The 72,089-nt window shown below is 33.4% G+C and overlaps 1 non-coding gene across 1 annotated transcript; it reads left to right on the forward strand.

Annotated features, from left to right (window-relative positions):
• The first annotated feature begins 43,754 nt into the window (after positions 1-43,754).
• LOC124886216 lies at positions 43,755-43,861 on the forward strand. Its single transcript, XR_007043302.1, has one exon. It is a non-coding gene; the product is annotated as a small nucleolar RNA R71 (small nucleolar RNA).
• Positions 43,862-72,089: the final 28,228 nt, after the last annotated feature.

A 72,089-nucleotide genomic window follows, 5' to 3' on the forward strand; every position in this document is an offset into this window, starting at 1 on the left:
CTTGGGTAGCAGATTTATGAACGTAGGACTGAGTGTTTCGATAAACTGAGTTTCTCAAACTGAGAATGCATACCTAATTCTTAACTGATAAGTTGAATCCATGTATATCTGATTCATGATTATATGACTGATATGATACGTAAATGCATGACTGAAAGTACTGATAAGCTGACCACGTATATCTGATGCATGAAAATATGACTGAACTGACTCACGAACATGCGACTGAACATGCAATGGTAAAGGCACTAAGATTGAACTGAAACATAAGAACATTACTGATTCTGCTATGTGACATATGGACTGAACATCATGAACTTAACTGAACCACTGAATACTTGACTTATAGCTAAGGTCTAACTGAAAAGTCAACTTATGAGTACCCTCTATTCTAGACTGAATTCGTTATGCAAGGAGAAATTGAAAGATATAAGGCATGAGAGCGTTAAGATAAAGTGAGGTATCTCCCCCTTGGGATGCTATGTCCCTCTAAGAACGCTTACCTTACAGAGATACTGGGTGATGCACAGGGCATCTATGAACTAGATTATAACTAAACTTCAGGATTGTAAAACTAATGCATGATGCATGAGAGGAACTGAACTTGCAACTACTAGGAGGTTCTACCTTGAAATAGTTACTTTTTCTGAGATTTTATATAGCAGAAATAGATGCAAGGATGAGAAAACAAGCCATAAAAATTTGACTGCTCGATTCCTAAACTGACTTGCTGGCTTTACTAGCTAACTCATATTAAAACATATGCTCGAATGAGAGAAAAAGATCTAACAATGCATACTATGAACATGAAAGACTGGTAACATACCCGAATCTAAGTCAGGGAAACTTTTTGGATTAGGACGGGTCTGGAGTGCATAAAGTTTATTCTGACGCTGACCACTATTGGTACCTTGCTGACGTAATGCCTTACCTCTCTATGCTATAACTCTACACTCTCGCATCCTGTGGCCTATCTTTCCACACCTAAAGCATACATCACTTCCTTCCATATATGCACCTAGATGATTCTTACCACACTCTTCACAAAGCATATAAGTAAGACCTCCATTTTCACTACCCTAGGCCTCGGAGCTTGGAGCTCCATCATAACGGTCATTTTTGGACTTAGGTGCTGGTACACTAGTTAAGTATAGAGCTGGGATTAAAAATTTTTGACTATACTGAGAACGGTTACCACCCTGTGACTTAGGCTGAGCAAAGCTGAAACTAACTGTCCTTGCTCTCTTACTCTCTCTCTCTCTCATCCTAATATTCTGCTCCTCTATCGGTTGAGCATGTGTCATAAGTCTAGCTAAAGTCATCTCACTATTCAACATGGCAGATCTACACTTGCTTACCATACTATCATTCACCCCTGACACGAACTTGTTCATCTTAGCTCTACCGTCTGCAACAACATGAGGGGAATATCTGGCTAATTGAGTAAACTTAAGAGAATACTCCTTTACCGTCATACTGCCCTGCCTAAGGTTGATGAACTCTAATACCTTAGCTTCTCTAAGCTCTAGCGGAAAAAATCTATCAAGGAAAGTAGAGTCAAACTCCTCCCACTCTATAGGGCCTGCATTATCTAACCTTTTTGACTTTCACTACTTGTACCATGTATAAGTGATATCCAGTAATTAATATATGGTTAACTCATCACTCTGAACAATAGTAACCCCCATAACATTTTTCACCTTCTAAACCTAATCTAGGAATTCCTGTGGGTCCTCATCTAACTTAGACCCTGTGAAGGAAGGAGGATTCATTCGGGTGAAGTCCTGAATTGTAGCTATAGCTGAATTAGCCACTAGGTTAGCCAGAACGATAGTTGTTCATTCATTTTGGGCAGCAACTGACTGAGAAAGAGTGGTGAATGCGGCCCTAAACTCTGCATGAGAAACCTAATCTCCCAAAGGTTCTTCGGGCTGAGGGGCAGACTGATTCCTGTTTCTTCTTTTAGGAGGCATGTCTGTAGAAGAAAGGAAGAAGTGGATTAGACTGAGATTATGCTCACTGGTATGACATAAATACTGAAAGATGGGAAACTGTTCCTAAAACATCTCATAGCCTCCTGTACATAAATGTGATGCACAACACACGCATGTACAAGACTCTACTAGATGTGGATTTCAGACTTCCTAGCACTCTATTGAACCTTAGGCTCTGATACCAAGTTTATAACTCCCTGATTTTTTGAACCGTAATACTACACGATGCTCATGACCCTGAAGGACCACAAGCTAACCCATGACTAATATCTATACCTGTACACTACATAATATAACATGAAAATGCAGAAACATGTACTGAATGGCCATGAGGTTCAAATCTGAATAAACATCTGATAAGACAATGTCTGAAAATGGTATAATAATACCAAAATCAATCTAAAATTATTGTCTAATATGCTATAGTCTAGAAAGCCTCTAAACTTTCTAAATAAGGAGTTAATAGGACATGTACCCAACTAACTCCATCTAGCAACTAAACTAAAACAGAAAATAAAGCAATAATCATATCGTCCTCGAATGAAAAGGACTCACTACTAACTCTGAACACTAGAATGCTATTGCTAATTTGGAGCTCGTGCCTCTGAACCTATGGTGTAACGTAAGAGAAAAAACCATAGCACAAATGCGTCAGAACGTCTGAATATACTGAGTATACGAGTAAGGTAGGTTAAATACAAAGGGTTATATGCATGAACAATGCTGACTAATATGAACGTGAGAATACATACATGCATACATAACTGTAACTGAACTCGTAGAGATACTGACTACTAAGTCTGAATACTGACAACATGAGTGTACTGATACTGAGATACTAAATAGATGAACGATTATTTCTGACAGTTTGTATTATGAAGAACTGGTCTGGTTGACTATGTCTGACAGTTCTAAAGCTGAATACTGATATCATGAATTTTGATAACTTATGTGACTGCTACATGAGTTCAAAAAACTGATATAATTGATATAACTGTGATAATCAGCCTAACTGATGTAACTGATACTGAGCGACTGTATCTGACAGTCTAAGTTCTGATTGAACTATCTGAGTTATGTTCTATTTAAAGTAATTAAATCTGAGATCAGTCCTATCTGGCGGGTGATCATGAGTATACCGATTATAAGGATCATTTGACTTAGTCTGAGATCAATCCTATCTAGCAAGTGATCTTTTAATCTAATGATTTTGATACTGATTAATCATAGTTGAGATCAATCCTAGCTAATGGGTGATCTTGAAGTCTATTTACAATGATAAGCATTGATTGTATCTTATAGTACTGGATATGTACTACTAAGCTGAGTTGACTGTGTTTGACAGTCCTGAATCTGTAACTGAAACTGTGGTATGTGTTCATCTAACCGACATACCCTAAGCTAAGCTAACCGGGGTCCAATCTCTGCCCTGATTGGAAGGGTGTCAGTACCGCGCCACCAGTAAAGACATCTACTGTGGACTCAGTCCTAATCTAACGGGTGACTCTTGGGATCAGTCCTATACATATAACTGTTCTAACAGGTGACCCCTATGTATGTCAGTCCTATCTAATGGGTGACCTCTCGTACCTACGCTAGCTATATAGTTCTGGAACTTAGGGATTTCTTCTAACGATCTCAGTCCTAATCTATTAGGTGTGATGTTGAATCCTACTCCCATCTGAAAAACACTTAACTAAATAACTAGGATGAACTGAATAACTGAACTGATATTGATTAACTAGACTGATGCTAGTGGTATTGTTTAGAAGAGCTAAACTAAGTTTACTGGATTCCGATGACTGACGGAATGTACTAAGTTCTGAGGGCTGGTTGAGAGTACTGAAATTACTGAGATTGACTTTGAAAACTGAGGTTACAGATATTATTGAGTACTAAGATCACTGAGATTATTGAACTACTGAGATTACTGTGGTTACTGGATTTTTCCTGAGTCACATGACTGACTGAATTCTATAGATCATGGCTTGACTGAGAGTATCGTGATAACATGACATGGCTCTAGGCACACAGCTATATTTTTGGGTACGAATAACCCCAGAACTCGATGGAAGGAGACTGAAACAACATGAATGACTTGATCATAAGATTGGAGTCCACAATTCACATTGTCATAAGTAGGGGATATAATACTTTATGTAGTTCTTCAAGATCTTAAGCATGGTAAGTAAGGAGTGCATGGATATATTTTATGTACATATACTATATCTCCATTATCATACATGCTTTATACCACAGCAATAGAAACACATCAATAGCATGGAATTTATATTAAAGTATATAGCTAACATGGACTTGTCATTTAGATATCATGGAACCATGTAAACATGAATTTCTAGCATCCTAAGCATTTTATCAAACACCTTGCATGCATAATATTGAGCATAGGTGTACTTAACAAATTTAGAAATCTTGAACCACCCAAATTCATGGGTTTCCAACTAACCTATTCACATGATTCATGAAAAATACATCAAGACACAACCTTAAATCCAAACAACAATCAATAACATGAATATAGTCATAAAACAACAAGGAAATCACATTTTATAATTTAAAACATGATTCTTGAGCTCCATGGATAAAAGGAACCCATGGATAAACACTACGCATACCTTAAAGCTTGATCTTGAAAGAGATCTAATGTTTCTGAAGGTTCCTGAAGAAATCCTTAGGCTTGCCCTTGATTTTTCTTGACAAGGGTTTAACCCCTTTGGGAAAGAATGTTCTTGTCCCAGAGAAAATGATCTTAAGAGGAGACCCTAATCTTGTGATTAAAAACATAAGCGAGGGTTTTTGAGATGCTTACCTGAAGAAAAATAGGAAAACCTATGCCTCTTTAGGGTTATAAGTTGTGGAAAGTGAAGGGAAAAGACCAAAATACCCTTATAAAATAAATTCCCAGTTGCTGAAAATAATAGCTGATGATATTTGTGACAAGGCATCAAAAATATGACAAGCCATCAGAAATGTCATCATACAGGAGCTGGAATTGATGGTTTCTGCCTAAGTCTGAGGACCTTCGTGGTAGGGCATCATAAATGTGGTAAGCTACCATGAATGTCTTTACTTAGGAGCTGGTTTCTGCCTAAGGCTGACGACCTTTATGGTAGGGCATCACAAATATGTAAGCTACCACGAATGTCGTCAAACAAGAGCTGGATTCTGCCTAAGGATGACGACCTTCGTGGTAGGGCATCACAAATGTGGTAAGCTACCACGAATGTCGTCACACAGGAGCTGGATTCTGCCTAAGGCTGACGACCTTCGCGGTAGGGCGTCACAAATATGATAAGCTACCACGAATGTCGTCACACAGGAGTTGGATTTTGCCTAAGGCTGACAACCTTCATGGTAAGGGATCACAACTGTGGTAAGCTACCACGAATGTCGTCACACAATTTTCATCCTGACATGCTGGAGTAAAATAGGAATAACTCTTCGCTTCGATATCAGATTTAGGCAAAATTTGAATCGTTGGAAATCTAATTCAATTATATATCTTTGGATAGATCATTATCTAAAAAATTTAAAGTATAATGAGAGATATACTCGTTTGAAGTTGACTATACCAATATCCTTCTCATGAATTCAATCGGTAAGGAATGTTTTTATTCACTTGATAGCTGGGAGTTATTTGAAGACTTAATATACATCTAACTTAATCATAAAACTATAAAAGAACCATGATGTACTATGCATGAGCTTGGTACATGGCTCTAATATTGGTTTGGATTTTTTGGGGTATTACAATATCTCCCCCTTAGAAACATTCGTCCTCGAATGATACTGGCTGAGATGAGAGAAAAGACAACTTACATGAATATATAGCATGAATGACTAATCATTATTTCATGGATTACATGACTAAAAACTGAGCATATCATACTATACATGCATATCTGATGCATGGGTAGTAGATTTATGAACGTAGGACTGAGTGTTTCGATAAACTGAGTTTCTCAAACTGATAATGCATATCTGATGCTTAACTGATAAATTGAATCCATGCATATCTGATTCATGATTATATGACTGACATGATACGTGAATACATGATTGAAAGTACTGATAAGCTGACCACGTATATCTGATGCATGAAAATATGACTGAATTGGCTCACGAACATGCCACTGAACATGCAATGGTAAAGGCACTAAGATTGAACTGAAACATGAGAACATTACTGATTCTGCTATGTGACATATGGACTGAACATCATGAACTGAACTGAACCACTGAATACTTGACTTATAGCTGAGGTCTAACTTGAAAGTCAACTTATGAGTACCCTCTATTCTAGACTGAATTCTTTATGCAAGGAGAAATTGAAAGATCTAAGGCATGAGAGCGTTAAGATAAAGTGAGGTATCTCCCCCTTGGGACGCTATATCCCTCAAAGAACGCTTACCTTACGGAGATACTGGGTAATGCACAGGGCATCTACGAACTAGATTATAACTAAACTTCGGGATGGTAAAACTAATGCATGATGCATAAGATGAACTGAACTTGCAACTACTAGGAGGTTCTACCTTGAAATAGTTACTTTCTCTGAGATTTTATATAGCAGAAATAGATGCAAGGATGAGAAAACAAGCCATAAAAATTTGACTACTCGATTGCTAAACTGACTTGCTGGCTTTACTAGCTAACTCATATTGAAACATATGCTCGAATGAGAGAAAAAGATCTAACAATGCATACTATGAACATGAAAGACTGGAAACATACCCGAATCTAAGTCAGGGAAACTTTTTGGATTAGGACGGGTCTAGAGTGCATAAAGTCTATTCTGACGCTGACCACTATTGGCACCTTGCTGACGTAACTCCTTACCTCTCTATGCTATAACTTTGTACTCTCGCATCCTGTGGCCTATCTTTCCACACCCAAAGCATACATCACTTCCTTCCATATATGCACCTAGATGATTCTTACCACACTCTCCGCAAAGCAGATAAGTAAGACCTCCATTTTCACTACCCTAGGCCTCGGAGCCTGGAGCTCCATCATAACGGTCATTTCTGGACTTAGGTGCTGGTACACTAGTTGAGTATAGAGCTGGGATTAAAAAATTTTTACTATGCTGAGAACGGTTACCACCCTGTGACTTAGGCTAAGCAAAGCTGAAACTACCTGTCCTTGCTCTCTTACTCTGTCTCTCTCGTCCTAATCTTCTACTCCTCTATCTGTTAAGCATGTGTCATAAGTCTAGTTAAAGTCATCTCACTATTCAACATGGCAGATCTACACTTGCTTACGATACTATCATTCACCCCTGACACAAACTTACTCATCTTAGCTCTACCGTCTATAATAACATGAGGGGAATATCTGGCTAATTGAGTAAACTTAAGAGAATACTCCTTTACCATCATACTGCCCTGCCTAAGGTTGATGAACTCTAGTACCTTAGCTTCTCTAAGCTCTAGCGGAAAGAATCTATCAATAAAAGTAGAGGCAAACTCCTCCCACTCTATAGGGCCTGCATTATCTAACCTTTATGACTTCCATTACTTGTACCATGTATGAGTGATATCCTATAATTAGTATGTGGTTAAATCATCACTCTGAATAGTAGTAACCCCCATAACATTTGTCACTTTCTAAACCTGATCTACGAATTCCTATGGGTCCTCATCTAACTTAGACCCTGTGAAGGAAGGAGGATTCATTCTGGTGAAGTCCTAAATTGTAGCTGCAGCTGAATTGGCCACTAGGTTAGCCAGAATGATAGTTGTTCATTCATTCTGGGCAGCAACAGACTGAGAAAGAGTGGTGAATGCGGCCTTAAACTCTGCATGAGAAACCTAATCTCCCAAAGGTTCTTTGGGCTGAGGGGCAGACTGATTCTCGTTTCTTCTTTTAGGAGGCATGTCTGTAGAAGAAAGGAAGAAGTGGATTAGACTGAGATTATGCTCATTGGCATGACATAAATACTGAAAGAAGGGAAACTGCTCCTAAAACATCTCATAGCCTCCTGCACATAAGTGTGATGCACAACAAACGCATGTACAAGACTCTACTAGATGTGGATTTCAGACTTCCTAGCACTCTATTGAACCTTAGGCTCTGATACCAAGTTTGTAACTCCCCGATTTTTTGAACCGTAATACTACATGGTGCTCATGACCCTGAAGGACCACAAGCTAACCCATGACTAATATCTATACCTTACACTACATAATATAACATGAAAATGCAGAAACATGTACTGAATGGCCATAAGGTTCAAATTTGAATAAACATATGATAAGACAATGTCTGAAAATGGTATAATAATACCAAAATAAATCTGAAATTACTGTCTGACATGCTATAGTCTAGAAAGCCTCAAACCTTTTTGAATAAGGAGTTGATGGGACATGTCCCTAACTAACTCCATCTAGCAACTGATCTAAAACAGAAAATAAAGCAATAATCATATCGTCCTCGAATGAAAAGAACTCACTACTAACTCTGAACACTAGAATGCTACTGCTAATTTGGAGCTCGTGCCTCTGAACCAATGGTGTAACGTAAGAGAAAAAACTATAGCAAAAATGCGTCCGAACGTCTGAATATACTGAGTATATGAGTGAGGTAGGTTAAATAAAAAGGGTTATATGCATAAACAATGCTGACTAATATGAACGTGAGAATACATATATGTATACATAACTGTAACTGAACTCGTAGAGATACTGACTACTAAGTCTGAATACTGACAACATGAGTGTACTGATACTAAGATACTAAATAGATGGATGATTATTTCTGATAGTTTGTATTATGAAGAACTAGTCTGGTTGACTGTGTCTGACAGTCCTAAAGCTGAATACTGATATTATGAATTCTGATAACTTATGTGACTGATACATGAGTTCAAAAAACTGATATAATTGATATAACTGTGATAATCAGCCTAACTGATGTAACTGATACTGAGAGACTGTATCTGACAGTCTAAGCTCTGATTGAACTATCTAAGTTATGTTCTACTTAGAGTAACTAAATCTGAGATCAGTCCTATCTGGCGGGTGATCATGAGTATACTGATAATAAGGATGATTTGACTTAGTCTGAGATCAGTCCTATCTAGCAGGTGATCTTTTAATCTAATGATTTTGATACTGATTAATCATAGTTGAGATCAATCCTAGCTAATGGGTGATCTTGAAGTCTATTTACAATGATAAGCATTGATTGTATCTTATAGTACTGGATATGTACTACTAAGCTGAGTTGACTGTGTCTGACAGTCCTAAATCTGTAACTAAAACTGTGGTACGTGTTCAAATAACTGACATACCCTAAGCTAAGCTAACCGGGGTCCAATCTCTGCCCTGATTGGAAGGGTGTCAGTACCGCGCCACCAGTAAAGACATCTACTGTGTAGTCAGTCCTAATCTAGCAGGTGACTCTTGGGATCAGTCCTATACATATACTATTCTAACGGGTGACCCCTATGTATGTCAGTCCTATCTAATGGGTGACCTCTCGTACCTACGCAAGCTACATAGTTCTGGAACTTAGGGATTTCTTCTAACGATCTCAGTCCTAATCTATTAGGTGTGTCGCCATGCCTAGGCTCACTCGATGTTAAATCCTACTCCATCTGAAAAACACTTAACTAAATAACTAGGATGAACTGAATAACTAAACTGATACTGATTAACTAGACTGATACTAGTGGTATTGTTTAGAAGAGCTAAACTAAGTTTACTGGATTTCGATGACTGATGGAATGTACTAAGTTCTGAGGGCTGGTTGAGAGTACTGAAATTACTGAGATTGACTTTGAATACTGAGGTTACAGATATTACTGAGTACTAAGATCACTGAGATTACTGAACTACTGAGATTACTGTGGTTACTAGATTTTTTCCTGAGTCACATAACTGACTGAATTCTATAGATCATGGTCTGACTGAGAGTATCGTGATAACATGACATGGCTCTAGGCACACAGCTATATTTTTGGGTACGAATACCCCTCGGACTCGATGGAAGGAGACTAAAACAACATGACTGACTTGATCATAAGATTGGAGTCCACAATTCACATTGTCATAAGTAGGGGATATTATACTTTATGTAGTTCTTCAATATCTTAAGCATGGTAAGTAAGGAGTGCATGGATATATTTTATATACGTAAAGTATATCTCCATTATCATACATGTTTCATACCAAAATAATAGCAACACATCAATAGCATGGAATTTATATTGAAGTATATAGCTAACATGGACTTGTCATTTAGATATCATGGAACCATGTAAACATGAATTTCTAGCATCTTAAGCATTTTATCAAACACCTTGTATGCATAATATTGAGCATAGGTGTAAACAAATTTAGAAATCTTTAACCACCCAAATTCATGGATTTCCAACTAACCTATTCACATGATTCATGAAAAACACATCAAGACACAACCTTAAATCCAAACAACAATCAATAACATGAATATAGTCATAAAACAACAAGGAAATCACATTTTATAATTTAAAACATGATTCTTGAGCTCCATGGATGAAAGGAACCCATGGATGAACACTACACATACCTTAAAGCTTGATCTTGAAAGAGATCTAATGTTTCTGACGGTTTCTGAAGAAATCCTTAGGCTTGCCCTTGATTTTTCTTGACAAGGATTTAACCCCTTTGGGAAAGAATGTTCTTGTTCCAGAAAAGATGATCTTAAGAGGAGACCCTAATCTTGTGATTGAAAATATAAGAGAGGGTTTTTGAGATGCTTAACTGAAGAAAAATAGGAAAAACTATGCCTCTTTAGGGTTATAAGTTGTGGGAAGTGAAGGGAAAAAAACAAAATACCTTTATAAAATAAATTCCCAGTTGTTGAAAATAATAGCGAACGATATTTGTGACAAGGCATCAAAAATATGAAAAGCCATCAAAAATGTCATCACACAGGAGCTGGAATTGATGATTTCTGCGTAAGTTTGACGACCTTCGTGGTAGGGCATCATAAATGTGGTAAGCTACCATGAATGTCTTTACTTAGGAGATGGTTTCTGCCTAAGGCTGACGGCCTTTATGGTAGGGTGTCACAAATATGGTAAGCTACCATGAATGTCATCAAACAGGAGCTGGATTCGAGATGACGACCTTCGTGGTAGGGCATCACAAATGTGGTAAGCTACCACGAATGTCGTCACACAGGAGCTGGATTCTGCCTAAGGCTGACGACCTTCGTGGTAGAGCATCACAAATATGATAAGATACCACGAATGTCATCACACATGAGCTGGACTTTGCCTAAGGCTGACAACCTTCATGGTAAGGTGTCACAACTGTGGTAAGCTACCATGAATGTCGTCACACAATTTTTATCCTGATATGCTGGAGTAAAATAGGAATAACTCTTTGCTCCGATATCAGATTTAGGTAAAATTTGAATCGTTGGAAATCTAATTCAATTATCTATATTTGGATAGATCATAATCTCAAAAATTTAAAGAATAATGAGAGATATACACATTTGAAGTTGACTATACCAATATCCTTCTCAAGAATTCAATCGGTAAGGAATGTTTTGATTCGCTTGATAGCTGGGAGTTATTTGATGACTTAATATACATCTAACTTAATCATAAAACTATAAAAGAACCATGATGTAATATGCATAAGCTTGGTACATGGCTCTAATATTGGTTTGGATTTTTTGGGGTATTACAATATCTCCCCCTTAGAAACATTCGTCCTCGAATGATACTGGCTGAGATGAGAGAATAGACAACTTACATGAATATATAGCATGAATGACTAATCATTATTTCATGGATTACATGACTAAAAACTGAGCACATCATACTATACATGCATATCTGATGCATGGGTAGCAGATTTATGAACGTAGGACTGAGTGTTTCGATAAACTGAGTTTCTCAAACTGATAATGCATATCTGATGCTTAACTGATAAGTTGAATCCATGCATATCTGATTCATGATTATATGACTTACATGATGCGTGAATGCATGACTGAAAGTACTGATAAGGTGACTACACATATCTGATGTATAAAAACATGACTGAACTGACTCACGAACATGCGACTGAACATGCAATGGTAAAGGCACTAAGATTGAACTGAAACATGAGAACATTACTGATTCTACTACGTGATATATGGACTGAACATCATGAACTGAACTGAACCACTGAATACTTGACTTATAGCTGAGGTCTAACTTGAAGGTTAAATTATGAGTACCCTCTATTCTAGACTAAATTCATTATGCAAGGAGAAATTAAAGGATCTAAGGCATGAGAGCGTTAAGATAAAGTGGGGTATCTCCCCCTTGTATGGATATATTTCATGTACATATAGTATATCTCCATTATCATACATGCTTCATACCACAACAATAGCAACACATCAATAGTATAAAATTTATATTGAAGTATATAGCTAACATGGACTTGTCATTTAGATATCATGGAACCATGTAAACATGAATTTCTAGCATCCTAAGCATTTTATCAAACACCTTGCATGCATAATATTGAGAATAGATGTACCTAACAAATTTAGAAATCTTGAACCATCCAAATTCACCAGCTAACCTATTCACATGATTCATGAAAAACACATCAAGACACAACCTTAAATCCAAACAACAATCAATAACATAAAAATAGTCATAAAACAACAAGGAAATCATATTTTATAATTTAAAACATAATTCTTAAGCTCCATGGATGAAAAGGACCCATGGATGAACACTACGCATACCTTAATGCTTCATCTTGAAAGAGATCTAATGTTTCTGAAGGTTCCTAAAGAAATCCTTAGGCTTGCCCTTGATTTTTCATGACTAGGGTTTAACCTCTTTGGGAAAGAATGTTCTTGTTCCAGAGGAGATGATCTTAAGAGGAGACCCTAATCTTGTGATTGAAAACATAAGAGAGGGTTTTTGAGATGCTTAACTGAAGAAAAATGGGAAAAATTACGCCTCTTTAGGGTTATAAGTCATGGGAAGTGTAGAAAAAGACCAAAATACCCTTGTAAAATAAATTCCTAGTTGCTGAAAATAATAGTTGACGACATTTGTGACAAGGCATCAAAAATGTGACAAGCCGTCAAAAATGTCGTCACATAGGAGCTGGAATTGATGGTTTCTGTCTAAGTTTTATGACCTTCCTTGTAGGGCGTCACAAATATGGTAAGCTACCACGAATGTCGTCACTTAGGAGCTGGTTTCTGCCTAAGGCTGACGGCCTTCCTGGTAGGGCATCACAAATATGGTTAGCTACCACGAATGTCGTCACACTGGAGCTGGATTCTGCCTAAGGCTAACGACCTTCGTGGTAGGGTGTCACAAATGTGGTAAGCTACCATGAATGTCCTCACACAGGAGCTGGATTCTACCTAAGGCTGACGACCTTCGTGGTAGGGTGTCACAAATGTGGTAAGCTACCACGAATGTCGTCACACAGTTTCCAGCCTGACATGCTGGAGTAAAATAGGAATAACTCTTTGCTCCGATATTGGATTTAGGTGAAATTGGTATCGTTGGAAATATAATTCAATTATCTATCTTTTTATAGGTCATGAGATCAAAAACTCCAAGTATACTGAGATATATGCTCGTTTGAAGTTGACCATACCAATATCCTTCTCAAGAATTCAATCGATAAGGATTGTTTTGATTCGTCTAATAGCTGGGAGTTATTTGAGGCCTTAATATACATCTAACTTAATCATAAAACTATAAAACAACCATGATGTACTTTGCATGAGTTTGGTAGATGGATCTAATATTGGTTTGGATTTTTTGGGGTATTACAAAAAAGAATTTTTTTTAATAGGTTAGTAATTATAAAAAAGAAAAACACTGGATAGATTCTATTGCAGAGGGTTCTCTGAATCAGTTCATAGATTACTCATCTAATGCAACTTATGCAACAGATATGTATTATGTTGCAATAGAATACCCAGCTGTTGCAATAAATTACACATCTGTTGCGCAGCTTCTTCTTCATGGATTAGATTCGAAGGCTAGGTTAGAAAAAGAAAAATTACATTGTCCACGTACCACTCATGCATATTTGTCATACTCATGAAGTCTTAGGCGACAAATAAATGCATGGTGTATTCTTGTGGAGGTTTCATCTCATTAGTCATGATTTTTTCCAATTGCTTCTTCTCTTCGTCACTAAGTGTCGTGTATATTTCCACCTTCTTCAGTGTCCCTTGAACTTCAACAACTCTTGAAATGAAAGGAGTTGTAATTTTTTCTATTTTCAGAATGGAGAGTATTTGGCTATTGTTTCTTCTCTTTCTCCTAACCGCCACTGTAAGAGTGTATGGCTTCCTCACCTTCTTGGATGGTATGACACCCCTCTTGGATTTCAACTCCTTGGCAGCTTCAGCAATAGTCTCTAAATTTTTAAGAATTTTATCCTCTCTGTCTTTGTACACTTTGCATTTGCAATAAGAAGATGCGGGTGAATAGGGGTGAGAGGGACCTAAGCAAGGGGTATTTTCAAATGTATTTATTTTTTCCTGAGAACCAATATGCTTATAATCATGACTGGCAGTAGTAACAGCATTAGGATTGTTGCCACCATCATCAACAACTCCACCAGCAACACCCCCATAAGAAGCACTCAGATCTATTGCAGTAGGTTAGTCATAAAAGGCTTCAACATTAGGCTGACCTTGCCTAACTGCACTTCTTCTGGTTGTTGCTCCAGTGAATTCTTTTTTTATTAACTCCACCATTGGATTTGCTGTTGTATCAACAAGACCTAGAGTAATAAAAAAAGTCATCCCCAACCCCTGCTCAGTAGGCATGATCCCAGGATGCACAACCTATTAAAAAGAGACACATGACATTTAAATTATATAATAATAATAATAATTTGCATTCAGTTGGGTTACATATTAACACAGCCAACTTATGCAACAAATGATCTAATCTGCCACAATAGTTGATCTGTATATAGCAAAAAATTAAAAATATGTTGCATATGATTACCCATTTTTGCATAATTTATAGTAGATGGGTCATCTGTTGAGTTGGGTTTAGGGAAACAGAGCAACAGATAGTTAATTTAATGTGAAATATGGGTTGCCTGTCGCAACAGACTACCTATCTATTGCACCAGTTGCAGTTGACGGGCAATCTATTGCAACAAAAAACCTATCTGTCATAACAGATGGCACATCTACTTCAATATATTTCTTTGAGGAAAATTATTTTAGTTGAAAGAAGATGTGCTACATCATCCAAAGCGTTAAAGAGATCAGCCTCCTTAATTTTTTTGTTGCTCTTTGCAGCCAACCACCTAAGGATCCTTGGATGAGAAACCTCATCCGGGTAATCCATGAACTATTTTTGGAGGGGAGGAATGGCTTCAAATGCTTCAGCCTAAAAATGTAAAAAGAAAGAAATCAAAAAAAAATCATAATAACTTATCTAATATAAATTAATGAATGAGCAAAAATAGTGATTAAATTTACCATAAAAGTCATAAAATGTGATCGTCCCTGGGAATAACTTTGTCAGTAAATATTTGACAGTCAAGTAGTAGCTGTCATATCCCAGGGATAATCTTTGAATTTCTCAAAATCATCAACAAGGGCCAACAAATCATCTTCTATGACTTTCCTAACATCTCTTTCCAATATAACGGAATGGACAGACCAAACTTAGCACAATTTCTCCCTGTACTTCTTTGGTATGTTTTTATCCTTGAGATCTGTTATCAATCCCCCGCTTTGTAGCTACTTCCAATAATATCCAACAACCCATATTTTTTTCCTTGTGTTTGTTGGACCTTTTGTGGGGTGTTTACTTAATGAGAGCTTCTTCTAGACGATCGCATCTCAAGCCTGTCACTATGGCAAACTCTTTCAATCCAGAACAGACCGGCATGCCACAGTAGTTGATCCAAATTTCATTCATTTTTTTCGTCCTCCTTTGAATCTTTACCATCCCCCACGTAGTTGTACTACGCTTGAGAAGACCAGATACCACGCTCATTTGGAAATGGAGAGTGTGGTCCTCAGGTAGCTTAAGAAAGTATGCAAAGCAGCTCCTCTTAAAAAGTTCGTCTATATTTTCATTCTTCATAATACTCCTAAATTCATAAAAACCTTTTCCCAACTGACATTTAAGTACAAGATCACCAAATACTTTTGCAGGGTAATCTATCGACATCACAACTCGAAACCTATCAATACTAATGGTTTTGACAGGATCATATTAGGATTTTGATATTAATTCATGACCCATTAGTGAGAAAGAGTTCTCACTTTCATCGGCTTCATTTTGCCCTGACTGAGATTGTTCAGAAAGTTCCTCCGAATCTATCTTTACTCTAGTCTTTTTTGTTGGGTGGTCAGAAGTTGATCCAGTTTTAGTTTCTTTTCTTTTGGGAGACATCTAATAAATAAAAACAATAGAAAATAAAAAATACATTACATTTGATGTCTGCATAATTTTTTTAAAAAAAGGTAAGACAAATTTCAATGAATTATTGTACACCACATTACAAAAAAATACTCCAACGAATAACGCATCAGTTGGAACAGATAGAGAATCTATTTAAAGACCTATTTAATATATCCAATAAATCTTACACCTGTTACAACAGATAGAACACCAAGACCACTACCAATGCCACCAAGACCACCACCAATGCCACCAATATCGAAAACAATACCAAGACCGCCAACACTACCACCAAAGCCACCAATACCAACACTAAGACCACCGACACCACTACTAAAACTACAAATACCGACACCAACAACAACATCTACCAACAACACCAAAAACACCATACAATAATACCACGACGGTCAACAAAACACTGAGACAAAAACTAGGATTTTCTCGAGTGTTTCCAATATTTTTAGAATCAAAACTCAAAATTGTTAACCCATTCTCAAAAATAATACAACTACAAGTCTTCTTTTTTATCATTAAATAAAAAGCCCTAATTTTTAGAATAAAGAATAAATGTAGAACTCTTCTCAAACTCTGTTACCTGTGAAGATAGAGAAAATGATGGATGTAAGCAAGAATAAAGTCAAATATAACAATTATGTGATTGAAAATAGGAAGAAAATCGATCTGTTTTAAAGGGTTGAGCAATATATTGAGTAGTTGTTGCCTGTATTATTGAGAGAGAGAGAGAGAGAGAGAAGACCGAGAACTTGAGATTTAAAATAAGAAAAAGTTTTTCCCATAAATGGATGATTTGTATGGGTTAATTTATAATTTTGGAAAAGAATGACAAGTTTTGAAATTATTAATTGTGTCCGAATTGATCTTAATTAATTTTTAAAATTTTAAAATATATATTTTTTAAAATATTAAGTTAATGAGAATCTTTTCAACTCAGAGTGATCGATCGATGACTCGGGTCAAGATGAACGCAATACCAACACCATGCAATTGCAAAGACTCAATTGATGTTGTAGTTGACCCTATGAACTCATCTCTAGTTATACCTAAATCAATTTAGGTAATAGCTTAATATTAAGTTAATGAGAATCTTTTCAACTCAGAGTGATCGATCAACAACTCGGGTCGGGATAAACGTACCATGTAATTGCAAAGACTTAATTGAAGTTGTATTTGACCCTATGAACTCATCCCTAGTTCTACCTAAATTAATTTAGGTACTAGCTTAATATTAAGTTAATGAGAATCTTTTCAACTCAGACTGATCGATCGACGACTTGGGTCGGGATGAACACAATACAAACACCATGCAATTGAAAAGACTTAATTGGTGTTGTAGTTGACCCTATGAAATCATCCATCCCTAGTTCTACCTAAATTAATTGTAATAAAATTTGTTGCAACAAACGACTGAGTTGTTGGAAATTTTCAGACAGATATTTATATCTATTGTAACAGCTGACATATCTGATTTAATTATCAAATAGACATTTACATATGTTGTGACAGATGACTGAGCTGTTGGAAATTTTCAAACACATATTGATATCTATTGTAATAGATGACATATCTGATGACCCTACCAAATTGACATTTGCTCTGTTGTTACAGATGACTGAACTGTTGGATTTTTTCAAACAGATATTGATATCTGTTGCAACATATAACATATCTGTTTGAAAATAAAAAATTTCTTTTAATTTTAAAGCAAACTTCTGTCCGAAAGAAGAAATATAGATAAAATAGTACTACTAAAGGTAGTAAAAAATATTTCTTGGATAACTCAAAAATCTCATTGAGTAGTCTTATCTTGTCTCTTCAATGTCACCCATATTCCTCGTGACCCTCGAGTTATTAATGAATATTTAAACCCTAAATTATCTCATCTCTCCTTTAGCCCTAAATTTATTTTATTTATCTCTCATCTTTTTCTTTCTCTCCTCTTTAGGGTTATCAGAGCCTTTTTTCTCTCTTTTCTCTCCTTTTTTTCATAAAAATCCTTTTGGATTTAAACTAATCCATATCTTTCCTTGACTGAAATTGTTGTTTTGATCCCCTTTTGACATTACAGGTAAGGTATGACTCACTATTGCTCTTTTATTCTTGTCTTCTTCTTTGCAAGTTATTTACATCTATTTTTATTTAATTACCATTTACCCATATCATATTTACTTAAAAAAATTGAAGAATCTTTTAAGTGTTGAATAAACGAATCGAGAATTTTTATTACAATATGCACAAAAAGTCATCTGTTTGGAGAAGTTTAAAAGCCTTGTTAGCAGTATCATTTTTTTGTATGTATTTTGTTTGTTTCTTTGTTGTTGATGTTGTTATTGATGTTGTTGGTATGGTTGGTTTTGTTGGAACTTGTTGTGTGTTGTTATTGATGGTGTTGGAACAAAAGATGTTGCTTCTTAGTTATTGATGATATTGTTGATGGTATTGGAACAAATGATGTTGTTTCTTTGTTGTTGATGTTTTTTATTTGTTGTTTCTTTGTAGTTTATGCTATTGTCGATGTTTCAACTGACGGAGCAACTGTTGGAACAAATCAAACCACTAGCAAGGCCGGTTTGATATATTCGAACAGACTCCACATCTGTTGCAACAGACTTCACATCTATTGCAACAGATGGATAATATTATTTTTATTCTTCTCTTGTTTGACATCAATTTTTTCCTCTTTTTTATACATATAAGGAACTGAACGTTGATCGACTTTTGTCTGACTAACACAAGAGGCTATAGTAAAGATGGGTTCGAAGAAATAAGCTGCTTGCATAGGGAATCACTTCATATATGAGAGGTATGTATTACTGATAATGTTATCATAAAAACACACATAGAGTACACTGATTTTGTGAATGCTCTTTTTACAATTTAGTCATTGATCTTTCAAACAAGATACCTACAACTTTACAGTTAAGTTTGATAGGTCTGAACTGATAAGGTTGAGGGACCATGAATATGGTTCTGATACCCTGTTAAGATTTAATCCCTTACCAATATGTGACATATTTCCAGGATAGTTGACCTATCAAAACCTTTAAAGGTTTGTTGAGCAAGCTACATTAAACAACGCTCAATAAAAGTGAGTTGTTTAGCTGTTGGGGCCACTTCTTGAGTGTGCGTCAATACATTTTGACCTAAAACAAACATAACGAACCCTACATGTATTATTTAAGCCTACTGAAGAAAGTGTTCTGGAAGCCTTCTGAAGGCCTTTTACAATGCCACAACTTCAAACAAAGTGTTCCTCCTTGACAAGCTCATAAAAGACCTAGAACTCTACACTGACCTCAATGATAGCAACGACAAGATTGAATACAAAATCAGCAAGTTGAGGCAAGTTTGAAAATTATTGGGATTCACATACTACAGCAAACCACTGATCTTCTCCAAGATATGTTGAAAGTATGCTAAGGCTCGAATGTACAATCAAATATATACATATTGCTAAGGGATTAATGATACTTAGTCTATCTTTCAATGGGATTAATGATACTTAGTCTATCTTTCAATCTTGTTTGTGGTTCCGATCAGGTCAAATCAATAGTAGTGGACCTAATTGAAACCACAAACAAGAGGGCATGGTATGCAATTTAAAATTTAGAAATTGACGTCTTTGCTTAGATTCCTTATTTTAACTGCAGCTATTATTGGCGCAAGTTTTTTTGACTTACTATACATTATTTCAACCTTCGATGCTTATAAGGTTGCTTTCTTGGTGTTCTGCTATTTTCTATGTAGGTGATCATACTGACCATTCTTCCTAGTCATAGCTCCCTAGCAAAGTGTCCATCCGCATTATTTTTCTTGTAGACAAACAACAGACGGATTTACATTACTGATACACTTTTATATTTTCACTTGATTCAGAACTCATGTTCTAATTCAGTTTCATCAGCCAAATTCAGTAGAAATTCCTTTCTACCCTATTTCTCCTCTTCAATTAGCTCTTAGATAATATAATCTTTCATCAACTCCCCTTTTCTTGCAGGCATTCTCCTTCGGCTCCTTCTAGTATATAATCATCTTCTCAAACAACCCTTCAATATAAATTTAGGCCTGGGGAATTTCTATTGATTTTTCGCTCTTGTTAGATGCAGTGTGAGGCTTCGAAGTCCTTCTCAGAGTCCAATGCATATTTAAAGTTAAGTCCAATCACTATTGGATCTCTGCAATGACACCAAATATTGATCCCTTCTCAAAACTTAGCACGCATAAACATGAGCAACAACCATCAGTAATTCATAACAGGGTATTGGCACCATCATCATGGGGCTTCGGCCTTATCAATTCGAACTTATCAAACTTAATTGTACAATACAGGATCTTGTTTGAATGATCAGTGCCTAATCAGTTAAAAACTGCATTCACAAAAATATTATACTTTGTGTGTGTTATTCCGATGACCTTATCAGTAATACTTAACTCCCACACATGAAAATAGATCCATCCATCTACATGTACCTTATTTTTTTCTAGCCCATCTATGGATTAAATTGAATAAAAAGATGACTAATAAGTTACAAAAAATGGCACATCTGTTTAAATTGTCAAATAATTATAGACATATGTTGCCACAGATGATCAATCTGTTGTAACATATGACATATCTATTGGAAAAGTTAAACAGATATATCCATCAATTGCAACAGATTGTCAATATATTGTAAATTATCTAACTGATGGAATATATTTTACAACAGATTACCCAGTTGTTAGATTTATTTTAAAGCAATTTTCTTTTCTTTCTAAAATACAATAAAGATAATTCAATCTCTTATAAATAGGTCTCTCCTTACTCGTTCATTCTACTCCACTTCTAAATATGGCTGATCCAGATTTGCACAAGGTGATTCATCTTGAATCCTTGTGGGAACTTAAAAGTCAGATTCATGAACTCCGGAGGGACTTGGGCAACTTCAGAGCAAGGCTGTGGAGGGCCTTGTTGCTGCTGATTGACAATAATAGTTATACTAATACTAATACTAATAATAATAATGATAATAATAATAATAATAATAATAATAATAGTAATAATAATTAGGTTATGTTTTTTCTTTTAGCGTATGTATTTTTTTTAATATCGGATCAACAAAAGGGTATTTTTTTCATTGTATATAATTGTATATAATGGATTCAAAAATCTACGTTTGGTCGACCTTGAATTTTTAATTATTATTTAATATTTAATTATCATTCTGTTTATTCCTTATTCTCAACATGTCGACGGTTGGAGGTAAGGATTGAGCATTTATGGCAATAAAGATTAATCTGATGCGATAGATGGATCATATATTGCAATGGGCAATTATTAATAAAAAGGGTTATTGTTGTTACTGAGGGTGAAAAGTCATGACTTTCTGATTATTTAATATGAAAAATGGTTCATAAATAAATAATAAGGAAATAAATGATAAACACAATTTATAACCATAAAAGAATAGTTATTTAATTTTAATAACTAATCGTGACTTTTCACCATTTTTGTTTTTAAATTTGTTTTTTAAAATTATTTATTTATTATGTAATAAAAAAAGTCACAATATTGGATTAATTAAGTCAAATTCCCCATCTGTTGCAACTGATGAATCAGTTGTTAGAAGAAATAAAAAATGCTCTTAAAATAGATGGTTGATTTGTTGCAACAGATGGTATATCTGTTGCAACAGATGGATTATCTGATGCAACAGATATATAATCTGTTGCCACAACTCAATAAAAATTGTTATTATTTTATTAGAGAAACGGTCCATTGAAAAAAGGTGTCTTCAATTTTTAAATTGATAAAAAGGTTATTTAAATTTAAGAACTAATTAATAATAATAAGCTGAAAAGTTATGACTTGTCACAATAATAAAAAAACTCACCATCTTAATTTAATTAAGTCATTTCTTTTCACAAAAAACAATAAGAAAATAAATGATAAACACAATAAAAAATGACGTTAATAAAAAATAATCATTTAATTTGAATAATTAACGTTAATATTAAATAGGCGCCATTTCTTTTCACAGAAAACATTTTTGTTTTTAAGAATCTATTTTTAATTTATATAGTGAAAAAGTTAGCAAATTTAGATTTATGATATGATGATAATTTGAAAAAAAAAGATAGATTATATGTTGCAACAGATAGATTATCTGATGCAATAGGTTGTCTATTTGTTGCGATAGATGATATATCTATTGTCACAAATGAGTTATCTGATGCAACAAATATAAAATTTGTTGTCACAACTCAATAAAAATGGTTCTTGAAAAGAACTAATTAATAATAATAAGCTAAAAAGTCATGACTTATCAGAATATTGCTTAATTTAATTAAGTCATAACTTTTCACATTACTAAAAAATGTAATTAATAAATGAAGGTGAATAGTCTCACCTTTTTACCTAATTCATTCAAATTCAATCCTCTATAAATATGTCCTTTCTTACTCAATCATTTATTCAACTGCTCTCTATTTATTTATTGCATCTTGTCTTTCATATTACACCTTCCACCACTTTCTCTTTCCTGACTCAAGTAAGTTTTTTTCTTGCTTTTTTTACCTAAGTTTTTTTCTTGCTTTTTTTACCTTTGTTTTTACGTTTTTTGTCAATTCATGTGTGTTCTAGATATGGCTAATCCAGTGCGGGACATTGCTTTTCTACAAGACGTTATGAATGAACTTTGGATGCAGGTTCGTGACCTGCAATGAGAGTTGGGAGCAGTGAGAGAAAAGATGCTTGTGAGATCCGCAGGCTGAAAAGGGCCCTGTTGTTGTCGGTTGAAGATTGGCCGGCTGGCAATAATAATAATAATAATAATAATAATAATAATAATAATAATAATAATAATAGTAATAATTTTTTCTTTTAGTCTATGTATTTTTATTTTTATTTTTTTGATAAAAAAATTATGTTTGATTGGCATTGACGTTTTAATTTATATTTAATTTTCATTCTATCTATTATCTTCTCAACAAACATGTCGACAATTGGACGTAAGAAATAATTTTGAATACAGTAGCAAAAGCAAGAGTTGAAACATATTGGTTATCTGGTGGGTTTGTGGTAGGGGCTGATTTGTGTTGTTCCAAATAGATTACTCATCTATTGCAATAGATAACTCATATGTTACAACAGATAATCAATCTGATGCAACAGATAATCAATCTGATACAACAAATAACCAGTCTGATGCAACAGATAACTAGTATGTTACAACAGACTAGTCTGTTGATCAACTTTGACATTTTAATTCATATTTAATTTTCATTCTATCTGTTATCTTCTCAACAAACATGTCGACGATTGGACATAAGGAAAAATTTTGAATTCAGTTAGTAATAGCAAGAGTTAAAACATATTGGTTATTTGTTAGGTTTATTGCAGGGGATGATTTGTGTTGTTCCAAAAAAATTACTCATCAGTTATAACAGATAATTATTCTGATGCAATAAATAATCAGTCTGATGCAACATATAATATGTCTATAGATAACAAGTTTGTTGCAACAAATAACTCTTATATTGCAACAGATTACCCATCTGTTCTATTCATGTTATGGACACTATAGAACCATAAATATAAATCCAACATATGAGTCTTTTGTTGTAACAGATTACTCATCTAATGTAATAGATTAGTGATTTGTTTAAATTGTGGGCACTTATGTTGGATTCATGATCGGGTTCTACCCATTATTAGAAAAAACAGCAGTAGCTATATACCCAGATGACAAATTCGACTAAAAATCATAATTTTACTTACCTATGAAGTAATGCCGAAGTGGAAAGTGATGAAGGAAATAAAATTTAACCTAAGAAATTAGTCAGATAGCAGCAGTAGCAGTAACAACAACAACAATGGTCGACAAGAAGAAGATGAAGATGATAATGAAGTAGAAGATGATGATAATGAAGCAGAACATGATGAATAAAGCATCAGCAATAATGAACAACAATAATCGTGAAGAGAGAGAAAATAACAACGGATGAGAAGAGAGAGAAATGCACCTTTTTTCCTCAGTTTTTTGTTATATTAACTAGCATATGGACAAAGTGTAAATTTAAAAACTTGTGGGTTATTTTCAAACTTCTCCAACTTTCTTAATCCATAATAAAGTAATTGTCACCCACACTTAATTATTAAGACTTGGTTCACCTACAACTCACTTTCAAACTTTTTTGTCACCTACGGCTCAAAGCCCCAACTTACTTGGAGATCATACAGGAATTCTTCATTACCTAAAAGTTACTATAGACCTTGGGTTGTTCTATTGTTCTTTTAATGACTTTAACCTTCTGAGTTTTTGTGATAGTGATTATGTGGGAGATGTTGATGATAGAAAAAGATATTTGGTATTGTATTTTTATTGGGTGATTGGGAGGATTGCTAAATGATCTCAATCTGGTGCAAATTAATGATACAATGATATGTGTCGACAAAAAATCTGCACAAGAACTTGCTCAGTAGTTAATGTACCATGATCGAAGCAAGCATATATACACAAGATGACACTTCATCAGAGAATGCATCGTTAAAGAGGTAAAACTCAAGTATATGAAATCTCACAATCAATTTATGTATTTATTTACAATGCCTTTATGGTTAAATATTTTTAGAGATTAAGATCAAAACTTGAAATGAATAATAAAATTTTAAATTAAGGAAGAGATTTGTAGGATCACTAAAAGAAATTAAATAAAAAGAAAATAATTGGCAACAAGTGCAAAAGGCCATAACTTATTTTCATTTGTAATTTTCAAGTGTTGTGGCAACATTCCTCCCATAAATAGGAGCTTGTTTTTTCAATTCAAACACACCACGATAAAGAGAGAATAGAGGGTAGAGAGAGCGTGTACTCCACGGATCACTCATTGTCTGCAAGAAATAGAGTAGGAGTAATAGTATAGTGAGTTTTGTGAAATAAAAAAGTGATTTTGTTTAAGGTGTTGTAGTCTTTTGACACTATCAAGTTCTAACAAATAATATTATATTACTTAATTCAAAATAATATTTTACTCCATTACAAACTTGAGATGTTCTCTGTAGGAAAGAAAATATTTTTCAAAAATCAAGTAATTTCTTACATATTTTCTTGTATTCAATATGCAAGTTAAAAATGTTATCCTAAAATCATATATATATATATATATATATATATATAAAAGACAAAACTATGAGGATGGAGTGAGATAGTGTAGTGGGTGTTGTGGTAGGAGCGAGAAAGTGGTAGGGGTAGGGGTGGTGAGAGTGGAGTAGGGATGGTTGATAAGGGATTGGGGTTGGAGACTAGTTGAGGGAGGCGGAGGTAGAGTAGGTGGTGAAATAGGTGGTTGTGAGAGTGGAGAGGAGACAATGTCACTTATTTTTCTACTTTCATTAAAGAAATTGTTTTTTTTATTTCTCAGAAGGTTGTTTTCCTTTAAAAAATAAATTTTGTAATATTTTTATCCAACCAAATATGAAAAAAAAAATATTTTCCTCCATATTGAACAGACCCTAGATATCATTGTTACTCACTTTTTTTTGTCATTTAACGTAAATATAATTCTTGGGTGGGATTATTATTTCCCAACAAATATCCCATTATTCTTTATTGTCTCTCAATCATAACTATATCTAATATTCCACAGTAAAATTATTCAAATTAATTAATGTCCAGACCATCTATACACAATATCAGTATAAACTCTTTTAATTTCTAGTTGTAATTGTCTATTCCAAATTAAATTTATCTATATTTTAGCGCAGTCAATATGATTCTCCATCTCTTCAAGAGGAATAACATCTTTGTAAATATGTCGATCTTTAGTAGCTCATGGTTATTGTGTTTGTTTGTAGAGTTACAATACATGCATAAATCTAAATCATATGTGATGCAGTACTTGTTTAGATCATTCTTTTTGAGTTCAACATGCACCATACATGACCCAAAAAATATCTTTTTCTGAAAGGGACCTAGACCTGGTGGCATATTCTTCATAGGCTCTGCAATCAGTGCCACCTACAAAATATATTCATTATATTAATAGATACTGAGATTCTTGCTTGATCTGATTGAATCAAAAAAAGTCTTTCTCACTATTAGAATAATAAACTCACCTGAAGTGATATTGTCATCAAATAAATAATACAATAATCAAATATATATAGAACAAGAGATACGAAGAAAAGAAAATACTTATCAAGCTAAGTAATATTGTAATCAAATAAGCAAGATAGTCATCAAATATACATATAAAAATGAAGTACAAAGAAAAGAAATATCCATCAAATATACTATTAATAATATTAAACTCGTGATATTGTTATCAAATATCTTTACAAAAAATTAATACCAAGATAACAAAACATCAAGATATTATCTCTTAAGTGTCTCATTCAGGAATTGTTTGACAAATATTAATGAACGTTAAAGTTTTAACATTTTATTTAGAGTTTTTTAGGAATGAATCAAATCCTATAATTGTTTAAGACTTTATTGCTTTTATATTAATGATTGAACTTAGCTAGTTTTGAGTTCAATTTTAAGGAGAAACTAAGACTTCACTTCTCTTTTACTACTTGGCTAAGTTCTAAGAACATCGACATACATTTTTTATATAATCAAAATGTATATTCAGACTTACTTTATCCTTCTATGAGGTTTTCATAGAATAAATATTGAATGACAGGGAAAGTTTTAGTGGAACACAAAAGAGAAATATTTCATAAAATCCCGAGTTAATGACAATATCTATCTCAATAATTAGAAATGAACAAAAAAACATGAACCAGATCATATATATTTTTTGGTTCAGTTTTTACCTTGTATGTTCCACTTTCTCCTTGATATGTTGTTTGTATGTCTTAGTTTTCATGGAATTCATTTAAAACTCATTACTTAATATCACATACAGAAATCATAAAACCTACTACTTGCTTATGTGTCACTTTTCATTTTTCTTTGTTTGAGATACAATACATTTCGAATTCCCTGGCTTAACTAATTCAAATTTGGGGAGCATAAAGTTAACTACAGAGAAAAGTTTTTCCTACTAAGGCTTTCATCTTTTAGAGGGATTGAAGATAAGACATTTGGTTAAATAGGAAGAATTCTCATCCATCTCATCATACCCTTTTGTCATGCTCAAGAATAATTGAATGAGGGGAAAGTTGTGTCAAGGTAGGGTTAGTCAACTCATAAATTCTGAAAGAGGCGGTTGGTTGAACTATTTGATTAGATTGTCTAAAATCTTTAATTATTATAAATGGAATATATTAAATTTTTAGGATCATAATACATTTTGTGATGTGTGATCTTGATTCTTTTTATTGAGTCAAGCATATGAAAACATTATATAAATGGACGACTATCAGACTCAAATAAGTTTTCTTGGCTTTAATTTCATATCAGAGAATTTGGACGATTCATCAAGCCATTTTTTACACCTCATCCCCTAAATAGGAATACATATAATAAATTAGCCAACTAAGATATCATGAAATAATATTTTGAACTTTTTTATTTGTAGTGAATTCTTCTGGCCCAAAATAATAAGATATAGGAATACCCTTGACCATAATAGATCTCTTAGTACCTTCACATAATCGATATAAAACATGTATTCTCTTACATACCAAAATCACCATATATGTAATATCTGATTTTAGAGTTCACATATGAATTAGAATTTTGTTTCACTTTATCGCTTTATATTGGTTTGATAAGAAAATGTTGATATCTTTATAGGCTGAAAAGCGGGTTTGAAGCAAAAAATAGTCTTAACATACTTAGGAATTGGTTTTGTAGTATATAAAAGTTGGCTTGACATGATTAGGAGTGTGCCTAGCATATATAATTAGTGGCTCCATACATAGGCAAAATTAAGAGAGAGAAGCTCAGATCAAGTCGATTAACTGACTTGACTGGAATTAGAACTCAACAAAACAGTGAAAAAGAATATTTTATTGGATAATTCAAGATAGAATGATCATTTCATTGTATGTTGTGGACAAAATGCTCCCTTTCTTAACATGAAAAGAAGTAGAATGAACAACTAGAATACAAAATTGTTAAAAGTGTTACAATATAAATTCCCGATTTGTTAGAGAAAAATGTGCAAATGACATCAAAGTAGAACACAATTAAAATTATAGAAATGTTACACATCTAACTTTACTATACAGACAAGTCATTAAACCACAAGGAGACCTCCGCCCCCCCCCCCCCCAATATTTTAAGAAAATGTCGTAACATTTTACAAAATTTGTATCATCTATTTTTTTTAGTCCATATATTTGTAAAAATTAAGGAAGTTTGTGGTTGATAACTCAATTTTCTTCTTAGATTTTATAGATTGTAATATTTAAGAATTTCATTTTTAATATTACCACATATAGTAATATGAGCTCTGTATAATAATAGAATACTTAGCTCTACTAATAGCCCCCCTCTTTTGAACATAGATTTCAACTCCCACTCAGAATGATTATTGCTCTCTTGTTCTTATTGTATTCACACATATTAATATAACCAGTTTTGTCACACGTGCGTTGGACGTGTACTTTGAGCTATATAGTATATATTTTTATAAGAAATATCGATAGTATAAAAATAAAACTCTGAAGATAAATAATAAAAATCTAAACATATAAAGTGTTTTGTGAATGATCATTAGATGTTGACTTGTTTACACAGGTCAAAATGGTCAAATACTGTATTAACCTATGAAGATGAACAATAAAGTTCTCATAAACACATAATATTTTTACTTGTTTTGGTTTTATGAGGTACACCTTACAAATATATAGTAATGAAATGTTTTTCACTCAAAAGTTGCTTAATGTATTCGACTTAAAAGTTTCTTATAGACAAAATCAAACATTCAAGAAAAAGAAAAACTTCAGCAATAATTGTGGAGTAAAATAGTTTTTTTTAGATAAGTATAATATCCTTCATGACAAGAAAAATGAAAGAAAGATTATTAATTTTTTAGGCTTTAACTTTATATTAGTTATTGAATATTATTCTTCATCACATTTCCTTTTTATTCATATCCGTGTTGATTTCTCCTCCTTGACCAAAAAAAAAAAAATGAATTGTCACTTTGCTAATTGTCCTCCTTGACAAGAAAAATGGATTTCTTTATATTTACTCAATATTAATTTGTGATAGTATTTATGTTCTTACTTACAATACATATATTAAAAAATATTATTAAACTTAGCTTCCTTTTGTAAAAATAATTTTAAACTATATTAAAAATATATATAATAATAATCAGTCTCTAAACCTTAAGCATTATTAATATATATAATAATTGACAATTAAATTAACATTTCTCATATCAATTAACTCCTATAATAGCTCTGATACCAATTGTAGGAAGTGCGAATAGTGCGGATAACTCGGGTAGTTAATTGTTTTGTGGTAATATTCATTTACTGTTTTTCTCCATTTTTGAATTAGAAAATTGGATAGAAGATGAATTAGAATAAATACACTTAAATGACGATAGCTACTATTCATACCTAGATAATTACTATTCAGACGGATATTATACAGATTAAAAAATATTAGAATATATTAGAAGAATTAGAGAAAGACAAAATTGGTTATATGAAGAAATTAATTACAGAAATCAGCTTAGAAGAGAAAGAAGACAATTAGAAGAAAGATTACTTGGAATAAAGTTAACCTTAGAAAAAAGAGGTACAAATGATAGTTTATATAATCCATATGAAAAATTATCTATACATGAACAACAAATGTTAATTGATCACTTAGATAACATAGGATTACATATTAAATATAGTACAATTAGAATAAATTATTACACAGAAATTTATAAAATTACAACTACTATAGGTTAAATGATAGACTATGAATACTTAAGAGCTTGAAGAATAGATATGGAAGGAATAAAATTATTAAAAATTGTCATGGAAAAGAATTTAATAAAATATATAGAAACAAAAGATATGAAATATATAGAATATATCCAAAGTTGTATACGAAAACTACAAAAATGGAGAAAAACAGTAAATGAATATTACCTCAAAGCATTTAACTACCCGAGTTATCCGCACTATCCTCACCCCCTACAATTGGTATCAGAGATAGTGTAGGAGTTAATTGATATGAGAAATGTTAATTTAATTGTCAATTATGAGCTATTATAAGCCACGTTATCTTGTTAACTATGTTGTTAAATATGAGAAGACCATTTAAAAATATACAGGCTTTTAGAGAAGTTAAAAGAATTTTAAATAGTAAATATTCAGAATATAAGAAACTAAATAAAACAAAAGAAGACCTTCATAGATTAGATTACCTAATTAATTTGATACCCAATACTGAGGAAAAATTAATAATCCATTTAAAATCTAGAAGAATGAGGTATATACCACCTAATTATGATAAAATTAGATTTAGAGATCCACCAAAATATTACAAATATTGTACAAATGAATAATATAGACCAATCCCAAAAATATAAAGAACTAAAACAAAAATTATCTGAGAAATAAAGAGAATTAAAAATAAGAAAAAAAAAGACTACAATATAACATAATTGTTGGAGTATGTCAAAAATCAATAAAAGCACAAAAAGAAGAAATATCATATTTAGAATCTCTAATAGATAACCTAGAATACATATATCAACATGATTTATATACCATTAAATAGATAAAATGAATAACGAAGAATTCATAATAGATGAAAAAACATATGAAAATCACGAAGGATTAAAAATAAGAATAGTATTTTCTAATTTAGGAAGAAAATATAAGAAAATAGATGAACATTTATATTTAATGTTAGAAAAAGAGAATTAAAATTAGAAGATAAATTAACAGCTATGGTAAGAATAACAAAAGAAAATAAAGAAATAGACAAAAAAGAAATAGATAAAATAAAACAACAGATTACAGAAGAAATACAAAAAATAGAAGAAACTAAAAATAATAGGATTGCTGAATTAGAAAAAGAACTACAAATGCTAAAAGATCTGTATGAAAAAAGACAGAAAGAAAAAAAAAGAAAAAGATAAAGAACAAAGATTATTAGATGAAATAAACCAATTTAAAGAAAAATTAGAAATAAAAAATGAAGACTTAGAAACCAAAGAATTAGAAGAAAACACAATAGACACAAAAGAAACAAATGATTATGATTCAGAAAATAGTGAAACATATACAGAAATTTTAGAAAAAATAGAAGACCTAGAAATTAAGGGAAAACAAGAAGCAATTAATAAAAATATAGAAGAAACAAACACAGAAGTAAATACTCTTGATACAAAAGATGACGAAAACATAATACCTAGTACATCAGAAATAAGAAAACCTACATATTATTATAAAGATAGGATTAAAAGGTATAATCTAAAGGATGAATCTAACAAATGGACACCAAAATAAAGAATTAATAAAAATTATAACTTCTTAGACTTAGACTGTGTAATAGATGTAGATAAAATGATACAATTATGGATAGGATATATAACAAAACAATTATTAGACAATGGTATAAATGCAACAAATATACCAGAATATATAGAAAGAACACTAATAGGAACAACAAAATTATGGTTTTAAATTCAACTAAAGATAGTAAAAAAGTACTAAGGGCTGATAAAAATACAGAAGGAACAACAGTAATTAAACTAACACCTATAGACATATTGAAAAAATATGAAATAGCTATAAAAGATGAATTTAGCAGTATGACAATAGAAGAAGAAGAACAAAACAGAGAAAAAGATACAAATAGGAATTTAATGTTAAAACTAGCAATATGTAATATGTGTTATATAGATGAATATACATGTGCATTTAAAGAATACTACTATAAGGGAACATACAATACAGAAGAAAGTAAAGAAGAAGATTATATTTTAATAAATTATCTAAACCATTTAGTTCAAAAATAATAAAGAGTTGAGATGAAGCAAAAATAGTGGATACCCTAGGAGCAAGAATTAAATTTCTACAACAATGGTATAGGAATATTGATACGCCCAAATTACAACTCTCATTAGAAAGCGTAAGCGGTTGCTATCAAATGTAGAACCCAACTTGGTTGGGTGTCGAATCCCACAGGGAATACTGTCCTCACTAAGTATTGTAATCATTACTGGACTGTTGATCAGAGGTTCCTGAATAAGAAGGGTTTGATTTGTAACTTATAAAGTAATTAATTATAACAAGAGTATTCCAACAAATAATTCTCTTTGCAAGTAGCAATTTAATGAGATTAAACAAATTAGGGCTATGGTTACCAAAATGCTAGAACAACTTGGGCTGTGAATCACTTAAGAGTTTCAATTAGCAAATTCAATTGCAAGAAGGGTTGAATCCTATTCTTTATCCCTTAGTTTCTCAATCTAAATGGATAGATTATCCTCTAATTCTCTCAAACTCAAAGGATACATAGTTCTTTCAACCATTTTCTCATGTAAGCTAATCCTGTTAGGGCATTTGCCATTAATCCAAAGGTTAAAACCCTTAGAATTCATTAAACACCTCCTTTTTCCCAACAAACACTTTCCTTTTAGACAAGTGATGTTCTTGGGCTCACTTTTCAAGTTTGCAACCAAGAAAAGCCATTAAATTGAAGAAAGGTTTATACAATATCAGTTCTTCATGGAACTCAATTTGATTCACAACCCATAGATGTTTTTCACATTAAGGATCCTATAACCCTAGTTATGGGAACTTAGCCACAAAATTCTATAAAAGAAAAAGAAATAATTCTTGTATTATTCATAAATAGATTTAGAATTCATTTACAATAATCTCAAGAATCAGTTCTTGAATCTTCAATAAAGAATTGAATGATTAACTTCCCTAAAGATATGCTTTAATCCCCAAAGTACTAGGTTACAACAAGTTTCTATAGATGAAAAACTTGTAAAATATTACAAAAACTATACCACTAACCCTAAAATTTAGTATTTATATGTTCCCAGGTAAAAAGGAATTTAAAATTTAAAATCACAAAAATCACGTCCATGTCGATGGTCAAAGTGGTGATCCATCGAAAGTCTGACGGTCCACCATTTGGTCCTTCACTGAGTCCTTCAGAAGAGTGGTTTCTAGATAAAGCCTGACGGTACACCTGGTGGTCCGTCGCAAGACTAATGGTCCACCATTTGGTCCATCACTGAGTCCTTCAGAAGTGTGGTTTCTGGATACAGCCTGACGGTACACCTGGTGGTCCGTCGCAAGACTGACGGTCCTCCATTTGGTCCGTCACTGAGTCCTTTGGGAGGCTATGTTCTGCATAAAGCCTGACGGTACACCTAGTGGTCCATCGCAAGACTGACTGTCCACCATTTGGTCTGTCACTGAGTCCTTCGGGAGGCCATGTTCTGGTTAGGCCTAACAATTCACCTGGTGATCCATCGCAAGACTGACGGTCCACCATTTTGACTGTCAAATTCCTTTTCTGCTACTTTTTCCAAGTTTCTTCTGTGGTTCACTCCTTCCCTGAAACACTAAAAAAAATCATTAAATACTACTTTGGTTGCTTGAAAACATATAATTTTCCCTAGAAGATAATGCTAAATGTTCCGTCAAAAATCGGAACATCAACACCCTCAACTTAAGATAATTGTTTGTCCTCAAGCAACTCAGCACCTAATTTTAAACATGAACAATACAATGACCTGCAACCAACCACTGAAATATTTTGATGCAACTATTCACTCATCATTTCACTCACATGAATTTAACACATCAGGGTCTATACCCGGCATTGATCATAATTCAGCATACCAACATGGATGTTACATCCCACAGAGAACAACAAAACTCAGTGAAACTCCAGTTGCCCTCACAATAATGAAGTCCACCACTCATCACATGATGTGGACGCAATCTAAACTCTCACACTCATCAAAGAAGTTACAAGCATAGTCCAAAATACCCATAGCCTTGCCCAAGCCATACGACACCTCCTCAAGGTCGACTCGTTAGGATCAATCAGGTCTTTTCAAGGCTTGTAATGAGGCTTCAGGTTAGGTAAAGATATGTTTTTGGATAAAGTGACTCATTAAGACTTAACTCTCCTTACCTTGGCATCGCTGTGGCCCAGATCAGCTCATTTACTACTTCCAATAACAGGCTCTTCTTCAGACATAAAACCCTTTTTTTATTAGAGGGAAGAAGACAAGCATCAGCCACCCTCAACTTATGTTGATGCATTTAATTAAGGTGCATAATATATTTGAACTGATCAGGGCCAAAAGCTTTTAGATTAAAATTTACACTCACTTTCCATTTGGCATTTGCACCTTGACAAAAGTCACCCTCAACTTAGGTGTTTTGCCTAAGTTAAAGTACACAATTCCCAAATATTGGGCCAAGGCCAGAGTAGGATGTTAACACCCTACGGAGAGTAAATGAAAGTTATTGGAATTGAAAAAGGGTCCTAAAGGAACAAGATGGGTTCAAATAAGATAAAAATCTTTTTAATGGGGTTATTTATTTAGGCTAAGTGGGCTAAAAGTACAAGGAGGCCTGTTATCCTATCCTATTAAATCCACTAGAAGACCATATCAATGACTCAAGCATGTTCTAGGCATTAGACTATGCAAGAACTGAAGGTAAATCCTCACACCCACAGGCAACTGAGCTAAACTTCTTCTGCAACTCTTAGAATATTCATCACATGATTCATGCACCTCTTACAGAATAATGCCAAATGCAGATTTACTGAAGGTTATGTACACATATTTGCATGAATAAAGTAAATAATTAGATACACATGCTTATAGTCTTATTCCAACATCATTCATTATCCATATTTACAATGAAGTACTGAAACAGAAACATTTTATAGATAATCATTAAACACAAATATTTACATCATAAGCTGCAGAATTTGAAATGCAATAATAAAAACACCCTAGACATGTCGCTTCTAATAGATAGCATATGATTGGATTCAGAATATTGATAACAACATCCAACTATGATGTAAATACACCCACCCCCACACAAAAAGATATGCATTATCCTCAAAGAAATAAATTATCGTACATGGTTGGATTGGGATATTTACTTTTCCTCCTATTCCTCTGAGGTATCTGTCAGGTGGGGTAAGGTCCCTGCGTCCTCACTCGGTGCAATGTTGGCCCCTATGGTGGTAGGAGCACTCACAACCTCACCCTCTACAATTTGAGGGATCGTCTTCCGAACTGAACCTGTACTTCGCCCCCCTGCTGGGGCAGCACTAGTAGAGACTCCTGCCGCTTATTTTTTTGCTTCCTTTTAGATTCTTTCTTTGACTTATTTGTAGCACTTTTCAGGTTATGCTGGTCTAACTCCTCAGGTGGCATTGCTTCTCTCTTCTTCCTTTTCTTTCTTTCCTTGCTGCTTTGTCATCCATTTGTTTCTTGTCTTTGTCCTTCATGGGTATACCCATCAGATCCAGACTGCCCTTATTATTATCACTTACTGCTAAAGTTAGGTTAAATGCAGGCAGTTGTGATTGCTTCCCTTTTACCTCTGCTATGCCAGCCTTTGCCTACTCGAACTCTGCCATGAGCTTGGCAAGATCAGGGAGAGAATATAAATCTAGCCTTTTGTTTATGCGGGCTTCCATGTTATCCATCCTAACTTAAATAGTTTGAAATATCCTGATTGCTTCGTCTACAATTTCATCCACAAAAGGTTTGAAATCTCCAGGCCACTTTTCTAACTATTTCTGAAACCGCTTTTGATTCTTCACCATCTTAATAAAAATTTTTGGGTTGAACCTGCATTTAACAAATTCCGCTCCACCAGTAGACTGTGTAGAACTTGACCCTACAGACGTACCCTGGGGAACATAACGAAGTGATATGTACGTGGTGATGGGTAAAGGCATACCTTCAGGCATTTTTGTGGCCTTGAGAGCTGTGCAGACTGAGGCTGATATACTGGAGGCTTGGTCATATGAATTTTGAACTTTGATTCATCTTTTGACTTTTTAATGTTCTGCCTATGTGTATCCTATACTTCATTGTCAACCCCATGAATCAGTGGTACACCGTCTCATTTGCATAACTCCGTGATCAAACATGGGAAGGGTACAGAAGTGGTCACTTTATGTGCCTGCACGAATATCTCGTCTGCAATTAGCTAGCTAAAATCAATTGGTAGCCTTGAAACCAAACTGGCTACTGCTACTGCTTTGTGATGATCCAGGTTCCCATCTCTTTTTGTTGGCATTAAATTCAACCGAACAATAGCCCACCAAACTTAGCTTTAAAGATGAGAGTGAACTTTGCAATGAGCTTTTTGGAATTAGTCAACCAGGAAGGATTTCTATTATCAGTCAATAAAGAAGCTACCCAATGTGACTGACTGGAAGCATTTCTCATTCTATACTCAAAATCTAGGACAGCAGGTAGAGCCCCATATCCTGGCCGGAATAGCATCCTATTAATTATTTGGGCTAAGATATCAACGGTGACCCCTCAGACTGGGACTGACTCCCTATTTGGTCTATTTAGGATTGGAGTCCCCTTTTGGCATTCCGCTTTCACCAAACACAGATAGTTTACAAAGAATTCCCTTACCCATTTTGGTTGGTACTCTCCTGGTGGTCTGCTCATCTATGCTAGTCCATATTCATTGAATCGGCGCTCTAACTCGGGATATTCATGAAGCTTTGTTTTCATAATCTGATGTTCTTCTATGAATGATCTTCTGATCCCTCGAGCTGTGGGTGTCAACCCATCATAGAACTCTTTTTGTGCTCCCTCTATCTGCCACCTAATAGGGTCTCGAATTGGTAGATCCTTCCGCCTGATAACATTATAACTCTCCAGCTCAGCTTCAGCATCAGGAACTTCCATTTGATCATACACATTAACAGTTTCAGTTTCACCTTCTACAGGCAATGGTTGAGTTACAGCAACAGCTGCCTCATCGGGGCTTGTACTTGTACTGCTAGAGGTACTCTCACTCTCCTCCTCAGACTAGGAGAGTATGGGAGCTTCTCTTTCATTTTTTCTGGTATTGTAAGCCGGTGCGGACGTATTCCTACCTCGTTGAGATCTTCCTTCTCTGGTTTGTGAAAGTTTAGGGGCCATAACACCTGAAAAAGAAGTCATGAATTAGTTCAAACTTTAAAAACAGTTATATTATGTAATTTTACCTTGTGATGGTCAAGTTGGTGGTCCGTTGAAAAGTTTACGGTCCACCAATTCAACCGTCGAGGCTTATCCAGAAAGTGCCATCTCAGAATGCTTTGTGACGGTCAAGTTGGTGGTCCATCAAAAAGTTGACGATCCACCAATTCAACTGTCGCAGCTTATCCAGAAAGTACCATCTCAGTGTGCTTTATGAAGGTCAAGTTGGTGGTCCGTCATAAAGTTGACAATCCACCAATTCAACCATCACACCTTCGTCTTCAGCCACAGTTTTGGGTTCAACCCTTTTGTCGATCAATTGCATATCAGATCAATTTCCAGCTATCAACACAGTACTAAACTCATATTTTAAGCACATTCTTTGAATTTTACAACTTATGCTACTCAGATTGTACACAAATTAGAACATTGAAGTCTAACTCAAGTCATTCAAACTCAACATAATAGGAACAAACCAAGAAAAACAAATCATGCTCTTACACTTAATATGGACAACCAGAAAACAAGGGTATGCATATACCTTGATTTTCAGGTACGCTACGTTCTTGAAACTTCAGAGACAAAGCTAACTTACAGATTCTAGCTCTTGCGTTACTCCTTATTTATGATGAAGAGAGGGAAGAAGTGAGCTAGTTTAAATAAGGTAAAAATAGAAGAGATAGAGATACTCAGATGGGATAACTCCCTTCAGGTTCTTCGAATCTTAAGGAAGTGGAACAACTATATGGAATAGTTACAATGAATGTACCACCTTAATTTTATCCTTAAACTTTCACTTTGGGTCAAATACGGAGTACTTATAAAGAGTACCAATTTAACCCGACCTATTTAGTATTAGGGTTAAAGTGACGGTGATATTAACGGTATGTCGTAAGTATGGCGGACCACCACTTTGAACGTCACTCATTACAAGAGTTTGGGTATTTTTGTTTTGGTGTGACGGTTAATGGGACGGTCCACCAAGAATTTGATGGTCCACTAGTCTGACCGTCACTTCTTACCAGAATATAGATCACTAACCTTACTTTTGATGGCTTTTATAGTGGCCCACCAGGTTTGTGATAGTCCGCCGCTTAGGCTGTCGTGGCTTATCCAGTGAATGAACTTTCTTGCCATTTCTTGACGGGTGAAAGTGGTGGTCTGTCAGGGGACTGGTGGTCTGCCAAGTCGTCTGTCACCTTGTTTTAGTAGCTCACTTGTATCCCTTTTTTCCCTTTTTACTACAATTCTGGTCCTGCACACTTTACAAATACATCAACGTTGCACAAAAACATGAAATGAACTCTAACTATGGTTACAACAACACTTTGTGGTTTGCCACTTATTAGTGCCTAATTTATCATCGCGGCATGACTCAGTTATCTCGATTACTCAGACTTCATCAAGATAAAAGATATCAACACTTCTTATCGAGTTTTTTGGACCAATATAAAGTTTGATTCATTGCCCGTTCACTTTGAAGACGCTGTCGTATTTATTTATAAGCTCAACTACTCCAGATGAGTAGACTTGACTAACTTTAAATGGTCCTGACCACTTAGATTTGAGTTTACCTGGAAACAATTTGAGCCTGGAATTGAACAGAAGTACCAAATCACCTTTCTGAAAGTCTCTACTTTTAAGTCTTCGATCGTGATACTTTTTTATCTTCTCTTTGTAAAGGTCCGCTCTTTCGTAAGCCCCGAGATAGAATTCATCCATCTCATTCAGTTGCCCTAATCTTAGCTCTGCTGCCTCCTTTCAATTCAGATTTAACCTTTTTAAAGCCCATAAAGCCTTGTGTTCCAGCTCAACCGTTAAATGGCATGCTTTTCCATAGACTAGCTGATACGGTGGCATGCCAATTAGAGTCTTAAAAGCAGTCCGATACGCCCACAAAGCATCATCTAGCTTTTGAGCCCAATCTTGCCTATTAGCATTCACTATTTTGTCTAGGATGGTTTTAATCTCCCGATTCGACACCTCCATTTTCCCACTAGTTTGTGGGTGATATGGAGTTGCTACTCTATGTTGTTTTACCCTATATTTCACTAAAGCCGCCTGGAACACTTTGTTGTAAAAATGGGATCCTCCGTTGCTTATAATAGTTCATGGCACTCCAAAGTGAGAGAAGATGTTCTTCTTAAGAAATGCAATAACTCTCTTCCCTTCATTATCAGACAAGGCAACAGCTTCGACCCATTTGGATACATAATCCACAACAACTAAAATGTACTTCATTCCATACGAGCTTACAAAAGGGACCATGAAATCGATGCCCCAAACGTCAAACAATTCCACTTCAAGCATCTTAGTTAAAGGCATTTCATGCCTCTTGGAGATCGACCCCTACCTCTGACATTGGTCACATTTTAGTACAAACTCGTGAGCATCCTTAGATAATGAGGGCCAATAGTAGCCACTCTGCAATACCTTTCTCATAGTTTGATCACCTGCATGGTGACCCCCAACTGGGGAAGCATGACATGCTTCCAATATGCTCAATACATCAGACTCTGGAACATATCTCCTTATTATATTATCAGCACATCGCCGAAAAAGATATGGCTCATCCCAGAAGTAGTATGTCACATCATGAAGAAATTTCTTTCTCTGATGAAAAAAAAGATTTTCTGGAATCACCTCACTCACCACATAATTCAGAAAATCAGTGTACCAAGGTAGTTTCTCCAGAGCAACAGCTAAGATATCCTCATCTGTAAATACATCATTGATCTTCATCTCATCTCTAACTACTCGCTCACCTTTCATCCTAGACAGATAATCCGCTACTTGGTTTTCGCAACCCTTTCTATCTTTGACTTCAAAGTCAAATTCTTGGAGTAGTAACACCCATCTAATCAGCCTTGGTTTCATATCTTTTTTAGCCATCAAATATCTCAAAGTTGCATGGTCAATGTGAACCACCACCTTGGTTCCAAGAAGATAAGCTCTAAATTTCTTAAAAGCATACACTAAGCAAGGAGTTCCTGTTTGGTGACAGTGTAGTTCTTTTCAGCTCCATTCAAAGCTTCTCTGGCATAATAGATTGGATAAAATAATTTGTCCCTCTTTTGCCCCAAAGAAGCTCCAAGGGCAACACCACTTGCATCACACATGATCTTAAATGGCTTGGACCAATCCGGTGCTACAATGATAGGGGCTTCAACCAGCTTCCCTTTAAGACATTCAAATGCCTTGAAGCAATCTTTATTGAAGGAAAACTTCATTTCCTTCTCCAAAATTTTGTAGAGTGGGTTTGCAATCTTGGAGAAGTCTTTAATAAACCTCCATTAAAAACCAGCATGGCCAAGAAAACTACGAACCCCTTTCACAGAAATTGGAGGTGGTAGCCTCTTAATAACTTCAACCTTGGCTCGATCAACTTCAATTCCTTTTGCTAAAATTTTATGCCCAAGAATAATTCCCTCATTAACCATAAAGTGGCACTTCTCCCTATTAAGTACAAGATTGAATTCCACACATCATTGCAAGGTCATACTCAGGTTTGCCAAATACAACTCAAATGAATTTCCTATAACCGAAAAATCATCCATAAACACCTCCAAGGTGTCTTCAACCATATCTAAGAAAATAGACATCATGTATCATTGAAAGGTGGAAGGTGCATTACATAACCCAAACGGCATTCGCTTGAATGCAAAAGTGCCATATGGGAATGTAAAAGTGGTCTTCTCCTGATATTTGGGAGCAATACAAATTTGGTTATATCCAGAATAACCATCCAAAAAGCAATACCATCCCTTTCCTACCAATCAATCAAGTATTTAATCCATGAAGGGCATTGGGAAATGATCCTTTAACGTCCACAAGTTGAGCTTTCGGTAATCCATACACACCCTCTACCCAGTAACAGGCCTGAGTGGGATCAATTTGTTCTTCTCATTGGCTACCACTGTCATGCCCCCTTTCTTGGGCACACATTGCACAGGACTCACCCACTTACTATCTGATATAGGATATACCACCCCTGCATCTATCCACTTGATGATTTCTTTCTTTACCACCTCTTGTATAGGTAGGTTCAGGCAATGTTGATGCTCAACAGTAGGCACACAATCCTCCTCTAGCTGAATTTTGTGCATACATATGCCAGGTGGAATACTAATGATATCTGCAATAGTCCAACTAATAACTCTCTTATATTTCTTAAGAACAGAGATGAGAGCTTCCACCTGTTGCTCGCCCAGATCAGTAGCAATAATAATGGGTAGTGAATTACCACTACCCAGAAACACGTACCTCAAATGACCGGGTAACTCTTTCAATTCCTACACCGGTGGCTCTTCAGCAGATGGCTTTGCCACTGGTGTTGGTCAATTCTTAAGACCAAGATTGAGCTTCTTAGGAGCATAAGAGTATGATCCCATTCCTGTCAAAGCACAAATGGTCTCTTCATAATTCTCAATATCTTCATGATCAAAATTCATAAGTACTGCGGCTAACAGCTCAACAGTAAGCTGCTCCTCTATTAGTACTTCCTGAACGTCTTCATAATATACATCAATAATTGAGAACACGCTCATCTCTTTATGTTGTTTCATTAATTTGCACACATCAAAATGCACCACTTCATCATTCATTCTAAATAAGAGCTCATTAGCTCGCAAATCAATTAGCATACTTCCGATTGTGAGAAAAGGTCAACCCAAGATTATGGGCACCTCGAGTCCACCTCACAATCCAGAATCGAAATCCACAAGAAATATAAAGGTAGCCACCTTCACCAGCACATCATACAAAATACCAACAGGTTATTTTACTGACCTATCTGCCATCACAAGTCACATGTTGGTGGGTGTGGGGTTTCCCAAACCCAACTTTTTATAAACAGCTAGCGGCATCAGGTTAATACTAGCTCCCAGATCACATAAGGCCTTAGCCAATTCCAAAGACCCTACCGTGCAAGGAATAGTGAACGCTCCTGGGTCTGCCTTCTTCTGCACCAAGGACCTTATCGCAATAGCGCTGCAATGATGGAGATTATCCACCGGTTCATAGCTCACCGCTCTTTTATTTGTCAAAAGGTCCTTCATAAATTTGGCATACCCTGGCATTTGCTCAAGTGCCTCAACCAAAGGCACATTTACCATCAACTGCTTCAACATAGCCATGAATTTACTAAACTTCGTATCCTCAACCTTCTTCTTCAATCTTTAACGAAAGAGAGGTGGTGGTTTTGGAAGAGTGTTCACCACTACTTAATTTTCCTTGTCTTCCTTTCTTTTCAACTCATCAGCCTGGCGATAGTTGGATGCAACATCATGAATAACCTCATCTGATTTTTTAGACTTTACCAGATGATCAATATCTGCTTTATCAATATTCTCTGCCATAATATCAACCACAGGCTTACCCACAGATGGGCTTTCCAGTACTTTACCACCCCTAGTGGTAATTTCCATGCAAGAACCATCCTTCCTTGGATTTTGAACTGTGTCACTTGGTAGAGTACCAGCCTTCCTCTAATTAAACGCAGTAGAAAGTTGGTTCATTTTCTGCTCCAACTGTTTTATTAAAGTAGAGTATTATTCAACTAATTGATTCATTGAGGATAAATCATTTTTCATCTCTTCTACTCCAGTATTGGTTGCTTCCACCCCTTTCAATAATTTAGCCATCATATCTTCTATGGACATCTTTCCAGAGCTAGTTGTAGTAGCCTCACGATTTCTAGGAGGCACATATAACTCACTACTGTCATTCTTGTTTTTCCAATTTCCTTGGTCTCGGTCCTTGTATCCAGATTTATTATAGTAGTTCCAACCTTGATTTTCTTGGCCACTGCCTCAGAAACCCTCTGATTGTTCAAATAATTGGCTTCCTCCTTAGAATCGGAGTTAGTTCTTCCCTGTGATGCAATACCTTTAACCTTCTCTATATTTCCTAATAATAAATGCTTGGTAAAAAGGTCCATTTGCGTCTTCATGTGAGCCATGCCTTCGTAACGTTCCTCTTCCCTTTGCCTCTGTTCTACAGCCATGCCAATAGATATAGTAGAGCTTGCTACCTTAGAATCCTTGGTATGTCAAGCTCTACTCTGCTTTGTCATACGATCCAGCATCTCAGACGCCTTAGGAAAAGTGAGGTCCATGAATGACCCACCCACAGCATTATCCACCACTGGCTTAGTCACCGAATTTAAGGCCCTATATAATATCTCCTTCAGGTGGATATTGGTCATCTGATGATTCGGGCATTGTGTGAGCTTCTTTTTGAACCTCTCCCAAGTTTCATGAAGAGCTTCAGCTGAAAGCTATCTAAAATTACTAATTTTATTTCTTAACTTGCCCTCTTGGACAGCGAAAAGAACCTTTCTAAGAAAGCATCTTTCAATTGCCTCCAATTTGTAATAGAATCGGGAGTTAGCCCATTCAACCATAAAGTTGCTTCTCCAGACAGAGACAACGGGAATAGTCATAACTAAATAGCATTTTGTCCTACTCCTGGATTGTCGAACGATTTGCATTTCAAGATAAAGTTAATCAAATGCATATTCGGGTCATCACCCGCAAGTCCACCGAACAGTCCCTTAAGATGTAATAACTGGATCATGGTATTCATGATATTAAACTTGGCTCCGGGTTCTAAGGGCGGAGGAATAATAGCCCCTGTAGCACCAGCCCTATCCAAGTCATCATCATCATCGTCTAGAGCAAACTGGACAGCTAAGCATTCAGGTATCATCCTAGCCTGGTGATTTCTGTTGATATGTCTGTTCACTGGTGCGGCTACATCATCTGTACGCCTTGGGTTTAATAACTCATCATCGTCCAGGTCCTCATCATCTGGGTTTACTTCCCGACCATCATTGTCTACATTTTGCTGGTTTACTTACGCGGCTGCCAAGGCTGCTATTTTAGTCTGCTCCTACTGAGCAGCTATTCTTTCCGGGTCTCCTACTGAGCAGCTATTCTTTTCGGGTCCTGTTGACCGTCCATTCTGCCAATGAGCTGTGGTTTTGGATGAATAGGTAATAATGGTTGACCTGACTGCATACATGGCATATAAGACACTCAACCTAAACAAAACAAAAATAACAAATAAAAAGTAAAATTTGGTAATCTTTGACCAAAGGGTTGATTACCAATCACAAACATAGTTGATAGCCGTATTCTCTGACAACGGCGTCAAAATTTGATACACCCAAATTACAACTCTCGTTAGAAAGTGTAAGCGATCACTGTCAAATATAGAACCCAACTAGGTTGGGTGTCGAATCCCATAGGAAATACTATGCTCACTAAGTATCGTAATCATTACTGGACTATTGATCAGAGGTTCCCAAAATTTGATACGCCCAAATTACAACTCTCTTTAGAAAGCGTAAGCGGTCACTGTCAAATATAGAACCCAACTAGGTTGGGTGTCGAATTCCACAGGGAATACTGTGCTCACTAAGTACTATAATCGTTACTAGACTGTTGATCAGAGGTTCCTGAATAAGGAGGTTTTGATTTGTAACTTATAAAGTAATTAATTGTAACAAGAGTATTCCAATGAATGATTCTCTTTGCAATTAGTAATTTAATGAGATTAAACAAACCAAGGCTATGGTTACCGAAATGCTAGCACAACTAGGATGGTGAATTACTTAAGAGTTCCAATTAGTAAATTCAATTGCAAGAAGGGTTGAATCCTATTCTTTATCCCTTAGTTTCTTAACCTAAGTGGATAGATTATCCTCTAATTCTCTCAAACTCAAAGGATACATTGTTATTTCAACCATTTTCTCATGTAAGCTAATCCTGTTAAGGTATTTTCCATTAATCCAAAGGTTAAAGACCTTAGAATTCATGTAAACACTTCCTTTTTCCTAACAAACACTTTTCTTAACAAGTGATGTTCTTGGGCTCACTTTTCAAGTTTACAACCAAGAAAAGCCATTAAATTGTAGAATGGTTTATACAATATCAGTTATTCATGAAACTTAATTTGATTCACAACCCATAGATGTTTTTCACACTAAGGATCCCATAACCCTAGTTATGGGAACTTAGCCATAAAATTCCATAAAAGAAGAACAAATAATTCTTGTATTATTCATAAATAGATTTAGAATTCACTTACAGTAATCTCAAGAATCAGTTCTTGAATCTTCAATAAAGAATTGAATGATTAACTTCCCCAAAGATATACTTCAATCCCCAAAGTACTAGGTTACAACAAGTTTCTATAGATGAAAAACTTGTAAAAGATAAAAAAAACTGCTCCACTAACCCTAAAATTTAGTATTTATATGTTCTCAGGTAAAAAGAAATTTAAAATTTAAAATTAGAAAAATCATGTCCAAGTCGACGGCCAAAGTGATGGTCCATTGAAAGTCTGACGGTCCACCATTTGGTCTGTCACTGAGTCCTTCAGAAGAGTGGTTTCTGGATAAAGCCTGACGGTACACCTGGTGGTCCGTCGCAAGACTGAAGGTCCATCATTTGGTCTGTCACTGAGTCCTTCAAAAGAGTGGTTTCTAGATAAAGCCTGACGGTACACCTAGTGGTCTATCGTAAGACTGACGGTCCACCATTTGGTCCATCACTAAGTCCTTTAGAAGGCCATGTTCTGGATAAAGCCTGACGGTACACCTGGTGGTCCGTCGCAAGACTAACGGTCCACCATTTGGTTTGTCACTGAGTCCTTCGAATGTCCATGTTCTGGTTAGGCCTGATGATCCACCTGGTGATCCATCACAAGACTGACGGTCCACCATTTTGACCGTCAAATTCCTTTTCTGCTACTTTTTCCAAGTTTCTTCTGTGGTTCACTCCTTTCCCTGAAACACTAAAAAAAACTCATTAAATACCACTTTGGTTTCTTGAAAACATACAATTTTTTCAAGAAGATGATGCTAAATGTTCCGTCAAAAACCGAAACATCAAATATATGTGGAAAATACAGAGAAGAAACAAAAATGGAAAAAACATTAATAAGAAATTTAGCATGTTGCAAGGATAAAATAGCACCCCAATTTGAATGTGAAGAAAAATATTATAAGAAAAGAAAAAGACATAAGAAATATAAGAAGTACATAAAGTCACAATATAAGTATAAGAAACCAAGAAAAAGATATTATGTAAAAAATTATAAATATAAATGACCATATAGGAAAAAGAAATCTATAAAAGAATGTACTTGTTATAATTGTGGAAAACTAGGAAAATTTAGCTAGAGATTGTAAAATGTCTAAAGACCCAAAAAAAAAAAACAAATATCAGAAATAAAGATAGAAGATGCAGATATATGCAAATAGATTATATAGATTACGAATTAGAAAGTGAAGATAGTATATATAAAATTTCGGAAAATGAAACAGATAATGAAATAGATAGTGAATCAAATGAATCAAATGACTGAAGAAGATATAAACATAATAACAACGGGAGAATATTTAAATGAAGAAGGAACATATCAAAAAATAATATTTGATAATAATATATTTGACCAGATAAAAGGAAAAGAATTAGATTTAAGTGTAGAAAAAATATTTAAAATACCAACAATAAAAAATATATTTAGTCGATGAAAAGAAGAATACTACGTAGTAAGCCAAAAAGAACATGTAATAGACTGTAGATATGCAAAAGGTAAAGCTAGTATACCACTAGTAACAAAAAGAATAATTAATAAAGAAATAAACGATATAAAAAGTAAAGACCCAATAAAATACGTACACCTTGGAGGAACAGAAATATTAATAAAAGCATGTTTTAGAGAAGGAATAGATACACCAATAGAATTATATTTAGCAGATGATAGAATTATAAAACCTATAGAAAAAAGTATAATAACTTCTATAAGAGGAAATCTAATATACCAAAATTTTAAATTTATAATAAATGCAAATTATTCAGTAGCAACAACAGATAAAAGCATAGATAAGGCATTAGTGTTATATTGGAAAATAACAGGAATTGAACTAACCCCAGGAAGTAAAATGCAAGATGTAAAAATCTATATGTATTAATAACAAAACATAAAATAACGAAAAAAAATAAAATTAATAAAATACAAATAGAAAGTCTTTTTGAATAATTTGTAAAAAAAATTGATAACGATGATTATAGTTACAAAGACATAGATATAGAAGAAGATTTAGAAATAATAAATGATAGAATAAGCACAACAAAAAGAATAGCTTTTGAAAAATCAGAATCATCTGGATCATCGAAAAGAACAAATTATGACATAACTTCAACAGTTAATTTAACTCAATATTATATAATGGGAACAATAAATTAAAAAAAAATTTAATACTCCTAAATACAGGACAAGAAGAAAAACATATAGCAAAATACCTAGTGAAAAATAAAGAAATAAAATCTAATAGTAATATATGCCCAAATCTATCAAGAAGTTTAATATCTATTAAAGATACAACTGAAAAAGAAATAATAATAGGAGTTAGAAAAATAAAAATAGAATTTGAAATAAAAGAAGATATGCAAAAAACAGACATAATATTAGGGATAAAATGGTTAGAACAAGTAAAATCCTACAATATAGAACATACACAATTAACCATAACATAAAATAAGGAAAAATTATTTATAAAGAGAGTTTTAACATGAAAATATATGTACTTATGAAAATAATAGTAGAAGGATATTATAATAGCTATTATACACCTATAATAGATACAGGAACAGAAGTCAACTTATGTAGATATAACTATTTACCAGACGACAAATGGGATAAGCTAAAAACACCAATAGTAGTCAAAGGATTCAATAATTAAGGAAGCTTAATTATCTATAAAGTTAGAAATATAAAAATACAAGTATGGGATAAGATATTAACAATAGAAGAGATCTATAATTATGAACTAACATTAAAAGATATACTTTTAGGAATGGTATTTTTAGAAAAATTATACCCACATATAATAACTAAAACACATTGGTGGTTTACAACACCATGTAAACAAAGGGTAAGAGCAAAAAGAATTATTAATAAAATAAGAAAGAAAACTGATTGGATAAAAGAAAGTGAAAAAATCACACAAAAATTAAAAAATATAAAAAAATACTGAAGATACAATAGAACTAGTTATATTTTCAATAAATAAAGAAGAAATAACTATATTTTCAATAGATAAGGTAGAAATAATAAAGAAAAAATTAAGACAACTATACAGTGAAGATCCATTAAAAAGATGGGGAAAACATAAGATTACTGTAAGAATTGAGCTAATAGATAAAAAATATTATAATAAACCAAAAATCATTAACATATAACTTTGATGATTTAAAAGAATTTAAAATGCACATAGATGAATTGTTAGAAAAAAATTATATACAAAAAAGTAATAGTAAACACACTAGTCAGCATTCATAGTAAATAAACACAATGAACAAAAAAGAGGAAAAAGTAGAATGGTTATTGATTATAGAAACCTAAATGCAAAAACTATAACATATAATTATCCAATATCAAATAAGATATTAAAAATAAGACAAATACATGGATATAATTACTTTAGCAAATTTGACTGTAAATTAGGATTTTACCACCTAAAGTTGGACGAAGATTCTAAGAAACTAACTGTGTTTACAGTGCCACAAGGATTTTATGAATGAAATGTGTTACCATTTGGATATAAAAATGCACCAGGTAGATACCAACACTTTATGGATAGTTATTTCAAACAATTACCTAATTGTATAGTATACATAGATGATATATTAGTATACACAAAAACTAAAGAGGAACATTTAAAATTATTAGAATAATTCGCAGGTATAGTAGAAAATTCAGGAATAAGTCTAAGTGAAAAATAAAGCAGAAATAATGAAAAACCAGATAGAATTTTTAGGAATAAAAATAGATAAAAGTGGAGTAAAAATGCAACAATATATACTACAAAAAATAATCAATTTAAAAGAAGAATTAGATACAAAAAAGAGATTACAATCATTTTTAGGATTAGTAAATCAAGTAAGAGAATATATACCAAAATTAGCAGAAAACCTAAAGCCATTACAGAAAAAAAATTAAGAAATGGTGTAGAATATAATCACAACGAAGAAGATAAAAAAACTAGTACAAAAAATAAAATTACTTTGTAAAGAGTTACCAAAATTGGAATTTTCAGACGAAAATAAAAAATTTACATATATAGTAGACGCAGATGCAAGTGAATATAGTTATGGAGGAGTACTTAAATATAGATATGAAGAAGAAAAATTAGAACATCATTGTAGATACTACTCAAGAACGTTTAATGAAACAGAAATAAAATAGGAAATAAATAGAAAAGAATTATGCTCATTATATAAATGTTTATTTGCATTTGAGCCATATATTGTATATAACAAGTTTATTGTATGAACAGATAATACACAGGTACGATGGTGGTTAACAAGAAAAATATAAAATTCAGTTACAACGAAAGAAATTTGGAGATTAGTATTGAATATATTAAATTTTACATTTACAATTGAAGTAATCAAGACTAACAAGAATGTTATTACAGATTACATATCAAGACAAAGCTACCCAAACTGATATTACAGAAAACGATACTCTAGAAAAGATACTCAAAACCCTAACTACACTTTCACTGAAAGTGGATAGTATGGTAAATGAGATAGAAAAGCTAAAGACTAATGAAGTTAAACTGAAGTCTGAAGCTATGACTCAGATAACTCAGCAATGTATAGAGAAATGTTGATCGGAAGACAATAAAATTTCAGAGATAATAGGAGACGTTGGGACACTCCAAAAAATTCATAACGTTTATCAATCTACTTCTGCAGGTACAAGCAAAGGAGTTAGAAGGAACATGAATAAAATATTTGACAAGCCATTTATATAAAAAATACGAAAAGACCCTTTGTTTATACCCCCACAAACTGTTACATATTTAGATAGCCTAAACCAAGACAATAAAGCTTATAACCATATAACCAGATCATATATTGAAAATATCCACAGGAAACAAACTTACTTAAACCTTAAACCCAGAGCTACAAGCATTCAAGAACCAAATTCAGATTATATAACCTAAAAACTGCAAGGATACAATAAGTTAATTGCATTATCAAACACTAACCAAAATCTAGTTAAAACCTACTTCAGTTATGGACTACTCAATACTATATAGGGAAAATTTCAGAAATAACAACTTTGTAGCCTTAATTATAACTTTTATAGCAACAGTTTCATAATTACGAAAAATAGCAAATTGCTATATAAATACATATACAAATATATATATGTATTACTCATAAATACATATTCACAACTGAAAAATACATATTCTTCTATTACTATGAAGTGGGTAAAATATTGTTACTTTTGCTATAAGTTGTAATTTTGAAAAAGTGTTGTTATTTATTGTAACTATAGTCTTAAGGGTGCTAGTTTATGTAATTTTTCCTACTATATATACCCAAGACGGAAGTGAATTATCTACTATACCAGAAATATATAAAACAATTACCACTTACAAAAAGATAACCAAAGGCAACCTATTTTTTGTAAAGTTCTATACGGCACCAGCAGAGATATTGTATGATGAAATTAAATCAGTTATACTAGTTGTGAAGATAGGAATGACCTGAGATATGATCATACCCAAAGATATTGAACAGCAAGTTGAAATACCCAAAATAGATATACCAGATTTTTATGCGAACAAAAGAATTATTGGAATATCTAAAATTATCCAAGAATTATCAAATAACTACCTAAACGGAAATCCAATATGGAGTTATTATTCAAGAGACCAGCTAATGATTTATTCAAATTCAAGAGAGTTAAGAGCAGCTATAGAGGAAGTTCATAGATGGATTATGACACTACTTAATCCAGAGAAACGATCAATTGCCAGAGCAATTAAGGAAAAATTTATTTCAGACGAATTATTGATTAGATACTGTAAATTAATAGAGCATAAACTTTTCAGACCATCTATGTTCGAGATATAATGGAGAAGATAACATTATTCCATAAGTTTAACTAGAATAAAAGAAGATAAGGACGCCAGCTGGAAGATAGACAAAAGATAGAAAGCAACGGAACAATGAAGAAGAAGAATAAGACAAAAAGACAAGATATTAAAGTTATGAAAATGACATATGAATTATTAGATAACTTTCCTTGACTTTGAATACGTAAATTATTATATAGCATTTATTAGCTTTTTGACTTTTCTTTTTGCAAAGCGCCATTATTAATTTTATCTTTTTTGTAGGACAGCTTTAGGACTTTTTGTAAAATTACTTTAGTCTTTTCTACTTTTGTAAAGATGACAAAGGTAAAGTAGGAACAATTTAGAATAGTATACGTGTTTCCTCTTTTTTAGATTATAAATAGAAAAGACATTTGCTAAGTTAAGACAAAACTTTCTACACGGAAAATAAGTCTTCTTGTATACAACAAAAATCCTCTCATATAATCAATAAAGATATTCAGTTTTACACTAAGCTATGGATGAGCAAAGCACAGAATTATCAAAGCTACAAGAACAGGTATATTCATTTACTATTATGAATAGCTAAATTCATAAATTCCTGACAATCATAAGTATAATAAAATAGGCTCATGTTAGTTACTTCATAGTAGAATTATTCGAGAAATAATATGTTTCGAAGTTTATTACCAAAGAGGAAAAGGAGAAAAATTTCTAGAACTATGCCATCTTAAAGGTGAAACCGGTAAGGCAAAGAAGCCGTGATAGGAGAGTAACCAAAGTAAAGGCGCTGTTTAGGGGAAAAGTATCCAAATTACCATGCTAATAGTGACCGAAGAACATGTTATTTAAGAATAATCTAGTATATAGTGATCTAAGATGATCATATTTTGTTATGTATATGATTGAAGGGAATATTTTGAAAAATAACATCATATGAAAAATGAATACTTACTTACCTACTTACCTGATGAAATGATAGATGAATTTAAGATACTTGTTTTATATGTACTTAAGGATATAGAGATAGTAGATACAATGAAAATTATATGAAAAAGGGTATTTGATATTGAAGATGGAGAATAAGAAATTGGATAGAAGATGAATTAGAACAAATACACTTAAATGACAATAGCTACTATTCATACCTAGATAATTTACTATTCATACGGATATTATACAGACTAAAAAATTTTAGAATATATTAGAAGAATTAGAGAAAGACAAAGTTGGCTATATGAAGAAATTAATTACAGAAATCAGCTTAGAAGAGAAAAAAAAAATTAGAAGAAAGATTACTTGGAATAAAGTTAACCTTAGAAAAAGGAGGTACAAATGATAGTTTATATAATCCATATGGAAAAATTATCTATACATGAACAACAAATGTTAATTGATCACATAGATAACATAGGATTACATATCAAATATAGCACAATTAGAATAAATTATTGCATAAAAATTTGTAAAATTACAACTACTATAGGAGATGGGAAAAACATAAAACTACTATAAAAATTGAATTAATAGATAAAAATAGCATAATAACCCAAAAACCATTAACATATAATTTTGATGATTTAAAAGAATTTAAAATGCACATAGATGAATTGTTAGAAAAACAATATATACAAAAAAGTAATAGTAAACATAATAGTCCAGCATTTATAGTAAATAAACATAGTGAACAAAAAAGAGGAAAAAGTAGGATGGTTATTGACTATAGAAATTTAAATGCAAAAACTATAACATATAATTATCCAATACCAAATAAGATATTAAAAATAAGACAAATATAAAGATATAATTATTTTAGCAAATTCGATTGTAAATCAGGATTTTACCACCTAAAGCTAGAAGAAGAATCTAAAGAATTAACCGCATTTACGGTAGCACAAGGATTTTATGAATGGAACGTATTACTATTTGGATATAAAAATGCACCAGGTAGATATCAACATTTTATGGATAATTATTTTAAAAAATTATTTAATTGTATAGTGTACATAGATGATATATTATTATATACAAAAACCAAAGAAGAACATTTAAAATTATTAGAACAATTTACAGATATAATAGAAAAATCGGGAATAAGTCTAATGAATATTAAGAGCTTGGAGAATAGATATGGAAGAAATAAAATTATTAGAAATAGTCATGGTAAAGAATTTAATAAAATATATAGAAACAAAAGATATGAAATATATAGAATATCTCCAAAATTGTATACGAGAACTACAAAAATGGAGAAAAATAGTAAATGAATATTACCACAAAGCATTTAACTACCCGAGTTATCCGCAATGAATATTACCATAAAACATTTAACTACCCGAGTTATCCGCATTATCCGCTCCCCATACAATTGGAATCGGACCTACTTATTTTTAGTCCATTTAAAAAGAATGATGGGTTCCTTTTTTTATAATACTTTAATTGCAACTTTACATGTGACATTTTTAAGAGCACAAGATTAAAAGGCACTTTGTACATTTGACATTACTTTAATTAAGGACCACAAGATTCAAAAGTTTTCTTTATTTTCTTAAACTTTAGATCAAGTCAAAATAGATTATTCTTTTTAAAACAGTGGGAGTAAGTCTTAAGCAATGACAAAAAATATTACAGAAAATTGATAAATAAAATCTTTCTGCATGTAGAATGGGAAAATTGCACAAATTTTTATTGCAATTCAACTTGTTTGATTGGAATGTATTTAAGCTATTGAATAGACTAAATATACGATTTGATAGTTGATTGAAGTGCAATCTCTCCGTTTCACCATAAATAAAAAATCTAATATTTATTATATCAGCCCAGATAAATTTTAATAAAAACTATTTAATTGTGCAAAAATTGTGTTACTATAAATAATAAAATAAGTAGGTCCGATGGTCACACTAAAAATAACAACCAAACAACCAATTGACCAAAGAAAAACAATATCAATCATAAATTAAGAAAAACCGCCACATACAAAGATATAGGGGAGATTTGGGGGCAAAATTCTTTTTTGGAAGATTTAGTAGAAGAGATTATCATTTTTTTCATTGTTATTTTAATTATAAAAAAGACTACTATAATAATCTATGTTTTTTCCCTTTAAATGCCCAAAGGTCTAAAAAATATTTTGAAGGAGCAACCATCCCTATTCCTTTAGCCACTCCAACTCAAAAAGCAAACTTTAAATCCACATATAAAATATATAATTGTCAGAAAATTGAAACAAACAGATCATAAGAGGAAAGAAAAATTGCTGTAAGCTTAATATCCAATTTCTGATAAAATGGGTATATCAAGTAAAAGACACACTTCAAGCAAAACGTAATTCTTCTTCATTTTCTAATAGAAGCCCCTCAGTACCAATAAATAAATAAATAGGAGAGAAAGTTAATTAGATTAGATTAATTTAATATATTAAAATTAAAATCTGGATATTAACTATATACTAAAAAAGCTAAAACTTAGCAATTTTTCTCATATTAATATAATTGAGAAATATATTTTAAATTATTAATAAAAGTTTATATGATTGACTCTCAAAAAGAAAATTATGACAAGTAAAAAGGAATGAAATAAACATATTAGTAAAAACAAGTAAACAATATAATGACTAAACTTTAATTCTATTAAGAAATTTAAAATTCAACACACTTGCATGAAAAGATTTACCGTTAAACAATCTTGAAATACATACACATAAGAATGATATTGATAACAACTTCACAAACAGGATGTAGCAATTTTATGATATAACATTAGTCGTACTTGGCGGCATCCTCGAAATTCTCCGAAGCGACTCTTTGCTCGTAATTTTGGATCTTTTCTCAATCTCTAAATTCACTACAATTCTATTCAATATGTGTTTTCGACAACGTCGTTGATCTTCATACATTCATTGGGCATAGAAGCAACGCAAATCAACTAATGAATCGCCATTATCGATGTGGCATAAAGAACTATAAATTACTCGGCTAATCCCTGCTAAAGGACTGCTCAGTCATAAATTCCATGGACATTGGTAGAGGAAATATTGGCAGAGTAGAGGATGGAGGATCATTGGTGATTGATTAAATATTATTAGCCCATAAATTATACAAATGAATGGTTTTGTCGGATAGAATCATGAATGTTATATTGTAAGTTTATTCTTTTCTTGTAGTTTATATTAATTTGGGAAAGAATTAATATAATCAGGTGTGACCCTTTCCGAGTGGACGTGACTCATGAAATTTGCATCTATTCTTAGGATTTTTGTTTTAATTAAATAAACTAAATAGTTTATTTAGGTAATGAGTGGCATTTTAGTAATATCACTTTAAACTTTTAGAGTTCATAGTATAGATATAGATAGATTAGTGAATGTTTGTGACCTCACTAGAGTAAGTAACGAAAGGTCAAGTCCTCCTTTCTTGTACTTATTTTATTGAGGACTTTTTATTTTTTATTATTAATAAAAGATAGTAAAAAACTCTTATCTAGTAGTATAAGTTTATTAAGAAAAATTATTTTATTGTAATAACATATAACTAACATGAAAGAGTTATCAAGAGAATACTTGATTATTTTTTAGACTCACTAGTATTAGTTGAAACATAAAAAGTAAATTTATTGATTGAAAGATTTAACAGTTAAATAACTTGGTTATAATTCTCTGTGTGTCGAACACCCTCTAATTATTAGAAACTCTAAATCATTAAAAATCATGCTATTGAAATAAACCTAAAATAATATCAAAAAGTGGTCCTCTCAGAAAAATTAAGTATAAAAAATTCGTTATATATTATCAATTTTTAGAAATTACAAAGATGAATTACTTATGTAATTATAAGTTTTGATATATTTTATTAATTTAATTATGCAATAATTAATCAGAACATTATTTCACACAGTAGGACCAAATTCAATTTCTTGAAAAATCATTACCTCTTATACACAAATCATTTAAGAGGCTTTCACTCATAGTTAGTCACATGAAATTTCCTCAACAATCAAATAAAAAATAAGAAGATAATTTTCAGGTTCCGTTTTGGCATGCAAATGCATAAGCAAAAAGCTAAGAATTAAACCACACACAAAAACTTAGAAATAAACAATCAATTTTGGATGAAATCAAAATTTCAATTATAAGATACCTATATCTCGTTGATTATTAAAACTAAAAAAGATACTAATTGGTAATGTCATGTGTGTGTATATATGTATATGTATATATACCTGCTCAATTATTTCAGAAGATGATGATTTAGAGCTACACATTTTTTCTTTTTTCTTCTGCTTCTTCTTCTTCCAATTTTCTAAAAATGCTATTTGAAGAAGCCATAGAAAACTACTAGTAGAATTTTATTGCCAGTATTGTTCCCTTAAAGTATACTTAATTGACACGATCACAACTGACGTAATAAAGACAATTGTTTTGGGGCCAGCTTTCTAACTGCCCGTTACATTTCAAGAGACAACGGGGTTATGTTCAACATTGTCTTATAATTAGAATTTAAGTATCTGATAAATGGTTACATTTATTGCATCCACGGATAATCTGTTGAAAATTGTTGGCGTGTCAATGAAGTCGTACAATAGAAGTTAGTAAAAAAAAAATATAAAACATAGGAATATGCATAATTATACCAAGTCCTTTAAAAATCCCACACATATTTGGGTCATAACTGTTATATTAAATTGAGGAGTAAGAACAAAAAATTATATACCATTGTTACACAGTGGAGATTATAGAACTCACTACCAAAATAATCATACCAAATTAAATTTTGATTCTCTAGGAAATGAAATTGATATCCACGAACTAGATGCCTTTCTTTTCTTGTGTGTGATAAATATATGGAAGAGTAAGAGAATAAGAAAGTTCTTTTTACTAACACAGAGAAGATAACATTGGATTCCAAAATATATAGAGAAAACTGAAGACTTAAGTTATTGAAAGAAAATTGATTTCATAAACATTAACCGTGCAGTAACTTTTCTTGTGAGTTTACATAAAATTTATCTTTTTTCGACCAAGGTTTGGTCATCCCACATATATCGACTTATGATCCAGGCCCAATATCTAACATTTTCCACTTTGCTCATGCTGGTCTTAGACCCAAACCACTATCATGTTAATAATACACATAATTCATACATATAAATAGTTCGTGTGGCATGTAAGCAGTAGAGCTACACATTTCAAAACCAATTTAAGATTGAACAATAGCTTTTTATAGAAATTCAATTATTTAATGACCCTCTAGGTCATTTTCTGTATTTTCATATATTTTCCTTGTTTAGAACCTTTCAATAACTGCTCCAAGTGATTTATGACTTATTGGGACTAACAATTCGTTTAATTTTTAAAGTCAATTCTCTGTCTTGGAGCTTTCGTCGTTAAGAAAAGCGTATTGGGTCTAAACTTCAGTTAAACAACCTTAGACGCCAATTTACAATTGAATTAGCTCTAGAATGTTAATTTTAGGCTATAGGGACCCTTGATATGGGTCCGGAGGCTTCTGGACTTATCTTGGGATATTGGATGGATTTTGGCTAAAATGACCCTTTGGGTTTGGGGCCTATGTTTGATCGAAACGACCTCAAATGAAAATTTTGATGAAGACATTGAGTCCAAAATACCAAATTTGATAGGATAACATTTTTTTTTTTTTTGCATACATGGGATATTGAACGAATTTCGAGGGTCTAATTAGAAACTTGACAAATTGTTGGTGCCTTTTATATCTGATGCAACTGCTTTAGTGTCCATGAGACCACTTTAGTGGCTTGGCACACTTTAGCGGCTCTGGGCCGCTTTAGTGAAGGCCGGGCTTGAGGCTAGGCTACTTTAGCAACCCCCAACAACTTTAGTAGTGATCGATTTAGCAGCCATCGTTGGTACCATTATATATGTTTCACTTTCTCTTTAGATCGAACTTATTTTCCAAGTCCAAACACCATTAAAAATCCTACTAATCTTATAATCATAGGAGATTAATTATTGGGTGTTGGGAGTAAGTTGGAAACTTTGTTATGTTCATTTCCTCATCATTATTTTTGTAAGTTCTTCTTTAATTTCTAGTTTAATCCTCCGATTCACTTTCAATCCCTAGATTAATATGGGGGATATTTGGGTCGATTTGTTCTTGAATTTCACTCATTTTTAAGGATAAATGATCCTTGACCTTAGATGGACACGTTGACGATTTTGATTTCGTGATTTTGTAAGCAGGCCCCATGGAGGATTTTTAGTTTGATTTTGATCCAGAGCATTTATATGCAATATGGGTGTTGATGTTCTTCTCTTAATGCATAGATTATTATTTTGATAGAGCAACATCTTTTGGAGGCTTCTAGGAAAGGAAAAGCTCCAAAAATAGAGGACTTGGCAAGCTTTTGATGGCGTTCAGGCATTCTAGGCTTAATTTTCTTCTAGAATGAGCTTTATTATGGTATTAGTGTTGTATTATGCTAGCTATGAGTGGGTGAGTAGTGCGGGTGCTACCAATGATGGAGTTGAACGTTGAGATCTATCTTCAAAATTCTTGATTTTAAACATGATTTTTAGGGTCCTTACCTGATAAAATTTAGATGAATTTTTCTTCAATATCAAGTATGATTTCTACTTATTTTTTCTTGAGTTCTTAGATTTAGACTTCTTTTTTATGGGGAACATGATTCTTAAATACAATTCTGATTTTACTCTTGTATTTTTGGAACCAATTTTCAAAGTGATTTTGACCCAAAACCAAAATATATCAATATGGATATTGACAGAATCCTATTGACTTGTAGATGACATATTTGATTAGATTAATCGTGTTTTGAGATGAGTTGAGGGAGTAGATATTTTGATTGATACTTTAGACTGTGTTTGGCTTTGCGAATTATCTTTAAAGGCAAATTGAGATATACCTTGACTTTGTCTGAAGTGCTTATGTATTGTATACTTGATTGCTTTTGTATTATGAACCACTTAGGGTTTGGGAAACCGTTTAGATGAAATGGAAAGCATCTCTGTGGGTACTGAAGTCATTTTGATGAATTGTAGTTATACAATTACTTACCTTAGTTTTGTTACTTGAATACATGCCTATAGTATGTTGTGGATAGTGTTGATCACCTTGACTAATTTGCCTACCCTATTTAATCATATTTTTATGATTGTTGTGTTGGGATACCTTGTTATAATGAAGTGGTGTATTTACTAGTTGTAGATTAATGGGGAACCTTAGATAGTTGGAGTGGTTTCCTCACCATCACATTGGATTAGGGTCGATTATCAATGATACTTGCTGAGTACACGTGTTTCGTACTCACTCTTGCTTTCTTTACTCTTTTTTCTTTTTCACCATATGCAGGTATTGTTTTGAGTAGCATATAGTAGATTATGTCCCTTCAGTGTTGACATTCCAGAGATCGAGGTAGTGAATTATGTTTCACAAAGCTTTCCCCTATTTCTCTTTATTTATCTTATGCTTTATCCGCGAGATACAACAACAAAAACAACTTACCCAGTGTATTCCCACATAGTGGGATTTGGGAAGGGTAAAGTGTACGCATTCCATACCACTACCTCAGTGAAGTACAAACGTTTTTTTTTGATAAACCCTTAGCTTATGATTTATAATAGTATACCATGCAGAGAACATAAAGACAAACAAAAAAATTTGGTAACACCCACTAAATAATAGAAGAAATAAGACACCCACAAAGTAATATTATGAACTACCAATCAAAAATCACAAACATCCCTAAAATACCACAAATAAAAAACTACAAGACATATCCATAACACTATGACTACAGGTAAATCGACAAATAAAGCACTTCTCCATACTAGTAAGGACACACACCTACCCACTAACCCTCTACCCTAATCTGTGTCCTCTACACCTTCCTATCAAGGGTCATGTCCTATGTAAGCTATAACTACTCCATGTCATTCATATTCACTTCCCTCCATTATTTCTTGGCCTACCTATACCTAGTATGAAACTATCTATAGCAATCCTCTCACACCTCTATACTAGGGCATCCGTGCACTACCTCATATATATCCCTACCATCTCAACCTTACTTTTTGTATGTTTTTTTCCATCAAAGCCACACCCACCTCTATTGAATAATCTTATTTCTAACCTTATACCTCTTAATAATTCTACACATCTATCTCAACATTTTCATCTCCATGACCTTTAACTTTTAGATGTGGAAGTTTTTAACCAGCCAACACTTTATTACATACAACATACCGTCTATACTGCTACTTTATAGAACTTACCTTTAACATTAAGAGTATCCTTATTATCACAAAAAATTCCTGAAGCAAGTCTCTTTTTCAACCACCCTATATCGATATAATGCATGACATAATCATCAATATTCTCTATTTTCCTGAATCATAGAACCAAGATACTTGAAACTCTCTCTCTATCAAATGGCATAAGATCCAGTTTCACTAGCACGTCAGCCTTATGCATCAAATCAATGAACTTATACTCCAAGTACTCCATCTTGTTCTTGCTCAACATAAACCCTTTAGACTCTAGGGTTTATCTCCAAACCTCCAGCTAGGTACCTAATATTATTGATATCATTCTTTATGAGACTCGTGTACTAGTGATAACTAAACTTGGGATGTATTATTATATTATTATTTCATCTTTAAATATTTTGGGATTAATCTATTCCTCCTCCTCCTCCTCTTCTTCTTCTTCTTCTTCTTCTTCTTCTTCTTCTTCTTCTTCTTCTTTTGCTTTAGTTTAATTTAAGTGTTGGATTTAGGTTGGGGATAGGCTTACCTATACCAGAGAGTGTTATAGGTTCCATCACTACTCAATTTTAGGTCATGACAAATTGGTTTTAAAGCCACAGGTTCGTTGGTGTCATTAGTACAAGTCGAGTATAGTAGAATCTTATGAATCGGTATAGAGATATGCATTATCTATCTTCGAGATGCTATAGTACTTTAGGAGAAATCCATTTTTTCACTCTTCATTATATGCTCATGTAACATCCAGAGGCTACACCCTAGATGTAACATGGTGCTTAAAACCATAGGTGATCTCAAGCTACCTATGGTACTAGAATAATTCACGAGCAACTAAATAAGAACACATTAAAATAGAAATACTAAGCGGAAGCAATATCATTAGCTAAATTATTCAATACAACACTAGGGTAATACACAAGGGAACTAAAAATAAATACATCTCTTACTTACTTTCTATGAAGCCTCTACTAATACTGACTATAAGACATTACCCACATCTATCCCTAATCAATACATATGAATCAAAATAAAATACTAGAACTACAATTGACTTGAGTCCTCAAATGAAGAGAACTCATCACCTACTGTCTTGAAGCTATGATCTGCCTGACCATGATTTTTATGAGCTAGAACTGATACCTACATTATCAAATAATGTATCCATACAGAAGTATATGTAGTCAGTAAAAAAATGTACTCATTATGGTGGCATTCAGGTATGATGGATAAGCAAAATGGAAGTAACAAGTCATGCATAGAGTTGAAAATATGTTGAAAACTATAAATGGTTCACAATTGTACATGAATGACTAAAATAGATTAAGAGCTGACATGATAAGAAAATATGAGTATTTGTGAATTAAACCAATTATACTAATTAGAAATTATGCATAATCATTGGGCATGAAAATGAGTATAAATGACTTACATTAAACATGAAGTAAATTAGAAATCATAATGAGAACTAGCATGATGCTAAAACATGAAAATCATAGTACAATGAGCCATTGTATACTCAGTTAAAATCTTATCTTTGTGTGGGAGATTCTGTTAACCAACATGCCTCACTCGAGCAACATGAAGCCCAATTTGTAACCTTTCTTGGGAGAGTGTTCAATACCTTGCTAGGGAGATAGAATAATCATTTGGTGTGATCACTCATAGTCCCACTTAGGGCAAAACATAATATCATACCGACAGTGACACATAGTTTCTAAGACTAGGACATGCTAAACCTCGCCTTTTGGTGCTAGATCCTACTCAAAAAACCATACTAATGCTCATAATGTATAAAAATTATCATGGAAATAAGAATTAAATAAATTTTAAAGTAAACTGATAACCTTAGTCTTGACATGCTGAAAACTAGTCATGCGCCTTTACTATTTCATAGATCATTGATGACACATCTGAATGTCATACTACTTAAGCATTGATGGCATACTTGTCTATCATACTAATCAAGAATTATATACTTGAAAACTATGGTTTCATGATAAATTGAGACAATAAGATCAAATTATGTCAAACTCATATAATTCATACTAAATCTTGAATTCATATCATCTTGTGAAGTTCATGTTAATTTTTATGTTAAAACCTCCAAGTCTCATAACTTATGTAAAAACATGAAAATTTTGTGTAAACTAGGCTTATATCATATACTTGCTTGAAATTCATTCTTGTTCATGATAAATCATGCTAAGTTATGCAAAATCATCTTAATAATATGAAAATTCTTATAAATTCATATTCATGTGATGCACTTGCTTGACATTTAGGCTAAATCATGTCAAAGGAAAGAACTTGTTTTCAATTTAAGCTTGAAATCTTAAAATCATACTAAAAACATGTAATTATTGCAAAATTCCAAAGGTCAAATACCAATTTATAGGGATTTCACTAACATTCCATCAAACCTCACACAAGGTTTTGAAAACCTATGAATAAGAATGCAATTAAACCCTAGGAGTTCATGAATAATATCAAGTACATAGGAAAACTTACAAATGGAACATGGTAAGTTGAAATAAAAGTTTCGGGGCCAAATCCTAACACAAGAATACATATTCATGGAATTTAAAAGCTTGGCTTAGGCATAAGGACGAAAGGATTATCCTTATTAAAGCCCCACATACCTAGTCTTGTTGATTTCTAAAGGAAAGCTTGAGTTTGAATCCTTTGGAGTTGGATTTTAAGAGAAACCCTTCTCTTGGTATTCTTGAGAGCTTGGGAGAGGAGTGAATGATAATTTTTCACTTAAGTGAAGAGGGAAAACATTTTAGAATTAATGATAAGGTCATTTAGGATTAAAAGAACTAATTTACCCTTAAAAATAAGTTAAAAGGAGTTTTAACATCTAGAGATCACCTAATGTAACACGCTAGCCAACACACCATTATAGACCCATGACATGTTGATATCATGGACCCCTATTATTTTGGGATCCTCATCTTGTGCCACTCGATGTGGCATAGACCCTTTTTGGTAAATTGATCATAATGTTTTATGTCACTATCAAATTGAAGGTAAATTAGATGCATTGGAAATAAGACTCAAATACCTTTCATTTTTTGGTTCTTGATCTCTAAAGCTCTTCATAACCAAGGAGTAATACTCATTTGAAGTTGACTATAGATAGAGTCTATACAAGGATTTAATCGGTAAGAAAATTTTCAACTTGGCTATGAACTAGGAGTTACTCGTGGCGTCAATTCATGGGTAAGGCTATTCATACACTAAGGAATTGATCTTAACACCTATTTACAATTAGGAATTATTAGATTTGGCTCTATACACATTCAATGAACATGTCAGTTCTTAGATTAGAAATTCAGGTTCATAGCTTTGTATAACACAAAAATCACTTGTTCACTCTCTAATAGATGGTGAGAATGCATTCTTCCTTAATTAGAGGTTAGACAACTTGCATTTGGTACCTGAAAGGGGCATAGAATGAGAAAGAAGATGAATTGGAATATATAAACTAGCTAGAGATCAGATTGGGATTGTCTTTTTAGGTTCTGGAGTTATTATTGATGTTGAATCTATTAAGGTGGAAGGGTTGAGGTTATCACAAACATCATTGGTGATCATGTCCACACTTATTCTTAAGAATTTTTTGGTATGAGTATTAGGTTTTCTTGAGAGGGTGGCTCCTACTTTGATTTGGCATGCTACTTTGTGTCTTCAAACTCTTGATGCACATTTGACTATAGACTCTCCTAGTGTTGTTGAGATATTTTAGGGGATTGCTCTAAATCCAGTAACCTAACCCTTAATTCCATATAAAGAAAAAGTAAGAAAGTAGAGTTCATTACGATCGATTCTCCTTGATTTGATGGAGATTCTAGGTTTGATGTTCATATGTTCTTTATTGGTTTCCATAGAGAGATTGCACAATTTAGTCTTGGTAGGCTCTAATGTAGTAAATTTCACTATCTTTCAGTTATTTGGGATAGCTAGATAGTGGTGAAGAACTTAAGTAGAGAGTAGACCAGCTGGGTCACCCCTTTCTTTCATGGGATTAGTTTACTCTCGAGTTTTTGGTAGAGTTTGAGTGAAGATATGAGAGACTTGTAGGCTATAGGAATATAGACTTGATAGTGATAACAACATGTATGGTATAGTCCAGGATCCTCATGGTTATTCTCAAAGAGGGTTATATTATGATTTCTAGTCAAGTATGTTGGGTCCATTTTAGTGAACTCCTATTTCATTAAGTTTCTTTATATGTGGGAATCTAGGGAACTATAAGAGGGATTGCCCATAATTCATACAAAGAGACCCCTCACCAGTTGCTCAAGAAGATGACATGTCTCAGTATTTTGCTCCTTAGGATGGACTCAAGGTAGAAGCTTCTGATATAGTAGCCACAAGTATAGCTTCATTATGCATTTGATATGTCTTGGTTATGTTTAATTGTTTTTCTACATTCTCCTATGGTCGTACTTTTTTTACATTGAGTTATGATATGAGCCGTGAGTTTCTCCTAGGTTTATTAATATTACTACCCCATAGATGATTCCTTAGTGGTGGACCAAACATAGGTGGTACATTTAAATAATAGAATGCATTAGACTTTTGGAGTGATAGATTCAAAAGGATTGCAAGTAAAAGATTCTAGTTGGATAAGGAAAACACTCATGACTTGTAATTTGTTACTTCCTTAGTGATTAACTTTTCTTTTATGGAAAGACTTATGGATATTTAACACTCCTCATACAGACTTGAAGGGATTCATATTATAAGAATTCTTGCTTTTGATTTGGAAGAAGTTTAGAATGGAAAGATCCTGGATTGTAGTATGTCTTATTTTAGTAGTTAAAGGGCTTAAGGATATATTTTACTCATGGGTTAAGGTGAGAGCATGTGTCACCATTCCATGATTCCTATGTTAAAGAGTACTAAAAGGGATTTACGTTGAGAAGAAGATAAGGAACTTGTTCATAAGTGTTGTGTCCAATCATACACACAAGTGTACGTGGTTGTGCAAGTAATAAAGTTGCCCTTGTGAACCAAATATTGATCCCACAGGGACTTGGCATTTAATAGGTAATCTAATTCAAGTATTACTTCTAAATTTAAATGAATACAATTTGTAACCAAAAAGCGTCTATGTTTTGTTAATATAAAGTAACAACGAACAATGATGTAATTAAAAGTTTTGTAAACAATAATTTGGAGGGTTCCAAGTTTTAAGACATCTTGAACAATTATGCAAAGCTATACAATTGTGTTGGTTAAGTTATCTCTCTTGGTTGTTGATTCATGAGGTTAATATCATGATTATTGTATTATAAGTCTCTAAGTGTCTATTTAAATTAGCCTCATAACAACATCATTGAGTGTGGTTATGGGAACTAATTTAAACAGATTTATATTTCATCCCATATTTGAGGAAAATAAGGAAAATCAGGTATACTTCTATCCTAACCGTGAATCTTATCATTAATTCATCTAAAATATGAAAACTAATTCCTTATGTTCCATGTTCTAATCTAATGTTCCTCCTCCTGGAATTACAAAAGAAATATAGATGTATTCTAAAGGTCCCAGATCAATAGAATAGTATGGGGTATTACACATAATAAAACTTAGGTGTATAAATACTACTAAGATCAATAAAGAATTTCAATATATTAAGGTTTTACCTATGAGTTTGAGTTAGAAATTTAAAGTCCTAATAGTATGGTTCATTAATGACTTATGAGAAGGCTAGTGGTGACTTTTCCAAGATTTGATTTGTTTTGGGGAATCCATCTGTAAGATGTACTATTTGATGTACATTTTCTATGGGTTGATTCTCCCTAATATGGTAGGTTGCTTATGTGAGTAAGATTGGAGAGGCTTTTCATTCTACTGCATTATTGAGGACTTTGGGTTGATTGATGTAACTTGGGTATTGCGAACTGTTTGGATTATTGTAATGAGTTACATGATAATTTGATGTCATTTGGAGTGTTCATGTCTATAGTATACAAGATTATATGATTATTCTTGGCTTTCACAAAGGGTTAAGCATGACTAAGTGACTATTGTATAGTAACCTACATATTCTAAGTATGGTTTTTGAGGTATTGTGCGGCATTGATGTTGATTTTTCATCTAGTTACTTCAACCTGAAGAATAGTGTTGTTTGCTTTGAAAATTTATGGAACTTTTGAAACTCCTAAACACATCAACTCTCTCAAAACCCTCCTAAAGGCAATAAGAACCATGTCAACCATCCCCATGCCTTAAAATCAACATATAGCAACTATGGGAAGGACAAAATGATCAAATCATATAAAAAACAAAATTTCACACTTCAGGTTATTGCACATTATAAGACAGTGGACCTGTTCAATTAATCACAAATTCTACCTTAGATATAAACAATTTTAGACCCGAACACTTTGGGGACACTAGGTGTAATTTCCCCAAAAAAAATTAGGGATGCTCTTATGCTTTATGAAACAATAAGTGGAAAAAGTGTATGCATGGATGTCCCATAGAAGCAAGCTATTTACAATTAAATATCCCCTTACAAAAAATACCCTCCTGACTAATTAGAGAAAATGTCTCATTTTTGTTGCTTTAATTATTTATCTCCTTTATAATTGCTTTAGTTATTTATCTCCTTTCTTATTAGAGTTATTTTAAAGGTAATAAAATAGTAACAAATATAAAATTGCAGGAATGTAAAGAACACAAAGATTTACGTGGAAACCTCCTTGATCAAGGGAGGAAAAACTACGGCTTTCCCTCACAAGCACTCAAAACTCCACTATGATCAAACTCATGATTACAAACTCCATTGAAAATTAACTCTAAGATCCACCAACTTGTAATAACTCTATTCAAACTTTTCTCTTAACAACTCTATCGAATATTGATTAGCTCTAACCAATATCACCTCAGGTAACTCTACCTATGCACTCTACTGCTAAAAGAAAAACATTACTCTTATAAGATGAGTAATTTAATTATAGTCCAAGAGTTGACTTAAGAACAACTAAAATTGAAGCACGAGCACACACACAGAGATTTGGAACCTGAGCAATATGAGTTCTCCCTGTCTCTTTGATTCACTATATGTGCAAAAACTAGTTGAATGAGAGACATCCTTATCTATTTATAGTAGCGAACAAATCAGGGTTGAATTTTGATTGGCCATATATTACAATAGATACACTATACTCCTGTACAATTAGTTTCATTAGTGGACAAAACTGGGCAGAGTGTGACAGCTGTACCACATCATGATGAGATAGGGACTTGGTCCTTTAAAGATAACTGATCATCATCAAAACATGAGACATCAATTTCCCCCTTTTTGATGATGACTAACCATAACCTCGAAGCATCAAAATGATGAGCCAGGGGCCTGGTCCTTTAAAGACAAGTGATCATCATCAAAACATAAAATATTAATTTTTCCCCTTTTGATGATGACAAACCACAGATTTTGGAGCATCAAAATTTATTCGCCTCATTCAATAAGAGTGATCACCACTACTGTCAATAAATGTTCCCTTTATCACTATGCATAATGCTTTCCCCTATCAAAATACCAACATGCTTACATGTTTCCTACTGTTATGTTCCCTCTATCATTATTCCACCTATTTCATAGCCACATCAACATCTCACACTATTAGCATCTCACATAATTAGCATAGAACCTGGTCCCTACCATAATGAATTTAGTACCTAGTCACTACAATAATGAATTCAATATTCCCCCTTTTCGCATCATGGAAAAGAAAGAATAGTAAAATAAGAGTAAAATAAACACAAATCAGTTAACTCATAGACACTGGGGCAACGCTAACATAAACATATTAAGTAAAGAAGACAAATGATAAACACAAATATGGAATTTATTCATATTAAAAAGAATTAGTACCATTGCAGCATACCAAAAAAAATAAAACATCTATCTTTAAAAAGCCACACTGAAATTAAGAATGGGAAGCTGACACAAGGAAGGATTAAAAGTAGAAAAGACAGGGCTTAGGTGGATGGAGGTTTATGGGAAAAGGCCTTAAAAAGCATCTTGATTCTAGCACTCGCAGCAATATGACAATCCAATAGCTGCTTTGTTAGGTCCTTTACTTCAGCATTCAAATTTTGGACCTCATTAGTGAGTGCTACGGCTTTCTTCTTCAGATCTGCATTTTCTGCACTAAGTGATTCTTGGCGCCTGGTCCTTCAGATGATAGTTGTTGATTTTTTTATTTCAGTGTAAAGTTTTCTGCATCCTTAGCAGTTGTAGCAACTCTCATCTCTTTTAATTCCAGACTCAACTTCTCTTAAACTGCCAATAGTTCTTACACTTGGGACATGGTCAAAGTTTTCCCTTCAACACTCATTTTCAACCAAAGTAGTTAAGCCGAACATTTGCTTTGTTGTACTAGGAGTTCCCTTCTTACAAACTACTCCAAGATGATCAAACACCCCATTAAAAAGTATCCATAAGGCATACCATGCCTTCCATCTTTCTTATGGATTACTTTTAATATATGTTGTATCATCAAGGTAGGTAGATTAATCAACTCGAATTTGCTTACGCATCCATCAAATTTAAATCTACACCAGAAAAGATGGTTCTTTTCTCAGATCTTGACAGCACTACTTTGTTGACAAAATCAAACACCAATTGAAACTCACCCTTGAGAAATTTCTTCCTTACACTAGCCACAGAAATTTCTCCCACTTTGGAAACATCAACCATAAACTCGGTTGAGGGATGTTGTTTTGAAATATTCCTCACACCCATAATATGAACATCCAAAATCTTCTCAAGAATTTCTTTATCCAACTTAATTTTCTTCCATTTCACCATTATAATTAGGATCTCCCCATCTTTAAAAAATTTGACAATGTAGAAAAACTATCTTACTTCATCTTCATAGACAGAGGGAACTGGTACCTCTACAAAATTCAACCATCCTTGGTGTCGTACATACTCTACAAGCTCAACTATTCCAGCTTTTTCAAGAGTCCTAAACTCAAATACTTTTCCAGCCAACACTTTTTTAGACTTCAGCATTTCATTTCTCTCTTATCTGGACACATACTTTTCATCCTCATCTTTCCTTTTTTTAGAACCACTACTTGGTTCCTTTTCTCCATCTTTTTGGGACCAGGTCCCTCAGAGTCTTTCTTTTTTCTTTTAACTATAGTGTGTTTTTGTTTTATCCCAGTAGGGATTTCAGAAATTAAAGTGGAGGACCTGGTCCTTCCTTCAACATAAACGTCTTTTCTTCTCTTTTTTGTTGTAGAAACAACATCAGGATCAACATCCTCACCCTCTCCAATATCTACAACTTTCACATTTTTATCCTTCACTACAATGACTTTCTCTAGTCTTCTTCTCTTAGGAATAGATGATTCGCTAGCCTTCATAGCATCCTCTAGCAAATTCTTCTTAGATCCCCTAGTTGAACATGTTCTAAAAACTTTTGCACCAGCGTCTACCACATTTTCTTTACCCTTACTCCCCCTTTGTTTCTGTACTGACCACCTTAGTGGTTGTTCATCATCATCTGCCTCATCCTTCTCATTTAGAGGTTGTACAAACTTACCACCTTCAGTATTAACTCCTTTAGAAGAGGAATCTCCTATCCTTTTACTAAATATTTGCTTTTCTATCCCAAACAAACCTTCTCTTATATCATTAACAAACAGAATCAAGTTCTCATCCACCTAGTTCTCATTGCTGGGGAGGTTAGACTTTGTGATAAGATTTTTTTCATAAAAAAATTGAGCTAATATGGGGTTTGATTTAGAAGGAGTAGGGGAACTAGGTTCACTTAGGGTTTCTGAGGGTTTAGGTCTTTCAGGCTATTATGAGGAAAGAGGAATTTATGAAACTTTAGATTTAATAGGTGAACGAAAGGCCTGATTTTGGTCTATCACCATGGCAAACTCAATAGGGGTTTCCATGGTATTTTGATTTTCTTCTAGAATGGGTTCATTTAAAGGGTTAAAAATTTCAAGGGAAGTTCTAGAGAGTGGAAAACTCTCTGATTCTTGAGAAAGATGAAAGAAGAATCTTTTACTATTTGGACACAGAAGGATCAGGAAATTCAATTTCAGATGGAGGTGATGAGGTTTGAACAATTTTTAATTCTTTAGTGGGGCTTTAGGGAGTAAAAATTTCTACCATTTGGAACTTTTGAGAGAGAGAAAAACTTTTCTGAGAGGATGAACTTTGAGGAAGACGATTTGAGGATTAACGTTAGAGAGAATGGGAAAGAAAAAGTTTGATTTTGAATTTTAAAGAAATTAATTAAAGTCTTTTTTAGGGAAGCTTTTAGAGAAAATAACGTGCTCGGTCCTAATAGGTGCAACCTTTCACTTTTCTAGGGATATGACAACTTTTACTCTGAGAAGAAAACTCGGCTTTTTCAGACAGACTATTATGTTTTTATAGTACACAACTTTGGTACAAACCTAAAGAAAGTACCAGGTCCCTCACTTTCTTAAGTGAATCCTAAAGCTTGCGTCTGTCTCATCTGATTTCCCCTAAAGTTATTCCCATATGCGTATACCTGCAAGGGTATGTTACTGAGTTCGACCAATAAGTGCATACTCTACTAAGGATACTTGTCTCCTGATCATAGCCAAATTATGGAGAAAAACTGATCCATCAGGTAGGATAGGTTATTTTGATCAGCCCAAATCTCAACCTGTCCTTCACTAGATGCTCCCTGTGAAGAGACTTTGTAAAGATGTCATTATCTGATCTTTATTGTTGCAGAAGTTTTATGCAAATAGCTCCCTTCTCAACATAGTCTTTTAGAAAATTATGCCTTATATCAATATGTTTTGTCTTCCATATTAAGAGCACTTGGATTGTGATACATCAAAAGGATAGAGTCTGAGATAATCCTAAAAATCCATCAGTTGCTATTCGACCTATAATAATTGAGCACAACAAAAAGCTGCAGCTACATACTCAATTTTGATAGTAGATAAAGCAACTAAATTCTGCTTCTTAGAACCCCAAGAAATTAATAAAGAACCAAGAAAATGAGCTATTCCTAAGGTGCTTTTTTAGTCCACTAAATATCAATCATAATCAACATCAACATAACCTATCACATCAAAACTATCTCCAAATGAATAGTATAGGATCAGGTCCTCTGTCCCTTTTAGATACCTCAAAATTCTTTTTGTAGTTCCTTGATGTACTTTTCTTGACAAATCATTATCCCTTGAGAGGTTTGCTTAATCTACAATCCTAAGAAGAAACTCAATTCACCAATCATGCTCATCACAAATTTACTCCTTATTAGCTTTTCACACTCTTTACATAAGGATTTAGAGATGACTCCAAAAATTATGTCATCAATA

The sequence above is a fragment of the Capsicum annuum genome, chromosome 7 (genome assembly GCF_002878395.1).
Source record: "Capsicum annuum cultivar UCD-10X-F1 chromosome 7, UCD10Xv1.1, whole genome shotgun sequence".
NCBI classification, from domain to species: Eukaryota; Viridiplantae; Streptophyta; class Magnoliopsida; order Solanales; family Solanaceae; genus Capsicum; species Capsicum annuum.